The 60,948-nt window shown below is 35.3% G+C and overlaps 1 long non-coding RNA gene across 1 annotated transcript; it reads right to left on the bottom strand.

The window, feature by feature from the left end:
- Window positions 1-52,072: 52,072 nt before the first annotated feature.
- On the bottom strand, window positions 52,073-53,104 carry LOC11420013 (uncharacterized). The gene is made up of 2 exons (XR_003009167.2): window positions 52,949-53,104; window positions 52,073-52,664 (listed from the first exon to the last, which is right to left on the bottom strand). It is a non-coding gene; the product is annotated as an uncharacterized lncRNA (long non-coding RNA).
- Between the last annotated feature and the right edge of the window lie 7,844 nt (window positions 53,105-60,948).

The following is a 60,948-nucleotide window of genomic DNA, read 5'->3' on the forward strand; positions in this document are numbered from 1 at the left end:
CATACTAGTCATGTATCCACCTCAAACCTCACTCTTCCTTACATCTATTGCATACAGAACTTGACACTTAATCTTATTTCTGTTGGCCAATTGTGTGAACAAGGACAAAATGTTTATTTTTCTCCTTCAGGTGTCCATGTACTTAATCTACAAACGAAACATATCATTGGGACATGTCGCAGGGTGGGTCTATTATTTGAGCTTCAATCTCTTCATCTTCCAAAGAAACATGTGTCAACAGCTACTATGATATCCCTCATTCATCAGTTGTATCTTCGACTTGGTCATGCTTCAACAAATAAAATTCAGCCTTTAGTTTCTCATGGTATGCTAGGATCTACAAAGTTTGAGTCTTTTGATTTCTTACATTGTAAACTTGCAAAACATCCTAAATTTTCTTTTAATCATAGTGATTCAATTTCTGACAGTCTTTTTGATTTAATTCATTTGGATATTTGGGGACCTTCTCCAGTTTCATCATGTAATGGTTTTTGTTATTATGCTTTGTTTGTTGATGATTTTTCTTGTATCACATGGACATGCTTTTTGAAAAATCGATTTGAAATGTCACAATTATACATATCTAATGCACGTATGATAGAAACTCAATTTTTTCGTGCTATTAAGATTCTTCACACAACAATGCAATGAAATATCATGATTCGTCTTTACTTCAGTTTCTCGGTCAACAAGGCAATGTGGTTCAACGTTCATGTCATCATACCTCTCAACAAAATGGTAGAGCTCAGCAAAAACATCGCCATATCCTTGATTATTTTCGTGCTACTCTTCTCTCAGGCTCGTGTCCATAAATTTTTTTAGGGGGGGAGGTTGCTACTCAAAATGTTGTTCAAACTACCAATCGACTCCCCACCTTAGTCCTTGTAAACTTCTCTCCTTTTGAAAAATTGTTTGGTAAGTCTCAAGAATATTCCATTCTTAAACCTTTTGATGTGCTTGTTTTGTTCTTTTGCAGACTCATTAACACACAAACTTAGAACCACATGCTCGTTTGTGTTGCTTTCTGGTTATGGCACGAAACACAAATGATATCAATGTTGGGATTCCATTTCCGACAGATTATGCATTTCATGTCATGTTATCTTTTGGAAAAATACCATGTTATCTTCTCTTTCTAAATTTCATCATTCTATCATCACTTATTTTATTTTTTCACTAATCCTTCAATAGAGTTATTTTCAAGTTCTAAAACAGGTAACTCTAATGAGCTCAATACCAATATGCTCCTACTTGCTCCTGCTGAACCTGCTCCGGTTGTCGATATTGTACCTATATCATCTCATCATTCCACCAAAGTAAGAAATCACCCTTCTTCTCTTAATGATTACCATTGTTATTCTGCTATTGTAACCATTCATGAGCCCTCATCTTATCGTGAAGCAAGTACTAACCCCATTTGGCAGCAAGCAATGACTAAAAATATTCAAGCTTTAGAGAAGACACATTCTCTATATTTGATCTCTCTACAAACAAGATTCTTATTGGGTGCAAATGGGTCTATAAAATTAAGACTCATTCTATAGAATTGTTGAACGTCACAATGCTCGCCTTGTGGCCAAAGGGTATACTCTTGAAGAAACATTTGCTCTAGTAGCTCGAATAACATCCGTTTGTAGTCTCTTGGCTATTAATGCTTCTGTTTATAAATGGAAGTTCTTCAGATTGATGTCAAAAATGCCCTCCTTCTCTGTTAATAGTAATAGCAATAATTTCTTTGAAAAATAATTTAATTTTTTTGAATACAATTATATAAAATGAATTTTTTGTTACAAAATTACATTTATATACTTTTATCTATTTAACGTGGGCTCCTAACACAAAGTGAAATAAACATAATTTCAAAACAAATGAACAATTTTTTTCAAACTAGACCATCTCAAATCAAATTTTATTGCTTTAATATAATTTTATTTACTTGTAATTTGTTTACTCAATTTCAAATAGGCTGCTTCCGTCCCCGTAAGCTTAGCTCAGTTGATAATGATAATGCATAATATATGCAAGATCTGGGGTTCGAATTTCGACCACCACCAAAAAGATAGGCTGCTTCACGTTCCCACAAATGGACATCTGAGGTCCAATCCTTGCTGGTCATGGTCACCTATAATATCAAAGGTGTATCACAATCCCACACACCCTCTCAAACTAGAGTACTAGGTACTAGGTAGTAAGGGCTCACACCTCCCCCATTTGAACCCCTCAAACACCCACTGACAAACAAAACTTGGGCTCCTGTGTTAACCTTAAAAATCTTAATAAGTTCCCTCTATAATATTTTTGAACTAAAAATTTGTAATTTGATATGTTTTAAATAACGAGATATATGATCACATGATGTAAACAAATCAAGCAAAACTGTGTAATTAATTTGGTTTAGGTAAAGAGTTAGAGTTTGAGAGTTAGAATCTAACAAATAAAAAAATATTATCTTCGTTCTTAATTATAAGACCCTTTTGAAAAAAACAATTGTCCCTTTTTATAAAACTCTTTTGCTATTTCCAAGTACATTAATTATTTCTTTATATAAATGCTCATATTTATTATATATATTTTTCTTCAATTAGCAATAAATAACATGTTGAAAACATAAACCATCTCTCTCTCTCTTAAAGGACAAAATTGTGAAAACAATAGTAATTACAAATATATTTAATACAAATAGTCACTATCTTAATTACCATTATTTTTTCAAAAATGTCATATAATTAGGGACGGAGGTAGTATATAATATAGGGTTAATTAAGTTTTTGGTCCCTATAAATATCTGCAGTTTTGTTTTTAGTCCCTATAAAAATAAATCACACTTTTTAGTTCCTACAAAATTTTCCGATAGTGTTTTTAGTCCCTGTTAAATTAAAATTTGTTTAATTATGCTTAAAATTTTAAATTTTTAATGATTTTTCACATACTTGTTTAAAACATTATAAAAGGTTCCGCCAAAATAAATTAGCTCAAAATTTTATTTTTAGGTCCAAATTTTCGTTAGTTTTATCTTGAATTTTTGGCGTTTTAAAAAAATTATATTTAATTCATTACATGTTAAAAAATTCTAATTTTTTATAAAAAGAGATTATTATAATGTTCTTAACATGTCTGTTAAAAATCATTTAAAGATATAAAAGTTTAAGTATAATTAAACAAATTTCAATTTAACAAGGACCAACACATACTTTTAGTCCTTGTAAAATTAAAATTTTCTTAATTGTGATTAAACTTTTAAATTTGTAACATATATTTTTCACATACTTACTTAGAATATTATACTAAGTTCCTCCGCAAAAAAGTAACTTAAAATTTTATTATTAGGTCCAAATTTTCATTAATATAATTTTAAAAATTTGTCTTTTAGAAAAATTCATATTTAATTCATTACATGTTAAAAAAATTTACAAAAGAGTGTCTTACGATGTTATGAACATGTATGTAAAAAATATTTCAAAAATTTAGAAGTTTAAGTATAATTAAACAAATTTTAATTTAACAGGGACTAAAAACACTAACAGAAAATTTTGTAGGGACTAAAAAGTGTGATTTATTTTTATAGGGACTAAAAACAAAACTGCAGATATTTATAGGGACCAAAAACTTAATTAACCCTATAATATAACAATTGAAAAAATATAATATAACAATTAAAACACTGACATTTGCAAATGAAATTATAAGAAAATTCTTTTTACAAAATTTCATTTAAAGCATATCATCATATTTCTTAAAAAAAAACCATATCATCATATATTTTAAACTAATTATTTGATTGAGTTATCAAGACCGTCAAATTTTAAAATAGACGAATGAATATTTTAAAAAATAGTGAAAATATGAGGACTGAAACTACAATTAAGCATATTTAATATTTTTATATTAAAATTAAGGTTAAACTATTTTATGTTTGTTTAAAATCTTGAAAACATTGTTTTGACAAAAATGTTTATTCCAGCAGTTTTCAAGAGAAACTATTAATAATATATTACTATTTTGAACAATTTTTTTTTTTTTTTTAAGATTCTACTTTTTAAAAAGGTTTTAATAAACGCATGAACAACTACTAAAATATATTACTAATTGGATATTAATCCTATTTTTTTTCATGAGATTTTTTTCCTATGAATTCAAAAGTTGGATTAGTAGTGTAGTTTATTTGTTTTGCTAATTTTTTAAAATGGTTTCATCTTCGAAGGAAGAATGGCGGATTCCATTCCATATAACTATAACAATTAAATCATATTAAAATGGACTCTTGGAGTTGGATTGTTACAATTTTGTAGACTTGTATATTATCTAGCATCATAAATCATAACTCTAACTTTATAGTGGGATTGAATTCCCCTTGTGCTTCCATTAATGATATTTCGCATATAAAAAAATGATTTCATATTAACAAAATGTAAATATAAAATGAAAATAAATCGGCTTTCACGTTTTCTTTTCATTATAACACCTTTATATGAAAATAAATCGGTTTTCACGTTTTCTTTTCCGGTAAGGGAAGCTTTAACTCCTTAAGCACCTTTATATGAAATTTCTGATTTTTTTGATTGAAATATAGGCCTAAATTTTGAGAGCATTCCTTGAAAAGTATACACGGCTGCTCCACCTCCAAAGTGATGATGCATTGCTGGGTCTGGGTTACTCTTTGTCCATCAATTATATCATAAAATTAATAATTGACAACCACAAGCGATAGTACAAACATATTTTTTAAATAATATATTGGAGAAAAATTATTAATAAATGTAAATGTAACAATAGGTTCGGATGACGTGCAATGGTAGCTAGCGGATAAGAAGAGCAGAGTATAAATGTAATATTGATGTATTCTTTTCTTCATCACGAAATCACATTGGAATTTATTGGAATTTATATATTTATTATATATAATGAAGGTAGTTTTGTACTTGCTACGACTAGGTGCTTATCTCCACATTAAAATTAATGCAATATCTAATAATAGATCCAACATGATTGGAATGTTGTTGATGAATTTTTAGCGCCTGAACCACATTAGAAGCATCTGATTCCGTTATAAGATTCAGAAAATACACATCTTTTGCAAATTCCAACGCTTTCTGAAAAATACCTAATAGATTAGTTTTGTAAGGTTTAGTTAAATCCTTTTTTTTTTTTTTTATTATATAGAGGGCCTAAGCCCGAAAAAATAAAAGCATACAAAATGACCAAACTGAATCAGACAAGACTCATAATAAACAACACCAAAATTCAAAGAGCCATAAAAATATCTAAAGCGTCTGCATTGATTAGCTTCACGGTATGAATGATGAACCACAACCTCCCACTCCAATTCAAGCAAGCAAGGAATCTTTACTACCAAGGTTCTCCCAAAAGGACTCCATTTATTATGACTAGTGAGGACATTTGCAACCATGTGAGAATCAACATGCAATTCTACAACTCTAAAACCCAACCTTCTCGAATACACCAAACCTTCAAACACACCCAATGTTCTACTACATTCGCACTACACATACCAATATTTTTTTTGTGGAAACCCCCTAACCGTGCGTTCACCATCACTTCCTCTAATCACACCACCACACTCTATACTCCCATTAATACTATGAGAGCCATCAATATTCAACTTAACTCAACCCTTCGGAAGAAGCTTCCAACCAATTAGAACATTTGCACAAGGGAACATCGAAATATATTTATTCACCTTGTCAAATTTATAATAATCCCGAATGCGCTTTAAAACATCATAAGCCAGGTAAACTGGCCTATAAAAAATTTCTTGATGATTTTTTTTTATTTCTCCAATGTATACCACAAACAATGGCACGCCATTGCCCAAAAGTCCTTCCACTCGACCTTCATACTCCACCCAACATCTTCACTCGTATTAAAACTTAACCAATGCTTTAAATCATCCACAAAGGAATTCTTCTCTAGCACTCACATGCTTCACATTTAGCCAAAGAGGCATAACAAGGGAGCAATCTCTCAATACGCTTGTACTTCTCTCTTAACACCTCACAACTAAATTCATTAGCTACTGATTGTAATTTCCGCCCCATCTTTAGAATACACACTTTATTCATTAAATCAAGTATTCATTAAATCATGAATCATTTCTAAACTCAAAATCTATCTTCATAGGAGCTATTCTTATCCTTGCTTTTATACAATAGGAGTACCCTTAATTTTTTCTTTCCCTAATGATATCATTAATAATTGATGCAAACCATACACACAACACACAATGTACGAAAAAACAGCGAATCACAATATGGATAAAGATGTACTTTTTATGATTAAAGTAAGAATGCAGAAGGAATGCTAACACTAATCTAATATGCCAATGCTATATATTCATCACGAGGATTGTGTTTTTCACTTGGTTATTTTTTTTTAAGAACATTTTTTTGTATATGATTTAGTTCTTAAGAGCTTAACGTTGTTCTCGACTTCATTCTGTATTGCTAATCTTATGCAGAATGTTATTCTTTTTACTTATGAAAAAATGTCAGGCTTACTGGTTATAAGTACCAAACAATGGAGAAAAGATTTTTATTATGAACCATGATGAAGTTGTGTTTTAAACTTGAGTTAAGTATTATACTAGATTCAAGATCACAAAAAATGATTCATTTGCAAATATAATCTTTGGAGGACCAACTAGAGGATTTACACCAAGGAATAAGGAAGGATACACATTTTCATATGAAAATAAAATTGATCCTGACGTTTTGCTCATTGATTTTCATTCTTTTGTTATTTTATTTCTACGACTTTTTCATGTGTTCGATACTTGGTAAATACAGTTGGAAAGAAATTGTATTCATTGATTTTTATTATTTGGAAGTATTTCGAATCTCATCTGGAAACTTCTTTGATTTCAGTTTTGATGTTGTCGTACGAGTTTTAACTTTTGTAATTTGGCACTGTTGAATTGTTATTGTTGCTATTGAAAGAGGGGCCGTATTTCATTTATTTGTTGGGCTCTAATAATTTAGAGCTCGGCGGGAGGTAAATAAAGTCTAGTCAAGAATTGTTTCATCTACTTATCAATGACTAGATTTGTACATAGTAAATAAATGTTCTATTCAAAGCCAAAGATGAAACTTCATTTGTTTAACAGTATTTCAATGGTGGAGCTGATGAAAAGCTATATAGTCCAGCAGAACCAATTACGGTTTAAGTCTCTCAGCAATATAGTCTCCTGTGTCATATAGTATGAAACGAAAAATTAATTAACATAGAATTTCCAACACAACCAATTACGATTTAAAATAACTCAATTAAAAAACGCAAATGAAAACACAATCAAGAATCACATACACTCACATTTTAAATACTTATCTTATATTCAAGCACTATCATTAACTAGTAACCAGCTATCTATCTATGCATACAATCCTTATTGTTTAACCTTAAAACACTCTAAAATCCAGTCATAACAACTTTGAAGCTCCGACTTTATTCCAAGTCCAAATTTGGTAAATTGAAAACACACTCGAATTATAAATCATCAAACTAATTTCTCAAATACTAATATTGTTTTTAGCCTCAATAAAAAAATCTAAAGCCTCAATACTAAATATTAAATGTATCATATTCATTAATAATTTGAGGTATTCACAAATAACATGAATTGTTTTTAGGAGACAAATAATAAGAATTTAGAACTGTGCCTAATTAAAGAAAAATGTTGTCCTTCGTTCCTATATCACTTTCCTAGGTTTTTCACCATATGATTTAGTAAACTGCTTAAAATATTTTGCCATTGTATACACATTTTATTTACAAGCACTAGACGAATACACAATCCTATACCTTCTAACATGTTATAGCAAAAGTTATTTACGAAATCACATAGCGACAGTCCAAGTAAACAAGAAAATTGAACATAATAAAGAACTTAATGTTACAAATTTAAATTAACTCAACACAACTCATATGATCGGCAGTTCACATTAACAGAACACAACTCATAGATTCAAATTAACACAACAATTACTGAAATGAAGCAATACCCAAAATGCAAATCAAAATCGAATAAAACAATGTCATGAAAGGAAAATGTACCAGCAATTTGTAGATGAGTAACAAAGGGAGAATAGAACTGGAACACGAGTCACGAACAGAATAGAATAGGTCACAAACAGGACTGCGAGTCACATACGAACTAGAACAAAACATTAACAAACACAGTTAGCTAAATAAAATATCATCAATTCTAGAATCGGAGTAGTAAAGAGTGAATTCTGGAATCAAAAATAAACTCACAATTCTGGAATAAAAAATAACCCCAACATCCGGAACAAAACCCATAAAACTCACAATTCCGGAAACAAAATTAAACTCACAACAAAACCCATAAAACTCGTAATTCTGAAATCAGAAACAAATTCAAATCAGAAGAAAGTACCGATATTTGTGATTTGAGAACGAGGAACTAGTTCAACGATTCTCTGAAATTAATGATAACCATTTTCAATTGATTATATACAAAAGAAATTTTTGGTTCATTCAGCATAATAAAGAGACTTTTTCGGTTCAATTGATTAGCGACAAATGAAACTTTTTCCATTTTCAATTTCAGGAATTAGCTGGAATGAACTCAAAACCCCAAGTTATGTAATTCATGCATAATAAAGAGAGAGAATGTAACGCGCTCTTTGAATTATTTGATTTATTTGATTGTATTAATAGGTTTAGAATATATTTATATGATTGTATGATTTATTGAGTGGCTTATTTTAGTATTTATGTGATTTAAATGATTATGTGTTGTGTCGTTATTTTATTAAGTAGTGTTATATTATTATTTAATATAATAAGTCTTGAAAATAGAAATAAGATTAAGATTGTGGGGTTGTTTTGAGAATTTAGAAAGTTTAGTGGATTAAGTGAAAATAAGATAAAATAGATGGGAAGAGATAAATAGGAGAAACTAGGTTTAGAATTATTTTTCACGTACAATCAATTTTGGAGAAAAGGGAGAAAGTGAGAAGTCAAGAGAAGAGAAGAGTCGGAGAAGAGAAAGTGGTAGAATCTTGTAGAGTCCGATCATTCAAATGTAAGGTAAGGGTGGGACTAACCTTCATTAATCATAAGTGTATAATTCTGAAAAAGGGTTTAACATCGTTTGTGTTGTTTTGTTAATTTTGATTGTTGAGAAATTAGGTTTTGAAACTAAAATTGATTGTTGAAAGAGTAGGTAATCCGATGAATTAACAGAAGAATTGATGTTCAGGTTGTAGAATAAACATAAGTTGAGTTTCCTATTGAATTTGGGATTAGAGTGTGAATAGGACGAGATTGTGAAATTAGATTCGGTGATGAGAAGCTAAGAGGTGGCCGATCAATTGGAAAAATAATGTGAAAGAGGAAATTATGTTACAACAATTGAAGAAAAGTAGAATAAATTGGAGAAGCTAAGAGGTGGCCGATTAATTATTTTTAGTTGATTTAAAGTCTTTTATATGATTTTTAAATGATTTACGTTGATTTTGTGGTGTGGTATATTTTATTAAATGACTATTTTTATTATTTAATAGAATAAGTGAGAAATAGAATTTAATTGGAGTTTTGGGGGTTATATGAGAATTAAGTAAATTTAATGGGAATTAAGTGAATACTGGGGAGATTATATTTATAAAAAGAATTAGAAAATAAGAGAGAGGGCAGTTTTCACGTACAACAGAGAAAAGGGAGAAAAGTCAAGAAAAGGGAAGAGGACCAAGAGGGGCTACGACTTCGATTAACTAAGGTAAGGGTGAGGCTAACTTGCAATGATTTTAGTTTATATAATTCTGATTCTGTTTTAACAAAGGTTATGAATAAATTTGGAGAATTGGGAATTAGGGTTATGTTGAGAATTGATGATTAAATGATGGAATTAGGGTGAATTGATGTAGAAATGATGAACAAACCTTAGATGTTTCATGTATTGATGTTTAGAATTAGTTTTAAGGTTAAAACAATGGGTTTGGGTGAATTTTTGAGAAAAACTGCAATCTGCCCATACTGATATTCATCACTCGCCTCCCGAGTGATGATCCTCGCCACAACGAGTGATGAAGATCATCGCTCGCCTCGCAAGTTGCACCTCGCAGCTCGCCATGGCGAACAAGTTTACTCGCCGTAGCGAGTGTGACCAGAGAGCTTGCAAGATTTTTCGTGATTTTGAGCTGTGAGTTTAACCCTGAATGTTTATGAGAGCCTGAACATGTACTATAATGATTAGGCAAAGTTTTAGACTGAGATTGAACTCGAAATAGAGTCAGAATGGATTCTTGAGTGTTTTACCCTAACTCGCCGTGGCGAGTAGAGGCTCTTGCCCCCCGAGCTAGTGCTTGACAGACTGCCTTGTTTAGGTTTCTTGTGGCTTGTCGCACGAGTGGTTGTGAGTTGAACTTTGGGATAGCGATGAAAGATGTATATGATATAAATGATGATCTGTGAAACTGGTTATGAGGAATTGAGGTTATTAGTATAATAAAATTGTATAAGTATTACTTAGATCATGTGCAAATGCTAGACATCGTTGAATTGCATAAGATATTGTTATATCACGCTGTTGTATACTGTTGTGTTGTTGTTGATTGATTATGATTGTTGATGATTGCTGGTTTATGCTTAACTGCATTCAATTAGAACATACAAGGTGTTGGTTCGAGTTGTAAGTTGCGAGTTGTCGTTCTAAGTAACGGAGTCATAGGTTGTTGATGTTGACCAAGTTGGGGAGTATGTCATAGTTATTATGCACGGTCGTTGTCGTAGATGAGTTGTATGCTGATATACACACGTTGAGTCCTTTCATGATTAGGAAACTGTTGAGGGCTCATGCCCTGGAATGCCTTGTCATTCAAATTGTTGGGGGCTTATGCCCCGGAATGCTTAGTCATTCAACGTGTTGAAAATAGTACCACGTCGTAGTTGTCGTTGATGTTGTTGTGGATCGTGTTGATGATGTTGTCGTTGATGTTGTTGTTGATCGTGCTGTTGTCGTTGTTGGTGATGGAGATATTGAGTCGTTGTTGTCGTCGTTGGTTGATTTAGTAGAAGTTGTTAAAATTGAAGAAGCATGAATATTATTATTGGATATATGTTGTTAATTATGTTATTTAATTAAGTTGATGACTTATATATCTATTATTATTGTTTGTGAATCTCACCCCTTCTGCTTGGAATTGTTGCCCTTCGCATGGGTAACTTGCAGGTATTGAAGCATATTAGAAGTGGTGGTTCAAGTGTCTTAGGGCTCTGATACGTAACGGGATGTGAAATTGTTGTCATGTTTTCATTCCTTATGTATCATTATGAACCTGTTGATGTTGAATTTAATCTTTAAAGATATTTTTGTTGGGGCCATGTGCCAAGGATTTATTGGAAGTTGTTTAACGTTGAAAACTATTTTCCGCTGCGATGACTGTTATGATTTGACAGAACTATTATGAATAAATAGTATTTTATTCTATTTAAAAAATTTTGAAAAGCAGTGTAACACTTCGTTGTTGATTTAACTCTGATTTTATTTATTAATATAACTGTTGGGAAGTCGGGGTGTTACAATTAGGAATCTTAACAAATTACATCCAATTAAAATAGGAACAGAAAAAGGGAAGGAACAAAGGTATATTATTATTATAAGAAAAGAAATAGTGCTGCTATGCTAGAACATATAGGAATGGGTTTCTAATTGGCATTCCTATACTGGTCATGTTAATTGATAGGATTATTCTAGGTTTATGGTATAGTAGGCCTCATAGTTTTATAGTAATTACACGCAGTTGAGGAAGAAACTCGCATAACCTTAAGGAATTAACATGAAGCATGGCCTAGACACTATGTTAACCTCTTCTTGTATTTATTGGATTCATAAAGAAGATGATATGAATAAAAATATGAATTATATGCTTATTATTATTGAATGTGAAATCTCGCCCCTTCTGCTTGGAAATGTTGCTCTTCGTATGAGTAACTTGCAGGTGATCGAGAATAAGTTGTTGTTAGATTGTTGTCGTGAGTGGACTATCTTCCACATGTGTCTTTAGGTGCTCTGATACGTAACGGGATGGGATCCTTGTTGCATGTTTTTCTATTCCTTACGTATTACTTTAAAGATATTCATGAATAAGTTGTTGATTTAACTTTATGAGATGTTTATGATGAGGCCTTCGTGCCAAAGACTATTTTAGATGTTGAAATAAATTCCGCTGCGAAGTATTAATTATTATGTTGTAGACTTTCGAAGGAAAATTAGTTAATTACTACATTTATGATTTTAAGAAAGAAGTGTAGCATTCCGTTTAAGGTGTTTTACTCTGATTTATACAAAAAAAAAAAGTTATGTTGGGAAAACGGGGTGTTACAGAGAAGATCAAGAGAATGAAGATCTAATCTTTTACAGATAGCGTTCTTGATTCGAACTTCAGTTCCTATTGAGTGAGGGATTTCCGGCCTCAAGAGACTGAGTGAGTGACCGAGTGAGTGAAGGATTCCGAGGGAAGTGGTTTTCAGTTTTGGGAGAAGGAAACTGACTTTGACCAAAGGACAGTGGAAGATTTTTGATAAGGAAGGAGAGAGACTGAGTTTTGGACGGTGAGAGTGAGTTTTGGAAGCTCCTTTTCACACTTTTGTTATGTGCGCGAAAATGAAAAATGTATCCGCCTTTTTTTAATTTTCATTAAGCCCAGACATAGGGTTTGTGAAAAGCGCTATCTATACCCCCTTCAACAATAGCGTTTCCTAAAAGCGCTATTAGTGCGAACAAGAATAATAGCACTTATAGAAAAGCGCTATCTAACCCAATTTTTTACAAGTTTTTTTTAGCATTTTCTGAAGAGTGCTATAACAGGTCTATAATTTGCATTTTTAATAGCACTTATCCAAAAACGCTATTAAAATTGTGCTATTAAAAGTCAAAATTGTGGTAGTGGCCATAGCATTGTTGAATAGCGGAAATTTAACCAGACACAATTTTGCACAATCTGCTCACTGCTCCGAATTAATAGTAGATTCCGATGTTAATTGGGCATAACACGTGTCAAATTTTCATTTTCATAATGTTGGCAGGTCACTCAAAATTTCAGGCTGCAGCAAAAGGTTTTAGGGTGTAATAGGCAATGTTGAGAAACCTGTTATCGGTGGTCCTTCTCGAGTAGGTAAGAAAAATTGATATCAATGCTCATGAAGGAATTTCCATCCATATTTGGTTTCTTTACGAGCCACACACAACCCATGCCACAAGAGGTATATGGAGGAAGATATGAAAGATGGAAAGTTTCTTGAGTTAACTTGCATCAGTGCATGATAACCTATATGAAAACAATGTTGAGGATGTTGAAATGGTAACAGATGCAGGGAAATTAACTTCCTTATTCTTGCAGGACTTGATAAATTCAATTTCGATAAGAAGAAACAAATCAAAAGAGTGTTTTATTGTCCTAGGTGGATCAATAAAGTTCTCTTTTAAAAACCACTTGGGTTGCTTTGGTGGTATTGACTTGAAATTTGGTGCCCCTCAAAAAAGAAATATAGGTATATCTACCAACAACCAAGTAAAAATAATAATTTTGGTGACCCTCAAAAAATTGTACCATGGGCGGCCGCCCATGCTTAAGGCCACCCTAGATGAGACTCTAGGGTAAACACATTCTAAACACCTTTGATAATGATATCTCGTTAAAGGAAAGAACTAAGCTTTCTCTCTTGATTTCTTTGAGGATATTCTTTTCAGTTGAGAGATTGGAAAAAAAGGTTGAAATTAGAGTTTGCTCTTGGACAGTTCTTGAAGCTAATTCATTGAAGTTAATTATGCTCAATAGTCCAACCCAAACATAAAATACATCAAAACTACCTGAAATCCATTATCCTCTTATTCACTCTACCTGACCGCTCAAGAGCTTTCCCTTTCTCTCAGTCTCATCTCGTCACCTTCACTCTCACTTTCTCCTCCTCTCGGCCTCCTTTAGTTTTTTCTACATATTCTTCGTGCTTTCTTTCTTTCTCTTCTGAATTTCTATCAAATTATTTTCAGAAAATGAACTATTTTGAAAATGAGTATTCTATTTTTCTTTTGTTTCTTAATTTTTATTATCTTCTACTATCACCAATTTTGTTTAGACATAAACTTCCTTCTTCCTTTAAAATGTTATGAGTTTATTTGATTTAAGAAAAGAAAAAGATTTCACAATGATTTTGAACAGTTTTTTAGAGCAGAATTACAATTTGTGTTACAATTTGTTTTAGAGCACAAGGTGAAAGGAACTGATAATGTTTTTAAAGCGAAGGTGAGAAATGAGAAGAAAAAAAAAATCTTGTTGGGGTGGGAAAGTAAATTTGGTGGACTATAACTGCACCCTAAGTTTTATAGATAGAATTAAAAAGAAAGACTATAAATAGAAAACAAACCCACTCATTTACTAAAAACAATAAGAAATATTGCAAAATCCTTATATTTATTGAATGATAATCTCAATAGTCGATTTTTTTTCTTGAAAGATCAATAATCGATTTTTAGCACACGATATATCAATTTTTGTGACGGAAAAGGGGTGAAACTTGATTGCTTCAATTCCATAAATCAATTTTTAAATTACCATGATTATTTGAAAATTTAGATTTCCATTACTAATTTGTTGAAGGAAAATGGTTATTTGCATGGTCTTGCATTTAAGATCGACTGCATGCAAAGTGTGCAACGACTTATGAAATTATTTCCCTCCATCTAATCCTATCAAATGTGGATAATGTCAATGTTCATATTTTGTAAGTCAACTACTAGTTACACCTCACTTCTTATTCTTGCTTTTTTAAGAATATTTCTCTGTGAATAGATATTCACAGAGAAATATAGAGTTAACTTAATCTCGCCCAATACCAACTCTCATAATATAGAGTTAACTTAACGATATAGCAAACTGATATATCAATGTAGAAAGAAAATGGGTTATGATTGTTTCTTGTTAGCACCTCAAAATTATTCACGTCGCTGAAAAAAGTCGGTTTGGAATTGTTGTAAATTCAACCAAATAATCACAACAATAAAACTTTAGATGTGTGGAGTAAAGTAATCAATGAATAAAGTAGTCTTAAACAGCAGCAACAACAATAACAAACAGACCTAGATATAAGTGTCAAGCAACACCACAAGCATATCTAAAGGAACAAAAATAGAAAGAAAACAACACACCATTATTGTTTACTCAGTTTGGTTCAAAATGATCTACTCTGAGGGGAGATAAACTCTCCGATCCACTATGATAAAGAGTGGTACAAAGAGGTTAAAAGAAATTAGTTTAGACTCACCAAGAACAAACCCTAACTTCTATCCATTTTTCAAGTCACCCACACTCAAATGAATCCTACGAGATGGGTTAGCTTGGTTGTATTGACTTGAGACTTGAGAGTGGGTTCCTTCTCAAGGTCTCAGGTTCAATTCTCATCGGTGTCAATTTAGGTGGGCTAATTTAGTTTTTTTTTTAAAAATAATGAATCCTAAGAGAAAACACTAAATTAGGAAGTTTTTTTTATCTCTCCAATAATAAAATCTCATCACCCAAGGTGTTTACAAATGTTTCTCAACCCAATAAATAAACTCTCATTAAAGACACTCAACCCTAAAGTTATCTCCTTTGGTTTCCCAAGTTTCTCTCTCTTGAAGCACTCTCAAAATAGAGTTCATATCTAAAGAAAATTGTGCCATGATTTTCCAAAATCGAAAAATTGTGCCCGATTTTCTAGTTCGTACATGGTACAACTGAATGTTAACCATTAAATCGTGGCATGATTTTTGTCGAATCAAAACTCCCAAAACTTGCATCAAATCGTGCCCCGATTTTTGCCGAACTTCAAACATCAATTTTGAGTCAATTACAACAAGAGTTATGACATAATCGAGTTTCACACACAAAAATAACCAATCCGAAATTATGACCCAATCAGGAGCGAATTTGACGTGCCTAAAAAGTATGGTCTTGCATTTAGGATAGATTGCATGAAATGTGAATGTGGTTTATGTGGTTTGCTATTTACAATTATGTTAAGGAGGATATGATAATGTCTACCTTTATATTATGACTTGGTTTTTTGGCAAATTAAGATAAGATATTCAAAGACATATATTCTTAAAAAACAAGAATAATTGAAGAGTGTAAATAGTAGTCACCTTACAAAATATGAATATGGGCACTACCCACATGTGACGAGAACTATAGTGAGGACCTTCCACACACTTCTCAGTTTGTTCATGAAACGGGCCATCATGTCCTAGATCTGTATAGGAAATTTTTGGATCATATGATGGTTGATGATTGCATATTCCTTCCTTATCACAGAGTCATATATATTGATAATTCATCGATTGATATTGATGAATATTAGCTTGAGTATATCTTACAAGTTCTTAATTCTTTTGTTGGTCCCCTACAGTTTAATATATAGGCCTGCGTTGTTTCTATTCATATTTTATTTTGTAATTAGACTATAGTCTCAATGTAGTGTATTGTAGTAAATATTAGTTTCAAACCTTGTATAAGAAGGATACTTGTACTTCTTTTGCATTATTTGCACAGCATCGTATACTTGTCAAACTCATCATCATAGCACAAATGCAATACTTATTTTCATATATAGCCCTAGATATCCCTATCCATATACTTTTGCAACTAGCAATTCTTTATATATGTTAAATTTGGTAAATACACTCTCAAACTCCCTCTCCCACTTCTTAGAAAAGCAACATTGCATTTTTATTTTTTATATTATTCTATTAGGCCATTATTGAGATGTCATTTCCCTTACTTTCCAAAGTTCTTGAATGGAAATGATATGTTCAAAAGTAAAACCTAATGAAAGACCCATGTTAGCATGTAACCTAAAGTTGGAAAAAAGCTTGACCAAGATGGGACCAATGCTGGCAATACCTAATACAAAAATGACCTCAAAAGGAATACATGAATAAGTATATTATGAATATAACTTAATTTTATGTTGTTACTCTCTTATTACCACAAACTACAAAGAGAAAAAAAAAAGGAAAAGGAGGGGTCCCAAAAGTGGGGTGAGAAGGTAAATGGTTACTAACTCATATACATAAGGGAAAGGCATTTAACTTTTCAATATCCGTTCGTAGACATAATCATTTTGTGCAAGAAGTCACCTAACTTAATATATTTTTTAGGCACTAAAATAATGTAGACCACTCTTCTTGCTTATACTTATACTAGCTTGTTTACAATGTCCTTCATCTAATAATTACCATTGACAGTTCCATATATATAAACTGTAGAGTCAGAGCTTTCTGTCACTCTGGGCTGCATATAACAAAATTGAACTTAGACCACATTCATTTATCTTGAAAGTAAGAATTTTCTTTGTCGCTTGATCTTCTTCTATAAAAATGCAAAAATATACTTGATATGTCCGGTTAAGAACTGATGGAGGCAACGATAGTGGAAAATGCTCCGGTATGATGGTGGAACGAAAGGTGCATGCAGGCACGTTAACACTCCAACTCTTAAGTCAGTGTAGGAAATGAGATGGAATGTGTGAAAAGTGTGGAAAAAGTAAATAATCCCTTGGCGTTAAGCTAAGTCACCCTTGTATAAGCGTGTGTGAGAATAACGGTGTCCGTGATGTGCGGCGCTTCATCAAGATGTCGTTGGGGGACACGTGTACGGTGTCTGATGCACAGGGGCGGGCTTATGTAGGGTGGCGTGCACCAAAGTCAGGGTGTTCGCACAAGTGACATGCGTTGATCCTGTTAAGAGTTAATACATAACTGCCACATAGCAAGTTGGTTAGAATTTTTTTTACAAAACTTGTTAGTTAGTGAGATAACTTATGCTACAAGCAAGTGTTATATTTTCCTATAAAAGGCTTTGTAATGTGTACATTCTAACAGCCCGATTTTTAGCTAGATTTATTTTAATTACTTTTAATTGTGTTTGTGTGTAATTATTTATGCTTGTGTGTATTAATTGTCGTCGGGTGCATTTACGTGGATTACCGTATTAGAAGGGTATTTTAGTCATTTGACGGGTAAGGGTAAAATGGTAATTTTGGTGAGAATTATTTTATTAGTTAGTGAGAACCTTTATTTTACTAAGTTACTAGTGTAGTGATTAGATTTTACCGTTAGTGACATTTTACCGTTATTAATTAAAATATCGTTTGGAGTGTAGTAATATTTTTGGTTTGAATAGAAATGGGTTAAGCCCACTAGAAACTAAGTTAAGCCCATTAGTAGAGATAACACTAGGGTTGTGTTAGGAGAACCAATTCATTCATTTCACAAACATTTCTAGAGAGAGGTAGAGAGAGAAAGAGGTGAAGAGAAGAGAAAAAGGGTTTTGGAGAGAAGAACTTGAAGAATCCAATTGGGTAAGCTTAGGAGCTAAATTGAAGCAAGAGTTTGGGTTAATCTTCTTCTAAGGTAAGGGGGTTAGTTATTATCATAATCATGTACAATTTTTGCATTTCCTCATGTTGTATGAAAATAGGTTGATGAACAATTGTTGCTAAATTCGTGCTCTTGTTGTGATGCTATTTTCTTGTGCATGAATTGATGATTATGGTATGTTTGTGGGTGAAATTACATGTTTCAAAGTATGTATAAATGTTAAGTTATGAAATTATACTTAATTGATGAAATTTGATATGTTTTGATTGAAATGAGATGTAAATCATATGTAATTGATGTTGTTGTTGCTGAGATATGTTGTTGATTATGATTTATGGATTGGGTGTTCATATACCATAATTGTTGATGAGAAATAAGATGTTGTTGGTGGTTTTGTGAAATTGATGAAGTTGAGTTAAGTGTTCATGTGAAGGACCAAATTGAACTTTGATATTTATGGTTGTTGACTGAAATTTTGGTATTGTTGGATGAATTGAACCTAGGAGAATTTCTGTTTTCATGTTGTGGTTATGTTAGTTGAGTTGTTTGGGAGAAAACGGGTTTTTCGTGTGAAATGTCGATGTTTAAGCGTTTTCGCCAATAAGTGATTATGTGAGGTTTTGGAAAATGACTTTTGGGATGGTTGAAACATGAAATTTTTGTAGATTATGATAGTGCCAAGTGTTAGGAGCATGTAGGCGGAAACGGCATCGAAAACGGATTAACGGTTTGATTTTTATGCGCGAAAAAGTAGAAGTTGAATTTTTGCATAGTCTGCTACTGTCAAAATCATGAAGCGATCTTACAAATCGTGAGGTGATTTTGACAGAAACAATAAATTTTCTGCATAGCCTGATGTTGTCGAATCATGAAGCGATTTCGCAAATCATGAGGTGATTTTGACAGCAACATCAAATTTTTCTACTCAGTCTGATGCTGTCAAAATCATGAAGCGATCTTACGAGTCATGAAGCGATTTGGCAGCCTAGAAACCTTAAAAATGCAATTTTCTTTGATCCAATTGTTTCCAAACTTATTTCTATGTATAGGGACTTTATCCTAATCATCTAGGGATGTTTTTATGGAAGAAATAGCTTCGTATTAAGGGCTTAGTGAGTCCTTTTGTTTTATTGACTTTAATGAAACATTATGATATGAATCTTTGCAAAACTTGAATTTAAGTGAGTTGGCCTATGAAACGTTGATGTATACACTACTGCACTCATATGTGATTTGTGTATATACATGGTTGAGGTCCTAGAGTTTATTTATTTGGTTTTAGTTCATTTGTTCTAATCATGTAAAAGGTGATATTTCGGGTGGGAATGTGAAAAGTTGTGAAATGGGGTTTTTCATACGAACTTAAGTTGTTCTTGGATTAATGTTTAATGGTCAGGAGGCAACTTAAATTCATGAATACATGATTGGTTAAGGTTGTTTGAGAACTCTCAACTTGTCTATGTTGTTTTGTCTTGGGAATTGTCAATGTTGACCGTTTTCCACTTGACACGTTCTTTGGTCGGAAATGTTTCTTGAACTAATTGTCTTATGAATTGTGGTGACTATTCTTATATGGTTAAGTGAAGTTGTATGAATGAATGATTGTATTGGATATGATATTTGTCATGAAATGTTGTATGTTCTCTTACTTGGAATATGAGAATTGTTTGGAATGGTGAAACTATATGATATAGTTGATGTTGAATGACATTGTTGATTATTGATAATCATGTTGATGTGTGATGGTGAATACTATGATTTATTTGTGTGGGCATGTTTTCTTGATAATGCAATGTTGTGGAGATAATCAATATAATGGTGGTGTTATCCTATATATTGAGTTGAGATTGTGAATTGTTGTCGCATTATCGAGTCCTTATACATGTCCATGCATCATAGTCGTTGTTGCTGTAAAAGGGATGACTCTTTTACTTCGAGATTATTGTAAGGCAGGTGTGAGCCCTTACATTCGATGTGCAAGTGGCATCGAAAGGTGACGACCTTGTTGAGATTTGGTACCACATGCATTTATGTGTCAATAAGTGCATATCATAACATGAGTCTTATGTGAAATATGTGATTGGTGATGAAATGAGATGAATGATTATTGATGATGTTGTGATTGATGATTGTGAATGAATATTTGTGAATTGATATTTGTTCCTGATACATGTGATTGGTGATTGTTCATGAAATATGATTAATGATTGTTCATGGCTTAAGATTGGTGACTGTTCATGATGCATATGATTGGTGATTGTGTATGAATAACTGTGAATTGATATTTGTTCATGACACATGTGATTAGTGATTATTGATGTGAGACATTGGGGTTTGATGTAAGTATTGATGTGGGAATATTATTATTGATCAATTGCATGATGTTTAAATTGAAATATCCATGTTAACTGTTATTTGGTTTATGATAATGTAATACTTACCCCCAGTGGATCTGTTATGGACCGCCTGCCTATCTGTATGGATGGGTAGACGTTGTGCAGGTTTAGTTGCTTGGTGAGTCCTTGTGCTTGGTGGATATCGGGAGCTTTCTCCGATATCGGTGTTTAGAATTAGTCGGCTCTGATCTAGGCTTCGTTGCGTCGGTCTAGATTAGTTTATTTTGGATTTTGTTATGTTTGGAGTTTACCCGTTTGTTGGGATTTTGAGATGCACCTATGTTGATGTAATTTATTTATTCATAACATGTATATTTGAATTTACTCTGGTTTATATTCCGCTGCGACTGTTGAGGTTTATATACATGTTTATTGATTTTTGAATTTTGAATAAGACGTAATCTCTATTTCTTGAATAAATGTATTATTCGCATGTTTAATTGCTTTAATAGAAATAGGAGCGTTACAAGTTGGTATCAGAGCCGTGGTCAGTCTTGTCTAGACTAATGCTTGTTGTTTTTCCCTGTTATGTGCGAATGGTAGTTTAGTACCTTCGGCACTTGCTTGTTGTGCTGTTTTCTTAGCGGTTAGTGGTTTGTGTTAGTCTAGCAAGGGATGTATCTTTGGTTGCAGAGGCTCTTTTGGTTGTGTTTTGTGTTAAGGTTCATGTTGATTTTGAGTTGGATTTTGTTTGTCTTCCGTTGAAGCATATGGATGTGATTTTTGGTATGGATTGGATGTTAGCTTTTGGGGTTACCATTAATTGTTTGACTAGGAGTGTGACTTTTTGTAAACCGGTAGAAGAGTTAGATAGGAAGTTCTTGACCGCAGAGCAAGTGAAGAGATCTTTAGATGGTGAAGCTTGTGTGTTCATGATGTTTGCTTCTTTGAAAGAGAATCAGTTATGTGCTAAGTTGTCTAAGTGTGAGTTTTGGTTGAAGGAAGTGAGTTTCCTTGGTCATGTGATTTCTAAGGGTGGTATTTCTGTGGATCCGTCTAAGGTCGATGCGGTGTTGCAGTGGGAGTCTCCTAAGTCTGTTTTTGAGATTAGAAGCTTTCTTGGTTTGGCCGGTTATTATCGGAGGTTCATCGAGGGATTCTCTAAGTTGGCGTTGCCATTGACGCAGTTGACTCGGAAAGGACAAGCTTATGTTTGGGATGCCAAGTGCGAGAAGAGTTTCCAAGAGTTGAAGAGGAGGTTGACTTCAGCTCCGGTGTTGATTTTGCCGAATCCGAAGGAATCGTTTGTTGTGTATTGTGATGCTTCTAAGATGGGTCTTGGTGGTGTGCTTATGCAGAATCGTCAGGTTGTGGCTTATGCTTCGAGGCAGTTGGAAGTGCATGAGAAGAATTATCCGACTCATGATTTGGAATTGGCAGCTGTTGTGTATGCATTGAAGATTTGGAGGCACTATCTGTATGGTTCTAAGTTTGAGGTGTTCAGTGACCACAAGAGTTTGAAGTATTTGTTTGATCAGAAAGAGTTGAATATGAGGCAGAGAAGATGGTTGGAATATCTTAAGGATTTTGATTTTCAATTGAGTTATCATCCCGGAAAGGCTAATGTTGTTGCAGATGCTTTGAGTAGAAAGACTTTGCATATGTCTGCTTTGATGGTTAAAGAGTTGGAATTGATTGAACAGTTTCGAGATTTGAGTTTGGCTAGTGAGTTGACACCTGATGGTCTGAGGTTGGGTATGTTGAAGTTGACAAGCAATATTTTGGAAGAGATCAAGAATGGTCAGAAGGAGGATTTGGAACTCGTGGACCGAGTGACGTTGGTTAATCAAGGTAAAGGTGGAGACTTTAGATTGGATGAGAATGGCGTTTTGATGTTTCGTGATCGGGTTTGTGTGCCGGATGTGTTTGAACTTAAGAGGCAAATTTTGGACGAAGGTCATAGAAGTAGTTTGAGTATTCATCCAGGAGCAACGAAGATGTATCAGGATTTGAAGAGGTTGTTTTGGTGGCCTGGAATGAAGAAGGAGATTGCTGAGTTTGTTTATTCTTGCTTGGTTTGTCAGAAATCAAAGATTGAACATCAGAGACCGTCGGGTTTGATGCAACCGTTGTTTGTGCCAAAGTGGAAGTGGGATAGCATTTCTATGGATTTTGTTGAGAGCTTGTGTTTTGGAGCAAGGTGTCAGTTGGGACGAATGTTTACCGTTGATTGAGTTTACTTACAACAACAGTTTTCATGCTAGTATCGGTATGGCACCGTTTGAGGCTTTGTATGGTCGGAGGTGTAGGACACCGTTATGTTGGTTTGAGTCCGGAGAGAGTGCTTTGTTAGGACCGGAAGTTGTGCAAGAAACTACGGAAAAGGTTAAGATGATTCAGGAGAAGATGAAGGCGTCTCAGAGTAGACAGAAGAGTTATCATGATAAGAGGAGGAAGGATATTGAGTTTCAGGTTGGAGATCATGTGTTCTTGAGGGTGAATCCGGTGACCGGTGTCGGTCGTGCTTTGAAGTGTAGGAAGTTGACTCCTCGTTTTGTTGGACCGTTTGATGTCATTGAGAAGGTTGGGGTTGTAGCGTATCGGATTGCGTTACCACCGTCTTTGTCGAATCTTCATAATGTGTTTCATGTGTCTCAGTTGAGGAAGTATGTGCATGATGCTTCTCATGTGATTCAAGTGGATGAGTTGGAAGTCAGAGATAATTTGACCGTTGAGACTTTGCCGGTTAGGATTGAGGATCGCGAGTTGAAGCGTTTGCGTGGCAAAGAGATTGTTTTGGTCAAAGTGATTTGGGTTGGACCAACTGGTGAGAGTGCCACTTGGGAACCGGAGAGTAGGATGAGGGTTTCGTATCCGGAGTTGTTTCCTTCAGGTAAATTTTCGAGGGCGAAAATTCTTTTAGGGGGGGAGAGTTGTAATAGCCCGAATTTTAGCTAGATTTATTTTAATTACTTTTAATTGTGTTTGTGTGTAATTATTTATGCTTGTGTGTATTAATTGTCGTCGGGTGCATTTACGTGGATTACCGTATTAGAAGGGTATTTTAGTCATTTGACGGGTAAGGGTAAAATGGTAATTTTGGTGAGAATTATTTTAATAGTTAGTGAGAACCTTTATTTTACTAAGTTACTAGTGTAGTGATTAGATTTTACCGTTAGTGACATTTTACCGTTATTAATTAAAATATCGTTTGGAGTGTAGTAATATTTTTGGTTTGAATAGACGGGTTAAGCCCACTAGAAACTAAGTTAAGCCCATTAGTAGAGATAACACTAGGGTTGTGTTAGGAGAACCAATTCATTCATTTCACAAACATTTCTAGAGAGAGGTAGAGAGAGAAAGAGGTGAAGAGAAGAGAAAAAGGGTTTTGGAGAGAAGAACTTGAAGAATCCAATTGGGTAAGCTTAGGAGCTAAATTGAAGCAAGAGTTTGGGTTAATCTTCATCTAAGGTAAGGGGGTTAGTTATTATCATAATCATGTACAATTTTTGCATTTTCTCATGTTGTATGAAAATGGGTTGATGAACAATTGTGGCTAAATTCGTGCTCTTGTTGTAATGTTATTTTCTTGTGCATGAATTGATGATTATGGTATGTTTGTGGCTGAAATTACATGTTTCAAAGTATGTATAAATGTTAAGTTATGAAATTATACTTAATTGATGAAATTTGATATGTTTTGGTTGAAATGAGATGTAAATCATATGTAATTGATGTTGTTGTTGCTGAGATATGTTGTTGAGTATGATTTATGGCTTGGGTGTTCATATACCATAAGTGTTGATGAGAAATAAGATGTTGTTGGTGGTTTTGTGAAATTGATGAAGTTGAGTTAAGTGTTCATGTGAAGGACCAAATTGAACTTTGATATTTATGGTTGTTGACTGAAATTTTGTTATTGTTGGATGAATTGAACCTAGGAGAATTTCTGTTTTCATGTTGTGGTTATGTTAGTTGAGTTGTTTGGGAGAAAACGGGTTTTTCGTGTGAAATGTTGATGTTTAAGCGTTTTCGCCAATAAGTGATTATGTGAGGTTTTGGAAAATGACTTTTGGGATGGTTGAAACATGAAATTTTTGTAAATTATGATAGTGCCAAGTGTTAGGAGCATGTAGGCGAAAACGGCATCGAAAACGGATTAACGGTTTGATTTTTATGCGCGAAAACGTAGAAGTTGAATTTTGCATAGTCTGCTACTGTCAAAATCGTGAGGTGATTTTGACAGAAACAATAAATTTTCTGCATAGCCTGATGTTGTCGAATCATGAAGCGATTTCGCAAATCAAGAGGCGATTTTGACAGCAACATCAAATTTTCCTACTCAGTCTGATGCTGTCAAAATCATGAAGCGATCTTACGAGTCATGAAGCGATTATGGCAGCCTAGAAACCTTAAAAATGCAATTTTCTTTGATCCAATTGTTTCCAAACTTATTTCTATGTATAGGGACTTTATCCTAATCATCTAGGGATGTTTTTATGGAAGAAATAGCTTCGTATTAAGGGCTTAGTGAGTCCTTTTGTTTTATTGACTTTAATGAAACATTATGATATGAATCTTTGCAAAACTTGAATTTAAGTGAGTTGGCCTATGAAACGTTGATGTATACACTACTGCACTCATATGTGATTTGTGTATATACATGGTTGAGGTCCTAGAGTTTATTTATTTGGTTTTAGTTCATTTGTTCTAATCATGTAAAAGGTGATATTTCGGGTGGGAATGTGAAAAGTTGTGAAATTGGGTTTTTCATACGAACTTAAGTTGTTCTTGGATTAATGTTTAATGGTCAGGAGGCAACTTAAATTCATGAATACATGATTGGTTAAGGTTGTTTGAGAACTCTCAACTTGTCTATGTTGTTTTGTCTTGGGAATTGTCAATGTTGGCCGTTTGCCACTTGACACGGTCTTTGGTCGGAAATGTTTCTTGAACTAATTGTCTTATGAATTGTGGTGACTATTCTTATATGGCTAAGTGAAGTTGTATGAATGAATGATTGTATTGGATATGATGTTTATCATGAGATATGTATGTGATCTTACTTAGAATGTAAGGAATGCTTGAATGGTGAAACTATATGTGATAGTTGATGTTGAATGGTTATATGTTGGATATGATATTTGTCATGAAATGTTGTATGTTCTCTTACTTGGAATATGAGAATTGTTTGGAATGGTGAAACTATATGATATAGTTGATGTTGAATGACATTGTTGATTATTGATAATCATGTTGATGTGTGATGGTGAATACTATGATTTAATTGTGTGTGGCCATGTTTTCTTGGTAATGCAATGTTGTGGAGATAATCAATATAATTGGGTGTTGTCCTATATATTGAGTTGAGATTGAGAATTGTTGTCGCATTATCGAGTCATTACACATGTCCATGCATCATAGTCGTTGTTGCTGTAAAAGGGATGACTCTTTTACTTCGAGATTATTGTAAGGCAGGTGCGAGCCCTTACATTCGATGTGCAAGTGGCATCGAAAGGTGACGACCTTGTTGAGATTTGGTACCACATGCATTTATGTGTCAATAAGTGCATATCATGACATGAGTCATATTTGGAAATGTGATTGGTGATTGTGTATGAATATTTCTGAATTGATATTTGTTCCTGATACATGTGATTGGTGATTGTTCATGAAATATGATTAATGATTGTTCATGGCTTATGATTGGTGATTGTTCATGATGTATATGATTGGTGATTGTGTACGAATAACTGTGAATTGATATTTGTTCATGACACATGTGATTGGTGATTATTGATGTGAGACATTGGGGTTTGATGTAAGTATTGATGTGAGTATTTTATTGATCAAATGCATGATGTTAATTGAAATGTTCATGATAACTGTTATTTGGATTATGATAATGTAATACTTACCCCCAGTGGATCTGTTCTAGGCTTATGTTATCTTTGGTTTTGTTATGTTTGGAGATGACCCGTTTGTTGGGATTTTTGAGATGCACCTATGTTGATGTAATTTATTTATTCATAACATGTATATTTGAATTTACTCTGGTTTATATTCCGCTGCGACTGTTGAGGTTTATATACATGTTTATTGGTTTTTGAATTTTGAATGTGGCGTAGCCTATATTTCTTGAATAAATGTATTATTCGCATGTTTAATTGCTTTAATAGAAGTAGGGTGTTACAAGTTGGTATCAGAGCCGTGGTCAGTCTTGTCTGGACTAATACTTGTTGTATTTCCCTGTTGTGTGCGAATGGTAGTTTAGTACCTTCGGCATCTGCTTTGTTGTGCTGTTTTCTTAGCGATTGGTGGTTTGTGTTAGTCTAGCAAGGGATGTATCTTTGGTTGCAGAGGCTCTTTTGGTTGTGTTTTGTGTTAAGGTTCATGTTGATTTTGAGTTGGATTTTGTTTGTCTTCCGTTGAAGCATATGGATGTGATTTTTGGTATGGATTGGTTGTTGGCTTTTGGGGTTACCATTAATTGTTTGAAAGGAAACACTCTTTATTCTCTTCTCTCTCAACTTTACATTTTGTTTTCTATTTTCTCATCTTGCTCGAAACAACTTATTTTGAAAGGCACTTATGTTGCGCAAATTGATCATAGTTTGATCTAACAGAGCTGGCGGGCTCCTTGTCCATTTGTCAATGTTGGATTGACCTTTTAGTTGGTCCATAACAATACTATTACTAGTTGTTGCAAAATTTGATAAAAAGAGAAGTAAAAATACTTCTCTAAGAGAAGAATCTTTTAGGAGAATATATGTTCGTTCTTGAGTAGAACAATTCTTGCACAAACTTTACTTACCTCTTGGCAAAACTTCAGATCATCAGGGCTCCTTTCCCCTAGAGACCGAAGGATTAACACAAAATATATACATTTCTCGTATAATAGTTCCAATTTTATTTTTTTTTAAGAAACCAAAATGAATTATATTACCATGAACAACGTAATTGTTGAAGCACAAGGCGTGCCATAACAATCACGGAAAGAGCAACATCCTGTCAAATTACAACATAGTCAATCGATACCCATACATGAAAACGGGCTCGACCACCAATTATGTGTACCAAAATTAAAGACCACATTACTAGCTTTTAACCACCACAAGGTATGAGATTTTACTTTATCTAACAAAAGTGGCATAGAACTTTGACGGTTTCTAAATAACCTATCATTTCGTTCATTCCATAAAACCCAAACACACTGCAGCCAAATCAAATGAAATAAGGATCGACGGCGTTTCAAGCCTCATGCATATTCAATAAATTGCGTAAAATGATCTGAAATAGCAAGAGAATCTACCCCTTCGACACCAAGCCAAGCCCGCACCATAGGCCACAATGCGCCAAAAATTGGGCAAGACAAAAACAAATGAGTCACATCTTCAACATGCCCACACCCTGTAACACAAAACCGAGCCTCCAAAGGTAGAATTCTGCGATCTGTCAAATTGTATTTTGTAGGTAAGCGATCCCTCAATAGCCGCCAAGCAAGGATTGAAACTTTTAGAGAAACCTGTTTATGCCAAATTAACTCCATATTTTGATAAACATGAGGGTTTTCCTGTGATGTCAACATATCATACACACCACGAACAGTATATCCTCCAGTCTGATCCAGTAACCACAACCACCTGTCAGTTTCTGTTTCCTGCAAAGAGATTGTTAGTAATAAATCCCTACACTCCTCTACCAAATCCTCCTTCCACACCCATAAACGACGTCGCCACTGCCACGCTCCTCCACCCTCCTCCACCCCCAACAAGAACATGTTCCTTACTGTGATTACTTTATTGACAGCTAAGTCATATAGTCGCCTAAAGCGCTCACACAAAGGAACACTACCACACCAACAATCTCGCCAAAAATCTGTTGTGGCTCCATCTCCCACCCTCCTCCTAACACAATCCGCAAACCAATCCTCCCCACCCTCGCCTATCCCATCTCTAATCCTGACTATCTCCCTCCACCAAGAAGAACAACTCCGGCCCCCATCCTCCACACCTTACCTAGCCACCAACACCCTATACCACAATCCATCTCTATCTACTAACAACCTCCAACACCATTTTCCTAACAAAACAAAGTTAAACTCTCTCAACCTCCTAACACCCAACCCTCCATACTCCCTCCTCAAACACAAAGAATTCCAACCAATCCAAGAAATTTTTCTTTTTTCCTCACTACCCCCCCCCCCCCCCCCCCCCCCCCAAAAAAAAAAAAAAATATTATTTAACAAAGATTCAATGGAAGAGATTATACCTGGCGGAGCTTTGAAAAAGGAAAGAGCATAGACAGGAAGCGCAGTTAGGACGGATTTGAGAAGAATTAGGCGACCACCAAAGGAGAGGAACCGACTATGCCAACTTGACAATCTAGATTTAATACGATTAACAACAGACTCCCAAAATAATAGCCGAAATTATTAATTTTTTTTTTGTACATAATAGTTGAAATTATTAATTTTTTTTATAGATAGACGAAATAATAAATAATATTTAAAACTCACACGCATAAGTGAAGAGTTCGGTGTTCACATTATAAATATAAAACTAAATACACCAATAAATCATGCAATATTTTTGTCTTTACATATTTTATAGAAAGATCACTAATAACTCCTGATTCCAAAAATACACTTTACAAACATACACACCTAAAATAAATTTGAAATAAACTACTTGGTATCCAAATTCCAGTGGAGCAAATGCCCCATTCCCCCATACATTTTAACTCAGCTTATATAAAAAGAAAATAAATTTTGTTCCACATAAAAAAAAAAAATCTTAATTCAAATGTGTTTTTTTTTACAAAAATAAAACGATATTCATTCATTCAAATTGGTAAAATATATCATAATCAACATCGCTAAAACGTAAAGGATGAATCTACAAACATCATCACCCAAGTTAATAGCATCTAACAGCAAAATGCCTACAAAAAATATGAAATCTAAATCACCAAAATATTCATGCTTCCGGATCTACAACATTGGCGTCCAAATGATCGATTGAATCTGTGATTGACTGAAGCTGATCTTTCAATATGAACAAAACGAATGTTGTGAATCCCCGAGCCTCCAAGGCCGGATCGAACCACACCAATACAAAGAATAATGATGTGTGGAGCGACGGAGAGTGGTAACCACCGAACAAAGTTTATTGTGCAAGCAAGAAACAACAAAACACCACCTAGATCTAATCTAGGAAACAAGTGTGAAACACAAAGCAACAATCACAAGATACAAGGAGAGGGAAGAAGAAAACAATAAACACAAAGAGATTGTTCACCCAGTTCGGTCCAAACTTGACCTACTCTGGAGGAGAGATTGTACTCTCCAATCCACTATCAAATGAGTTCTTTACAAAAGGGATACAAGAGGTTACAAGAAATTAGCTTGACAAGTTCACTATGAACAAACCCTAATTTCTACCCCTTTCCCAATCTCACCAAGACACTCAATGATTCTCTCTACAAGGTGTTTCCCATGTTTTCAACCCAAGAGATACTCTAATCAAAGAACCCTAAACCCTAGAGCTTCCCCTTTGATTTCCCAAGTCTCTCTCTTCCAACTCTCTCCTTCAAATCTGCACAAGAACACTTAAGTACTAGTCTTCCTCTGTTCCAATCGTGTCACGATTTTCCCAATCGTGTCACGATTTGCGTCCGTCCCAAGGAACGACCAGTCCTTATCAAGGATACTTAACGAGCAAGTTTATGGATCGTGTCACGATTTCCCACAATCGTGCCACGATTTGCACCCCTGCAACCCTAGCTCACGGCATCCGAAATCGTGTCACGATCCCAAAATCGTGTCACGATTTCCCTGTTCTTCCAGACCACAAATTTGAAGACAATCTCAACAACGAACACCGCAACAAGACGAGAAATCAAACAACGCCGCACAAGACGACGAACAACACAACACCGCACTTAGACGATGAAATCACGAAAATACACAAAAGAAAACACTTGATATATGTGGAAATCACTTATTTAGATTGAAAGAAAAGAGAAAAAAGATGTGGAGGGGTGATTCTAGGTCAAAAAATGACCTAAAACCACCCCTCCTCAACGAGTAAAAGAGAAAGAAAACTTAAAGAGAAGTTGGAGTTTCTCTCACTTAAAAACTAGGGCCGAACACTAGTTCAAAAGTGTTATTTAATTCCAGGTTATGTATATGTATAAAAGTATAAATCACTTTACACTAGCTTTACTTTATAACCAAAATAACTTTACAAAAACAATCCATTCAAAATTCATTTTCATAATCGTAATAAAAGGACACTTCATATTTTAAACAAGAATAAAATACAATTTTGTGAAGAGTAATGTTATACCCTGATTTTGGACCTAAAAATACTCGTTCAAATTTCTTTTTTAACAACTGATATTTGTCAATTCTCTGTTATTTTACTCTGAATCTTTACTCTCTTTTTAAACATATTTTACTGCCTCTGTCTGTCTTTTCTTGCATTACAAGTCATTTAAGAACTCTCTGAAACGTCGCATTACTTTTCTTGCATTTTATTTCAAAAATCATACAAAAGGGTATTTTGGTCATTTCCTGCAGTGGAACCTATTTTAGTCCCTGTGTTTGCCTCTGAGTCTTTTCAACTTGTCTGTACGAATTATTGTTGAGTCTTTGTTTAAAAAATCATTTCAAAAATTGCATCTGAGTCAGTTTAGTCCCTAGGGGCATTTTGGTCTTTTCCTGTCAAAATTTCGGCAGGGAGGTATTTTAAAATATCTCATGTCAGTAATTGGTTCGTTTTAGTCCTTTTGTTAATTTTATTTTTGGTTTCGCTTTACGTTGCGTCAAATTTACTTTAGTCCAATTTTATTTTTTAATCACGTTTTGGTCCAAAACTTTTAAAAATTTCATTTTAGTCCATTTTTTATTGCTGTCCAGTCCTTCAAATTTTTTATTTTGCAGAAAGGTCCCAGTCCAGGTGTCAATTTTCCATTGGGTCTCCAATACACATGGCAGGCTATAAATAGTAAATGTGTCAGATCCATCACAAAAAGGAGTCAGAAAAATCAGAATCAATCACAATCAGTCTCAAACAGAATCTTTTTCTCTCTCTCATCCATAACAGAATCAAAACAGAAAAAATCTCAGAAAAAAAGAGGAAGAACACATCATCACCAAAATCAACAGATCTAAACCGGATCTGCTCAGAATCAACTCCAATCACCACAAATTCAACAAATCCGAACCGGATTCTCTCAAAACCACCGCGAATCATCACATCAACACCAAAACGTACCGGATTTTTGAGCAAAAACAACCACAAACGGAGTTGAAACGCGCGCGCACGGAGGGGGAAAAAGGGAGATTCGAAGTTTTTCGAAGATTTTTCTCCGTTCTACGACAGAGGTAACGCATTTCTCTCCTCTTTTTCTTCATTTTCGCGCGCGCATATAGTGTAGAAAAAGTGTGAAAAAGTTTGTTACGGATATGTATTTGTAGATCTAGGCTTGTACGTTCGGATTTTAGAAATTCCGAGACCGGATTCGGACTCTATAGAGAAAAGGATATCTAGATCCGTAGTTTTTTTTGCGAAAAGTGTGAAAAAAATTTCATAGTAAAAACGTAGATCTAGTCCGAATCGCTCCGTTCTCGCTAAAACTAACGCCGGATTTGTGTAGAGGAGGTGGTGACGGAACTTTTGATGTAAAAATTTCGAAAAAAAAAAGAAAAAACGCTCCGACGCGGCGGCGCTATGGCCGGCCACCGCGCCGGAGCAACTCCGGCCACCACCACCACTTAGCTCGCCGGCGGCGAGTTTCTAGAGAGAAGGGAGAGCATTTTTGTGATTTTGAGTTTTAGAGAGAGAAGGAGAAGAGGTTTATGTGTTTTTTGTGTGAAAATTCCTTTATATACTCCCTCCGTTCCCACGCGCGCGCGTGCATGTTTCTGTGGTGTTCCTTCGCTTTGTGAACCATCAGATCTGGATTGTTCCAAGATCTGATGGCTGCTGTGTGTTTGATTTTGAATCCTGTGTGTGATTTTTTGTGTGGAATATGTTATATCTTCTGTTTGAACCGTTAGATCTTTGATCTAACGGTCACTGTGCTTCCTGCATTTTACACTATCTTTTGTGCTTTTTTTTGGACCCTTGGATCTTTGATCCAGTGGCTGTGATGTGATCTTGGGAGTTAGATCTGGACCTCTGGATTCATCCAGCGGACCAGATTAAATCCTGCTGAGCCTCTTTTTAATTGCTTTTTAATTGTGTTTTAAATACTTTTTTACACTTTCTTGGCATTTTATGCTCCTAAAAATTTTCTAAAAATGTTTCCCTATCATTTTAATTTTTTCTCTAAATGTTAGAATTTACTTGCTTATATTTTTTATTTTCTTCATTTGTTCTTTTTAATTCTTGCTCATTAAATTCCTATATGTTCTTGGTGCATTTTTTGACATTTTGTGATTTTTTTTTTTTTACATGTTAAATAATGTGTAGAAAATATCCCTAGGAATATGGTATGATGCTTTGCTTGTGTGTTTTTATGATCCTCACATTGTAGCTTAAAATCAAATCTCTTTTAAAAATGGCTATGATGAGGGAATTATAAGCCATGTGCATGTCTAAGTGTCATAACCAATTTTAGGTATATTTTGCCACTTTATTTCATTTCATTACTTTTTTTCTCTCTTGCTATTCTATTCAATTTTGTTTACCTTTCTACTATTTTTATGCCTTATGATACTAACCATTTCATCTCACATTTCATTCATCCCATAGTTTTAGCATCATTTTTTTATTCATTTCTATATCAATTGGGTTTGTAATAATTTTAGATAGATTAGTTCTTTTTTTAAATTCCTTGCAAGACCATAGCATGTATTTAGGACTCAATGTAAAGGACTATGGACACTATAAGGGATGTACACCGACACAAGCACCGACACGCACACACGTTGCATGATTACCGTTTAGATGTATGCTTAGGAAACGCGATTTTTAGACAAATGTCAATTTTAAAAAAATAATAAACCAATTCCATCACTCAAATTTTTCCAAACAAACCTTGGAGTCAAAACTCCATTGAATTTTTTCCTTTATTTTCTTAAACAAATCCAAATGAATCCTAATTCCTACTTAGACTTTTTTAATAACAATTGAACCAACCATTCACCATTTTTCTCTCTTATGCTTTTAAGGCCTCTTTCTCTTCTTCAAAACCATTTTCCAACAAAAACTAAAATCAACCAAACACACAAAAAACTTTTTTTGAGAGAGAACTACATGGAGTTTGATCCCTTAAATGGGTATGTAGGCATGAGGTCAAAACCTCTCCAAGTCCACTAAAATAAAACCTCAAACACTTTCTCCCCCCCATTCTTAACATAAGTAAATTTCCTTTTTCATAAGTAGCATTAAAAATAAAGCGTAGACATAAACTAAGAAAACGGCTCCTATAGAGTACTATAGTCACCGCGGGTGCCTAACACCTTCCCGTAGTGAAAACAACCCCCGAACTTCGAATCTAAGGGTTTTTTCTCAATTTTGCCCTTCCCAAAAAAAATAGAGAATATCAAAGATTGAAAGGTTCAAGCCTAATTAATGACTTGACACCCGAAAATCGCGATAACGGAAATGGCGACTTCACTGGGGATACTTTTAGCGGGTCACGCCTAGTTTTCCTTAGTTTATATTTATGCTTTGTTTTATTGCTTACATATGTGAATACTTGTTTATTTTCATTTGACGTGTGGGGTGAGAATATCAAAAGTCCTATACCCGGGCTGAGTGAACTTATGATTAGGTAGAGATATAATCGACAATTCGATCCGAGGGTTGCCTCGTGTATTGGGTTATGCGATCAATCTCACATAGCTGAGGCATTTTGGAAGTAATATTGTCGGCGTGTGTTGTCATGCTTAGGCACTTTGCTTTCAATTGTTCGACGATGCTATGGACCGTAGTTATCAAACCCATCCCTGGCCTTTTTTAGGACGTAGTGCGGTGGCTAAACCGAGTGTTGTCTCGAGTTTTAGTCGTCACGCGATACTACACTCAAGCTAGACCTTCTTGCGAATAAACATGGAACGGACGTTGTCCCGTGCTACCATGATATACGTAAGAGAGGTTGCAGTTTGGGGACTTGATTAGAACCTTGGTTACTATCATCCTAAGCCCTAGTTTACCGGGCACCGTGTCCGCCCGTGGCTCCTCGACTTTAATCTCAACCCTCCATGTTTTCTCTGTAATTGAAAAAAACAATCATGCATACATGCATTCATGCATAAATTTTTTCTCATGCATTCATCGAAGGATTGGACAAATTAAAAACTTTGTAAACATTACAGGTATGAAGAAGACTAAATCCTACAAGTTCAAGGAGGTTGATTTGGTTAGTTTGAGAGAGTTGGCACTCAAGGTGAAGAATCAAACGGGTTTCCGACTCCGGTATGGTGGTTTGCTTACTATTCTCCGGACTAATGTTGAAGAGAAACTCGTGCACACTCTAGTGCAATTCTATGACCCGAGTTTCCGTTGCTTCACTTTCCCGGATTTCCAGTTGGTCCCTACTCTTGAGGCTTACTCCCACTTATTGGATTCACCTATAGCCGAGAAGGCGCCTTTCACCGGTCCCGGGACTTCTCTTACTCCTTTGGTTATTGCTAAGGATCTCTATCTCAAGACTTCCGATGTCTCCAAGCATCTTACTACTAAGTCTCACATCCGAGGGTTCACTTCCAAGTATCTACTTGAGCAAGCTAATCTCAAAACTACTTGTCAGGACGCACTCGAGGCTATTCTTGCATTGCTTATCTATGGGCTCATTCTCTTCCCGAATCTCGACAACTTTGTGGACATGAATGCTATTGAGATCTTCCATTCCAGGAATCCGGTTCCTACCTTGCTAGCTGACACATACCATGCTATCCATGACCGGACCCTCAAAGGTCGTGGGTATATCCTTTGCTGCGTGCCTCTCCTATATAGGTGGTTTATTTCTCACCTTCCGAGCTCCTTCCATGACAACTCGGAGGATTGGTCCTACTCACAGCGGATGATGGCCCTCTCTCCTAACGAGGTGGTCTGGATCACTCCCGCCGCTCAGGTTAAGGAGATTATTACTGGTTGTGGAGACTTTCTCAATGTACCTCTTCTTGGTACCCGTGGGGGAATCAACTACAATCCGGAGCTTGCTATGAGACAGTTTGGGTTCCCTATGAAGACAAAGCCCATCAATCTTGCTACATCTCCAGAGTTCTTCTACTATTCGAACGCCCCCACCGGACAAAGGGAGGCTTTCACAAGGGCTTGGTCTAAGGTCCGTAGGAAGAGTGTGAAGCATTTGGGTGTGAGATCTGGTATTGCTCATGAGGCCTATACTCAGTGGGTAATAAACCGAGCCGAAGAGATTGGCATGCCATACCCTGCTATGAGACATGTGGCTGCATCTGCTCCATCGATACCTTTACCTCTACCTCCCACAACCCAGGAGATGTATCAGGAGCATCTGGCCATGGAAAGTCGTGAGAAACAAATGTGGAAGGCCCGATACAATGAGGCTGAGAATCTAATCATGACTTTGGATGGTAAGGATGAGCAGAAGACTCATGAGAACCTGATGTTGAAGAAGGAATTGGTCAAGGTCCGAAGGGAACTTGAAGAAAAGGATGAGCTGCTTATGCGGGACTCCAAGAGAGCCAGAGGACGACGCAACTTTTATGCTAGATACTGCGGTTCGGATTCGGAGTCTGAGTCTGAGGATCATCCCACCACTTCTTATGCTTGAGAGTTTTATTTGTTTATATTTCAAAAGTCTTCCCTTGGCTTAGTATTTCAAAGGGATTCATCTTGTAAACGCTTCGTTTTGCTTTGCTTGTTTAGATATTGTTTACAAAACTCCTAATTTGTCTAAAAATCCTTCGATGTCCAAAAAAAAAAACTTTTGCATTTGCATTTGTACATATCATGCATCATGTGCATCATTCATCAAGCCACAAAAGGTTTCCAAGTGCTCACTGCCTCCTGATTCTTCTGCCACAGATTGAAAGGTGGCTCGTGCTCGGAAAGTTTACGAATCAGACAGAATACACCGGACTAGACTCTACAGAAAGAAGAATTCGGTAGCCATGGAAGAAGAAAATGCTCAGCTCCGTACCGAGTTAGCCACTCTAAGGGAAGTATTGGCTAAGGCTAATGATGTCATGACTGCTCTGCTAGCCGCTCAAGAACAATCAGCCACGGCTATCCCTATAGCCACAGCTATACCGGTGACTACAAGCATGCTCCCAACTGCATCTACAGACGCTCGCTTCGCTATGCCAGCTGGGTTTTCGTATGGGCTTCCACCGTTCTTCACTCCCAGTACTGCAGCGGGCACTTCGGGCACTGCTAACAATGTTCTGATCCCTGCAACAAATGTTGTCTCCATCAATACTACTTTGCCACAAACAACGGCAGCTGTCACTGAGCCTCTTGTGCATGCCATACCCCAAGGTGTTAACATCAACACACCGCACGGAAGCATCCCCGTAACCAAAACCATGGAAGAGATGATGGAGGAACTTGCTAAAGAACTCCGTCATGAGATCAAAGCCAATCGAGGGAATGCGGACTCTTTCAAAACTCAAGATCTCTGCTTGGTGTCAAAGGTGGATGTCCCTAAGAAGTTCAAAATCCCAGATTTCGACCGATACAACGGGCTGACTTGTCCCCAGAACCACATCATCAAGTATGTCCGAAAGATGGGTAATTACAAAGACAATGATTCCCTTATGATCCACTGCTTCCAAGATAGTTTGATGGAAGATGCTGCAGAGTGGTATACTAGTTTGAGCAAAAATGACATTCATACCTTTGATGAATTAGCCGTTGCTTTCAAGAGCCACTACGGGTTTAATACCAGATTGAAGCCGAACAGGGAATTCCTCAGATCTCTCTCCCAAAAGAAGGAGGAAAGCTTCCGTGAATACGCACAGAGATGGAGGGGGGCAGCTGCCCGCATTACTGTCGCTCTTGATGAAGAAGAAATGACCCAGACATTCTTAAAGACCTTGAAAAAGGATTATGTTGAGAGAATGATCATTGCTGCCCCGAATAACTTTTCGGAGATGGTCACCATGGGAACCCGTCTGGAGGAAGCCGTCAGGGAAGGAATCATTGTGTTCGAGAAAGCTGAACCCTCTGTGAATGCATCAAAGAGGTATGGTAATGGACACCACAAGAAGAAAGAAACGGAAGTAGGAATGGTGTCAGTCGGAGCCGGTCAATCCATGGCTACTGTTGCTCCTATCAATGCAGCCCAAATGCCTCCGTCCTACCCATATGCGCCGTATTCTCAGCATCCTTTCTTTCCGCCATTTTATCATCAGTACCCCCTGCCACCGGGTCAACCTCAAGTACCCGTTAATGCAATCGCTCAACAGATGAAACAACAGTTGCCAGTTCAACAACAACAACAAAATCAGCAAGCTAGACCTACTTTCCCTCCGATACCGATGTTATATGCTGAGTTGCTTCCAACTTTACTCCATAGAGGGCATTGTACAACCAGACAGGGCAAGCCCCCACCTGATCCGTTGCCTCCAAGGTTCAGGTCCGATCTCAAATGTGATTTTCATCAAGGCGCCCTGGGTCATGATGTCGAGGGGTGCTACGCTTTGAAGTATATCGTGAAGAAGCTCATTGATCAAGGAAAGCTGACTTTTGAGAATAATGTCCCACATGTCCTCGACAATCCTCTTCCAAATCATGCCGCCGTAAATATGATCGAAGTATGTGAGGAAGCTCCTAGACTTGATGTCCGTAACGTCGCAACTCCTCTGGTGCCTCTACACATCAAGCTGTGCAAAGCTTCTCTGTTTAGCCATGATCATGCCAAGTGCCTAGGATACCTTCGTAATCCTTTGGGTTGCTATACTGTTCAAGATGACATCCAAAGCTTGATGAATGATAATTTTTTGACTGTGAGTGATGTCTGCGTGATTGTGCCAGTTTTTCACGATCCGCCTGTCAAGAGTATACCTTTGAAGGAGAATGCTGAGCCTCTGGTGATAAGGTTGCCCGGACCGGTGCCATATACTTCAGATAGGGCTATCCCGTACAAATATAATGCTACCATAATCGAAAACGGAGTAGAAGTGCCTCTGGTATCCTTGGCTGTGATGAACAATACCGCCGAAGGAACTTCAGCAGCCCTAAGAAGCGGAAGAGTTCGTCCACCGTTGTTTCAAAAGAAGGCCGCTACGCCTACCGTGCCACCCATTGACAAGCCAACCCCGACTGATGTTTCTCCCGTTAACAGAGACGCGAGCCAACCAGGCCGGTCTATAGAGGATTCTAACCTGGACGAGATTTTGAGGTTGATCAAAAGAAGTGATTATAAGATTGTAGATCAGCTGCTGCAAACCCCGTCGAAGATATCCATTTTGTCTCTACTCCTGAGTTCCGCTGCTCACAGAGATATCCTTTTGAAAGTATTGGAGCAGGCTTATGTGGATCATGAAGTCACTGTGGATCACTTTGGTAGCATAGTGGGGAACATTACCGCCTGCAGCAACCTGTGGTTCAGTGAAGATGAATTGTCCGAAGTAGGAAAGCATCATAATCTGGCCTTGCATATCTCCGTGAATTGCAAGTCCGACATGATCTCAAATGTGTTAGTAGACACTGGCTCATCTTTGAACGTGATGCCCAAGTCAACGCTGGATCAGCTGAGTTACCGGGGAACTCCTTTGAGGAGGAGCACTTTTTTGGTCAAAGCCTTTGATGGAACCTGCAAGAGTGTTCTCGGGGAGATAGACTTGCCAATAACTATTGGCCCCGAGACCTTTCTAATCACGTTTCAGGTCATGGATATTAATGCCTCTTACAGCTGTCTCTTGGGGAGACCGTGGATACATAACGCGGGGGCGGTGACCTCTACTTTGCACCAAAAGTTGAAATTTGCAAAAAGTGGAAAGCTTGTTACCATTCATGGAGAGGAAGCATACCTGGTTAGCCAGCTATCATCTTTCTCTTGCATAGAGGCAGGGTCTACAGAGGGGACCGCCTTTCAAGGATTAACTGTCGAAGGTACGGAGCCTAAAAGGGATGGAACTGCCATGGCTTCTTTGAAGGATGCACAGAGAGCCGTCCAAGAGGGTCAAGCTGCCGGCTGGGGCAGGTTAATACAGCTTCGTGAGAACAAGCATAAGGAAGGTCTTGGCTTTTCCCCAACTTCAGGAGTTTCCACCGGGGCATTCTATAGTGCTGGGTTTGTCAACGCAATCACAGAGGAAGCAACGGGATTTGGCCCGAGGCCTGTAGTTGTTATACCAGGAGGCATTGCGAGAGATTGGGATGCCATTGACATTCCCTCAATCATGCATGTTTCTGAGTAATATACCTTGTTGCTTAAGTATCTTGTTTTTTCAAAATAACAATCCTCTCGCTCTGCCCAAAGCGAGCGTGATATTTTCTGTAAGGGCATGTTTGTTTCGGCATTGCCGTTGATTAATAAAAATTTTGTCGTTTCTTCCACGACTGCTTTTTTTATGCTTTTTTCCTTGGAAATAATGGTAATGCCAGAAAAAAACCAAAACATCTGTATTTTCTTATTAATTTCAAAAATCTGCATAAAAAACCTCTTTCTAAAATCATCCAACCATTTTACGCAGATTGAACTATAATAAACCCGTTGGGCACAGTAACCCTGCATTCCCTCCGAATTTTGAATTTCCAGTGTATGAGGCCGAAGATGAGGAAGGTGATGACATACCATATGAAATCACTCGGCTACTTGAGCAAGAAAAGAAAGCCATTCAGCCTCACCAGGAAGAGATTGAGCTTATCAACATAGGTACCGAGGAGAACAAGCGAGAGATCAAGATCGGTGCTGCTCTAGAGGAAGGGGTTAAAAAGAAGATCATCCAACTCCTCCGGGAATATCCGGATATTTTTGCATGGTCGTATGAAGATATGCCAGGTCTAGATCCTATGATTGTGGAGCATCGGATCCCCACCAAGCCTGAATGTCCTCCCGTCAGGCAGAAATTGAGAAGGACTCATCCAGATATGGCTCTCAAGATTAAGAGCGAGGTTCAAAAACAGATTGATGCGGGTTTCCTCATGACAGTTGAGTACCCTGAATGGGTTGCCAATATTGTGCCTGTGCCAAAGAAGGATGGTAAAGTCCGGATGTGTGTTGACTTTAGAGACCTGAACAAAGCCAGTCCAAAAGACAACTTTCCATTACCTCATATTGATGTGCTCGTTGATAATACCGCTCAGTCTAAGGTGTTCTCCTTCATGGATGGTTTCTCCGGTTACAATCAGATCAAAATGTCTCCTGAGGATAGAGAAAAGACGTCTTTTATCACTCCATGGAGTACTTTCTGCTACAAAGTGATGCCGTTCGGCTTGATAAATGCTGGTGCTACCTACCAAAGAGGGATGACTACTCTGTTTCATGACATGATTCACAAAGAAGTCGAAGTATATGTGGACGATATGATTGTAAAGTCAACAGATGAGGAGCAACATGTTGAATATTTGACAAAGATGTTCGAAAGGTTGAGAAAATACAAGCTTCGGTTGAATCCTAACAAATGTACGTTCGGCGTCAGATCCGGAAAGTTATTAGGCTTCATTGTCAGCCAAAAGGGCATTGAAGTCGATCCTGATAAAGTCCGGGCCATCCGAGAAATGCCAGTTCCACAAACCGAGAAGCAAGTCAGAGGTTTCCTCGGACGATTGAATTACATCTCCCGATTCATATCTCATATGACCGCAACCTGCGGGCCGATCTTCAAGCTACTCAGAAAGAATCAGCCTATTGTATGGAATGATGAATGCCAAGAAGCTTTTGATAGCATCAAGAATTACCTGCTGGAACCACCTATCCTTGTCCCACCCGTGGAAGGAAGGCCTTTGATTATGTATTTGGCAGTATTTGATGAGTCCATGGGATGCGTACTTGGTCAACAAGATGAGACTGGAAAGAAAGAACATGCTATCTACTATCTAAGCAAGAAGTTCACCGATTGTGAAACTCGGTATACAATGCTTGAGAAGACTTGTTGTGCTCTGGCCTGGGCCGCTAAACGCCTGCGTCATTATTTGGTGAATCATACGACTTGGTTGATATCCAGAATGGATCCGATAAAGTATATCTTTGAGAAAGCTGCTGTTACTGGGAAGATTGCACGCTGGCAGATGCTTTTGTCTGAATACGATATTGTGTTCAAAACTCAAAAGGCAATCAAAGGTAGCATTCTTGCCGATCATCTTGCTTACCAACCTCTTGATGATTATCAACCAATTGAGTTTGATTTCCCCGATGAAGAGATCATGTATTTGAAATCAAAAGACTGCGAAGAACCGTTGATTGATGAAGGTCCAGATCCCAATAGCAAGTGGGGTTTAGTATTTGATGGTGCTGTCAATGCTTATGGTAAAGGAATTGGGGCAGTCATTGTATCCCCGCAGGGACATCACATCCCTTTTACCGCTAGAATTTTGTTCGAATGTACAAACAATATGGCTGAGTATGAAGCATGTATCTTTGGGATCGAGGAAGCAATTGACATGAGAATCAAACACCTCGACATCTATGGAGATTCTGCGCTCGTCATCAATCAGATAAAGGGTGAATGGGAGACCCACCATGCTAAGTTGATTCATTATCGTGATTATGCGAGACGTTTGCTGACATATTTTACAAAGGTTGAGTTGCACCATATTCCTCGTGATGAGAACCAAATGGCTGATGCTCTTGCCACTCTATCTTCCATGTTTCGAGTGAACCATTGGAATGATGTGCCAATAATCAAAGTGCAACGCCTTGAAAGACCTTCACATGTGTTTGCTATTGGGGATGTGATCGATCAGGCTGGTGAAAATGTGGTCGACTATAAACCCTGGTACTACGACATCAAACAGTTCTTGCTGAGCCGTGAGTATCCGCCAGGTGCTTCCAACCAAGACAAGAAGACCCTGAGGAGATTGGCCAGTAGATTCCTGTTAGATGGAGATATTCTGTACAAGAGAAACTATGACATGGTATTGTTAAGGTGTGTTGATGAACATGAAGCAGAGCAGTTGATGCATGATGTACATGACGGTACCTTCGGGACCCATGCTACAGGGCATACTATGTCAAGGAAGTTGTTACGAGCAGGTTACTACTAGATGGCCATGGAGCATGATTGCTATCAACACGCCAGAAAGTGCCACAAATGTCAAATCTATGCTGATAAGATTCATGTGCCTCCGCACGCTCTCAATGTTATTTCATCCCCATGGCCGTTCTCAATGTGGGGGCATCGACATGATTGGAAGAATTGAACCGAAGGCTTCAAATGGTCATCGTTTCATCTTAGTGGCAATTGACTACTTCACCAAGTGGGTTGAAGCAGCATCTTATACCAATGTGACCAAGCAAGTGGTAGCTAAGTTCATCAAGAACAACATCATCTGTCGATATGGTGTTCCCAGCAAGATTATTACCGACAATGGTACCAACCTGAACAACAATGTGGTGCAAGCTCTTTGTGAAGAATTCAAAATTGAGCATCATAATTCTTCTCCCTATAGACCTCAGATGAATGGTGCAGTTGAGGCCGCCAACAAGAATATCAAGAGAATTGTCCAGAAGATGGTAACCACTTACAAGGACTGGCATGAGATGTTACCCTACGCTCTGCACGGCTACCGTACTACAGTGCGCAGTTCAACCGGGGCAACCCCTTTCTCTCTTGTATATGGTATGGAAGCAGTTCTTCCTTTGGAAGTGGAGATCCCATCTCTCCGTGTGATCATGGAAGCAAAGTTATCTGAGGCTGAATGGTGCCAAAGCCGGTATGATCAGTTGAATTTGATTGAGGAAAAACGTATGGATGTCATGGCTCGTGGACAGTCATATCAAGCAAGAATGAAGACTGCCTTTGACAAGAAAGTCCATCCTCGAGAATTCAAGGTAGGGGAACTTGTATTGAAAAGGAGGATAAGCCAGCAACCCGACCCAAGGGGCAAGTGGACGCCTAACTATGAAGGTCCTTATGTTGTCAAGAAGGCCTTCTCCGGTGGTGCTTTAATCCTTACACACATGGATGGTGTAGAACTTCCAAATCCAGTGAATGCTGATATAGTCAAGAAATACTTTGCCTAGAAATATGAAAAGAACAGCGTGGTAGGTCGAAAACCCGAAAGGGCGGCCTAGGCAAAAATGCGCTTCCCGGTGGATCGAAAACCCGAAAGGGCGGTCCAGGCAAAAATAAGGGACAAAAAAAAAATATATGAAAAAGCTCGCTGAGATTGTACACAACTCAGGCAAGAATGAGCGTCTCGATGAACCGAAAACCCGGAAGGGCGATTCATGCAAAAATGAGATTGAAACAAAAGGCAAGTAACTATATCTGGCCAACCACCGTCTCCCTTGGGGCATCTGCAGCTGTTAATGACTATCTTCATCAAAAGCTCCTACGCTTGCAAATTCAAAGTTTCTAGGAAATGTAATGATTACTGTGTTCAATGTACCACCAACCAATAAAATTACCATTTTCCAAGCTTTGTGAATCCGTGGAGTCACGCCTTCGGCTGACCACCACTCTTATACATCAATTTGAGCTTGTGCTTTTGTTTGAAACTCTATTTTTCTTCTACTTTCAAAGCTATATACAAAACATTTTCTTTCTATTTTGATAATGATAATGCTTGAAACAAACATTTTGAAAATTGAAAACTTTTTGTCTATTTTGAAAAGCAAACCTGAGCAACAGGGTACATTCAAATGAAACATGCATGAGCGAGAGTATGTTGATGTCTATTTCAATATATGTTACAAGCAGGTTCTCCTCCAGGATAGTCTGTGGTCAATGGCAAGAATGAAAAAACAGAATGAAAATGCATGAAAGTGAATAGGCTCGCTGGATTGACAACCCGAAAGGGCAGTTCAGGCAAAAATGGGGCATTTAAAAAGAATTTATTTCCCCGGTGGATCGAAAACCCGAAAGGGCGATCCAGGCAAAAATGGGATGCAAAAATGAATGAATGAAAATTGAAAAAATAACATGCAAAAAGCATTGACCACAGATGCGACATCCACGATACATCCGGCATTATTCCCAGTAGAGTCTTCCGAGATTCTATCCTCAAGCAAGTTGCATACCTACCTGCCCTCAGCCATGGTCCCGATACGTCTCCCAACGACGTCATCTCCAAAGAGGATTTCCAGGAATGTGTAATATAGCACGAGCCACTGCGTGCCCAACACTCCAGTGTCTTGTCTGTCTCTGTGGAACTGTGTTTACAAATCGCCAACAGTCATGCATTACAAGCATTCATACATGCATAATCATGCATATTACGTGCCCCTGCATTTAATGAAACTGTTATATCATTCATGCATATTGCATTTCCAATATCAACAACAGTCTCAACTCAATATTCATGTCGGGTTCTCTGTCAAAACCTTGTGAGCCAATAATATCGGTCAATTTCTACCTTTCAAATCAAATCGACGTCAAGTCAATCTCAATCTATATTTTGTCAAAACAATAATCCCCAGTGAATATGTTTCTGTTTGGTCAAGTGGCTAGCTCAACCCAAGAGCAGCTTGAACCTACCTGTTTGTTTATGTTTCCGGTCGAGTTACCAGTTCGCCTCCAAGAACGACTTGTACCCGTTTTACTTTTCAATGTTATCGGTCGAGTTACCAGTTCAAATCCCAGAACAGCTCGTACCTGTCTAGGTGTCTATGATTTTGGTCAAGTGGCTAGTTCAAGTCCAAGAACAGCTTGTACCTGTCTATCTGTTTCTGTTCGGTCAAGTGGCTAGCTCAATCCAAGAGCAGCTTGCGCCTGTGTATTTGTCTTTGTCTCCGGTGGAGTAACCAGTTCGCATCCAAGAACAAGCTCGCACCTGTCTATTTGCCTTGCTTTCAGTCGAGTGACCAGTTCGAATCAAGAACAACTCGTACCTGTCTACCTTTTCTATGTCTCCGGTCGAGTGACCAGTTCGAATCCAAGAACAACTCGCACCTGTTTGTCTGCTTTTATTCCCGGTCAAGTGCCCAGCTCAATCCAAGAGCAGCTTGTACCCGTCAATTCGTTCCTAGTCTCCTATCTACCCTGTTATCTGTTATCTTGCCAATGTCTACCAATCCCGCAATGGATACGACATCTTTTGTTAATTTCAGCTTTCGTTTGTCTCGCACTCATAATCCAAATGTTGCATGGCATTCATGATATTTGAAAATGTACAAGCGTATTTTTACATCCAAACACAATGCAAATGTTAATATTTAAGTATCTTCGTCCCGTCAAGCCAAAGACTCCGTCTCTTGACCCTCCAAACAAAGAAACTTAAATAGGGGCAGCTGTTATACCCTGATTTTGGACCTAAAAATACTCGTTCAAATTTCTTTTTTAACAACTGATATTTGTCAATTCTCTGTTATTTTACTCTAAATCTTTACTCTCTTTTTAAACATATTTTACTGCCTCTGTCTGTCTTTTCTTGCATTACAAGTCATTTAAGAACTCTCTGAAACGTCGCATTACTTTTCTTGCATTTTATTTCAAAAATCATACAAAAGGGTATTTTGGTCATTTCCTGCAGTGGAACCTATTTTAGTCCCTGTGTTTGCCTCTGAGTCTTTTCAACTTGTCTGTACGAATTATTGTTGAGTCTTTGTTTAAAAAATCATTTCAAAAATTGCATCTGAGTCAGTAATTGGTTCGTTTTAGTCCTTTTGTTAATTTTATTTTTGGTTTCGCTTTACGTTGCGTCAAATTTACTTTTTAGTCCAATTTTATTTTTTAATCACGTTTTGGTCCAAAACTTTTAAAAATTTCATTTTAGTCCATTTTTTATTGCTGTCCAGTCCTTCAAATTTTTTATTTTGCAGAAAGGTCCCAGTCCAGGTGTCAATTTTCCATTGGGTCTCCAATACACATGGCAGGCTATAAATAGTAAATGTGTCAGATCCATCACAAAAAGGAGTCAGAAAAATCAGAATCAATCACAATCAGTCTCAAACAGAATCTTTTTCTCTCTCTCATCCATAACAGAATCAAAACAGAAAAAATCTCAGAAAAAAAGAGGAAGAACACATCATCACCAAAATCAACAGATCTAAACCGGATCTGCTCAGAATCAACTCCAATCACCACAAATTCAACAAATCCAAACCGGATTCTCTCAAAACCACCGCGAATCATCACATCAACACCAAAACGTACCGGATTTTTGAGCAAAAACAACCACAAACGGAGTTGAAACGCGCGCGCACGGAGGGGGAAAAAGGGAGATTCGAAGTTTTTCGAAGATTTTTCTCCGTTCTACGACAGAGGTAACGCATTTCTCTCCTCTTTTTCTTCATTTTCGCGCGCGCATATAGTGTAGAAAAAGTGTGAAAAAGTTTGTTACGGATATGTATTTGTAGATCTAGGCTTGTACGTTCGGATTTTAGAAATTCCGAGACCGGATTCGGACTCTGTAGAGAAAAGGATATCTAGATCCGTAGTTTTTTTTGCGAAAAGTGTGAAAAAAATTTCATAGTAAAAACGTAGATCTAGTCCGAATCGCTCCGTTCTCGCTAAAACTAACGCCGGATTTGTGTAGAGGAGGTGGTGACGGAACTTTTGATGTAAAAATTTCGAAAAAAAAAAAGAAAAAACGCTCCGACGCGGCGGCGCTATGGCCGGCCACCGCGCCGGAGCAACTCCGGCCACCACCACCACTTAGCTCGCCGGCGGCGAGTTTCTAGAGAGAAGGGAGAGCATTTTTGTGATTTTGAGTTTTAGAGAGAGAAGGAGAAGAGGTTTATGTGTTTTTTGTGTGAAAATTCCTTTATATACTCCCTCCGTTCCCACGCGCGCGCGTGCATGTTTCTGTGGTGTTCCTTCGCTTTGTGAACCATCAGATCTGGATTGTTCCAAGATCTGATGGCTGCTGTGTGTTTGATTTTGAATCCTGTGTGTGATTTTTTGTGTGGAATATGTTATATCTTCTGTTTGAACCGTTAGATCTTTGATCTAACGGTCACTGTGCTTCCTGCATTTTACACTATCTTTTGTGCTTTTTTTGGACCCTTGGATCTTTGATCCAGTGGCTGTGATGTGATCTTGGGAGTTAGATCTGGACCTCTGGATTCATCCAGCGGACCAGATTAAATCCTGCTGAGCCTCTTTTTAATTGCTTTTTAATTGTGTTTTAAATACTTTTTTACACTTTCTTGGCATTTTATGCTCCTAAAAATTTTCTAAAAATGTTTCCCTATCATTTTAATTTTTTCTCTAAATGTTAGAATTTACTTGCTTATATTTTTTATTTTCTTCATTTGTTCTTTTTAATTCTTGCTCATTAAATTCCTATATGTTCTTGGTGCATTTTTTGACATTTTGTGATTTTTTTTTTTACATGTTAAATAATGTGTAGAAAATATCCCTAGGAATATGGTATGATGCTTTGCTTGTGTGTTTTTATGATCCTCACATTGTAGCTTAAAATCAAATCTCTTTTAAAAATGGCTATGATGAGGGAATTATAAGCCATGTGCATGTCTAAGTGTCATAACCAATTTTAGGTATATTTTGCCACTTTATTTCATTTCATTACTTTTTTTCTCTCTTGCTATTCTATTCAATTTTGTTTACCTTTCTACTATTTTTATGCCTTATGATACTAACCATTTCATCTCACATTTCATTCATCCCATAGTTTTAGCATCATTTTTTTATTCATTTCTATATCAATTGGGTTTGTAATAATTTTAGATAGATTAGTTCTTTTTTTAAATTCCTTGCAAGACCATAGCATGTATTTAGGACTCAATGTAAAGGACTATGGACACTATAAGGGATGTACACCGACACAAGCACCGACACGCACACACGTTGCATGATTACCGTTTAGATGTATGCTTAGGAAACGCGATTTTTAGACAAATGTCAATTTTAAAAAAATAATAAACCAATTCCATCACTCAAATTTTTCCAAACAAACCTTGGAGTCAAAACTCCATTGAATTTTTTCCTTTATTTTCTTAAACAAATCCAAATGAATCCTAATTCCTACTTAGACTTTTTTAATAACAATTGAACCAACCATTCACCATTTTTCTCTCTTATGCTTTTAAGGCCTCTTTCTCTTCTTCAAAACCATTTTCCAACAAAAACTAAAATCAACCAAACACACAAAAAACTTTTTTTGAGAGAGAACTACATGGAGTTTGATCCCTTAAATGGGTATGTAGGCATGAGGTCAAAACCTCTCCAAGTCCACTAAAATAAAACCTCAAACACTTTCTCCCCCCCATTCTTAACATAAGTAAATTTCCTTTTTCATAAGTAGCATTAAAAATAAAGCGTAGACATAAACTAAGAAAACGGCTCCTATAGAGTACTATAGTCACCGCGGGTGCCTAACACCTTCCCGTAGTGAAAACGACCCCCGAACTTCGAATCTAAGGGTTTTTTCTCAATTTTGCCCTTCCCAAAAAAAAATAGAGAATATCAAAGATTGAAAGGTTCAAGCCTAATTAATGACTTGACACCCGAAAATCGCGATAACAAGTAATATGTTAAAATTACTAGTTGATTGTATCAAAAAACAATTATAAAATGATGAACTTTACTTTTTTAAACAAGCAATGTTAATATTATGTTGAGAATGAGGTTTGAAGCCTCAATCTCATTATCACTTCACTCATTATCACTCATCTCTTTAACTATCCTACCACAACCACCAAATCACTCTTACATCTCTTACAATTTGCATTCTATACTTCTATTTGTTTCCTTTTATTCCTAAACCTACATGCCTAATACCAAAATTTGAGTTCAAAATAATTTTGATTTTCATTAATTTATGTTCAACTAATATTGAATTGATATGAACTACAAATACTAAGATTTTTTTTTTTTTTTTTTTTTTTTTTGCATAAGAAACTGATATTTCTTCCAAACCTTGAAAACAAAATGAGAATCCTTACACTAAATTATATGCATCCTCCTGTTAGGAACATCATGCATACAGTACATGATCATTTTCTACCCTTGTCATTTTAATAGGTAGTAGGTCTACCACGTGTAGGTGATTGATGGTAAGTGTAACAAAAGTTAGGCACCCTGAACATATATGGTTAAAAATACAACAAACTTCCCCTAATTAATTTTACTGTCAAATAAAACATGATACCGACATATATTTCAGCTACAACTTTTACTTATGCAAAAATGTAAAAATCAATCACTCAAAATAATCAAAATTTATTTAAAGAGATAACCATAAGAAAACACTAAAATTTCGAAGCACAAAACTCCTTAAAAATCGTTCATATCTCCTTAAAATTTTATTTAATTTTTTTTATTAAGTAATATAATGACTGAAGCTTATTTTTTAAGATTTTTTATACACTCTGATCACATATCAAACTCTTAATAACATCATTAATGAAAATAAGTATATTAATTAATTTATGTCACACTATGTTGGTTCTATCTAGGGACAAACTTAATTAATTATTTTGAAGCAATTATTATTCTTCAAAGTTTGAGGTGGGAATGTCACTATCGTTGCCCCATCAAAATGTTGGGGTTATAATATTCCCTCATGGGTTCAGGTTGTATTCTATCCCAATTTGCATGTCCTTGCCCTCTGATATGAAGGGAATAGCTAGGAATCACCCTTCCAAAGAAAGAGATGAATACAGAAGTAGGCATTTGAGCATTAAAATTGCAGCCACTTCACTTGGATGGTAATTTATTTCATGTAGTTTATGCATTAGACAATTTAAGCTTAGGTTAAAAAATTAAGACATGTTATAAAAAAATTAATTAAGACAAATACTAAACAGATTATTAATCATTTTTATCGTACAATCTTTTTTTATGTAAGCTAAAGAAATTATTAATCAATGATGATATTCTACATTAATATTAATCAATAGGACAGGTAACTTTAATGCCCTTAAACAGGGATGGGGTTTTAGCACTCTAGGACACATAATAGTGCCAAATAGAGCTTGCATATGACATTTAATTTACTTATATAAAAGAAGAAAACAAATCATCAAGATAGGGAAAGGTCAGGGAATTATCTCTCTCACTCTCTCTCTATACTTCATTCTGGATTTTTGTTTGCTTCTTTGAGCATTTATTAATTGAAATCTCTTTTTGAGTGAAACCTCTATTATTATGTGGAGAAAGGTAAAAGAAAACTATAAACAGCAATCACATTTATTTTTTATTAAATACTAATTTTTATTTATTAAATAAATAAATAAAAGGTACGATCTATGAAGCACGGATACTCCTCGAATTAGGTGTGTCCCAATGTCAGATACGTGTCGTATCCAATACCGACACGACACCGACACTTATAATTACACTGAATTATGTCATTTTTTCAAATTATTAGTTATGTCGGCGTGTCAGTATCTGTGTTTGTGTCCATATATGTGCTCATAGGATACAATAAAGCTTTCTGAATTTCTAAAAGAAAGAGGGAGAGACAGAGAGATAAGTCCAATAATACAGTGGATATAAATTGGTACATTGAAACAGTCACGAGTGAGACTTTATAACTTAGATCTAAAAGAATAAGTTTGCTTTGTTGCACACTTTTCTCAGCCAAACAACATATAAAACAACTAAACTGAATACCTGCAACAACAGCATAAATATTCTGTGCACATAATGAATGATACAAAGCCAAATCCATTGCCTCAATAGGATATCATACAAATTGTTTTTGAATTATTTCAATACAAATAGTACTACTAATTAATTTAATTATTAACTATGGTCAGATTTACATATGCAACCTTCTAGTACTATGGTAAATTTCACCTCATGTTTTTTGGAACTAATAAATATAAGCAAATATTAATTCCTCCCACCTATTTAACAATAGTATCTCTAAAATAGGTTACCTCAAAAAAAAAAAAAAATCTCTAAAATAGACTTAATGTAATATAACTTTTTGTATTTTCAATATATCAATTTATTAGTTATATGTAAGTTAATTTAGACTGTGAACTTCACTCAGTTGATATAGATATTATATATATAATATATACAGGGGTCAGAATTCAAACTTTAGACAAATCACTTATTCATTTTAAGAGATAATTTTTCAGTTATATTGGACTATTTGACAAAAAAAAAATAGTTTTATTAAAATTGCATAAATTAAATATAAGCAACTACATTTTTTTAATATGATTAATTTAGCGCATGTTTAAAATTGCATAAATTAAATACCGTAATTTTGTAAAACCTAGACTCTAAATTGCTCCAACAAAATTAAAGTGAATTGCTTGATAACATACATGCACTTAAGAAAATTTTATTTAAATTTTATTGTGAAGGATATTAAGGACATGATGAAAGCATGCTAGCTACAATTACTACATTTCAATAATAATAATAATGTCAATAATAATTATAATAAGATCGAATAAATTAGAACCAATTTGCACATTACAATTTGCAAGGTCCTTTTTTTTCATCCAATTTTCAAGCCATTAATGGCGAAAATGGAACTAGCTCAGGAGGGATAGACAAGAAAAGAGAGAATGAGTTGGGTGGTAAAAGGGAAAAACGGAGACGAAACTCTATATCAACAAATTTCGATATAGCGTCTTCCACAAAAGCAAAAACAAAGAAAACCGACACAGAGTGAGGTCTTACAAGGTCAAGAAAAGGTCTTACAAGGTCAAGAAGACACAAGTAGAGTAAAAAAAAAGTTAAGAAAAGAGAAAGGTGAAAAAAAAGCTCAGATAGGATAGCACCCATGATGATTAGAATGAACCTGCTGCTAATGCTGAAGTTGCTGAAGAATTGTCAGCTACAATTTCAGAGCCACCAATGTCTTCTTCTTTTTTGTCACAGAATCTCAAAGGGTTGACCATGGTGGTCATGAACTTGCTCCTACTAGTACTCATCACATGCATGAGATTTTCCTTATTGGGACCTGTATCATATGAATCATACTCTTAATTAGTGATTGCAGAGAATGAAGAAAGAATGGCAGGAGCAGTACTAGCCAGCTTTAGATTTATAAATAGAAATTTTATGTATATTATTATAATATAAAGTAAGGTTTTTCAGATGATCAAAGTAAAATATAGAAAAAGCTAGTATATAAAGATATGCCTTTAACATTAATTTAGCATATGAAAAAGGTTTTGAGCTATGACTATATGATGAAAGTAAAATGATTATGGAGATTTCCACATTGAACAAGTCTAGTAGTACCTTTGACAAATTTGTCTTTTGGTTTCATCTTTGAGACAACTTTTTTCCTCACTACTCTATTTCTATTTCAAGAAAGTAAGTGAAAGATAGAAGAGAAGAGAGAGAGGAATTTTTGTTATGGTAAGATAGGAGGAAAGTGAGGAAATGAAGATGTTTATAAGGGAAGAAAAAAAGGAAAGATGAGTGCATGAGGAGGCTAGTGGGCTTTCCCAATGGACTTGATGTAGACAGGTCCAAGGCCCAGAAAGATCTAAATGGACCTGATGATGTCACTAGGGCCAGGGTGAAAGAATAGTATATGAAGAAAAATGTTTCATGTAATTCTTCAAAAAAAAAAAGAAGAAAAATATAGTTTTTTGATGTAAAAAAAATTAGGGAATTGTTTTTCTAACTTTTGATTTTGCTCCCCTTAATTCAGCGTGAGTTAACTCACATTCGACATTTTGCAACGTGACTTAACTCACGCTGACACTTTTAAGATCGGTTCAATCAATTTTTAAGCCGACTCAACCGATCTTAAAAGTGAAATGTTGATCCTAAGTTTACTCACGTTGAATTAAGGGAATGAGTAAAATCAAAAGTGAGAATAACAATTTTCAAAAATTACGCAAGTTAAGTTTCATAGATTATCATGGTAAAGAAAGTCTCAAAGTTTAGAGAACGTTTACGAATCGAGATACTTATTGTCCACCAACAAATTAGAACTCAAGTCTTTGTGATCCGAGGTGAATCCTTATCAACTGAATCAACCTACATTGTCAAGATTTTTGAATATATATAATCCTTAACCTTGGTGGAATATAAAAGAACAATATATATATAATTGAGTGATTGAATGAGTGAATTAATACATTAAATATTGACCAAATAAAGTTTTATATAGTTATTGCAAAGTTATTACTAGTGTGGGGTGGTGTTGCAGTGTATGTACGTGCAAAGTTACTAGTGTTCTTTGTGTAGTACATGGGGCTCCCCCTAGAAGCAGTGTTGCTCGTGTGCTTTCCCAGAACTTCCAAGTTGCTGCCTTCAAGTTGAGACCTAGCACAGAAGATTTACTACTTCTATACAATCTATGAATCACTTTCACATTTGGACTCTCTTCAATGTGAAAATGATTATAATTGACATTTCTGAATTAATTATAGTTTTTTTTTTAAAAGACTTTTACACCCACTCCTATGAAAATCCATTGTTTTGCTGCATCATTCACTTTGTAATTGTTTTTTAATATTTAAGATATAAGAACATCTCCAATGGGTTTCATTTAATTAATGAGACCTCTCCCTGTAAAGGACCTCAATTAGAGGAAGAAAAAATGAATATCGATTAGGTAACATACAGCTATATAATTTTTTTTTTATCTCATGAGCAACTAACGGGACCTACGTTTAAAAGAAGTATTAAAATATGTATAAGGTTGTCCCACTTTTAAAAGAAGTAATATTTTATGAGATAATTTATAACTTAATAAATAAATGACTTTTGTATAATAATGTAAAGTTAGTAGGACTCATTTAAATATTTTTCATTGGAGTCTGTATTAGTGTATTGTCATTTGAGTCATTGAATCCTTAACAAATATTTTTATTAAAAAATTCTAATTAAATGATGTGTATATATGCGGTCCATTAAAGGAGTCCATATTAATGAAACGTCGTTGTGAATGCTCTAAATCGTCGGTGTTACAACACGGTAGCATAGAAAATTCTTTCACTTTGCAATTGTATTCTAGATATTTTAGATGTTTTTCTTATATATTTTTACTTTATTATAGCATTTATATTTTTTGAAGAAACAAAATACTTATGGCATGAGGTGTTAAAATCCAAATACGGTAAAAACACAAAGATATTAAAATCCAAATAGAAAAAACAACGACAAAAAAAGTAAAAGAATACAACTTTTTTTTAGAGACAGTCAGCAAATGCATAGAGGTATAATCTAGACAAAAAAAAAAAAAAATACACAAAATGATTTCTAAGTTATAACCTTTATATCTTTATATAAAATACATAAAAAAATAATATTAATATTAAAACAAATCAACACGCACATTCGCTAAAAAATGAAGGACAAGAGCAACTCTAGTTGTCCTGTGTTTGATTTGTAAAACTGTTTCAGGTATAGGACAAACTGGAGGCAAGGGACGGGACAAAATCTCATATTTTTGTCCCTCACCAAACCACAACACAAGTTTTTATCCCAAGTACAAGTTGTCTAAAATACCAAAATAGCATTTTGTCCTCCAAAAATCGTATAAAACAAAAAATTACTCAATGTTGTTCTGCCTTGTGTTGTACTGTTCTATCTTATATTTTATGTCTAGTATTTACTGTTTTGCAAACCAAACACACCCTTAATGTATAATCTAGACAACACTGTTGTCAGAGTGCACAATTTCACAAGTTTGAGTTTAACAAAATCTTGCGTGCAAAGTTATGTTATAATTCACTAATTTTCAAACTAATTAGCACAAAAATCAAGTTTGCAATGATAATCATAATAATATAACCAAACAAAAAAAATTAGTGGTTGGTTTGAATAAGACCCATGTGGATGGCATTGAATAAGTTGGGTAAAATGTAATATTCCATGAGATAGAGACATTTGAATGTGAATTCACTAATGATTCCTGAAATTGATTTTAAGATCTTATAATGTTGTAGTTTTTCTTGGATTGCACTGCTTGGTAGTATACGTAAACATGGGAACTCACTTAGAATTGAAGCTACACCAATGAGTTTACCCCTTAAAAGAGGGAACAAAAGAACGTGAATTTGCGCAAAATGATGGGTGAAGGGAACAAGGAATCTTTGGTAACCGAAAGAAAATATGCTAAACTATAGGTGATACTTCTAAATACTCGTGGAAAAAAAGTAGGGTAAATTTTTTAACTATGATGCTCATGGGAAATCTTACTACCAACCATCACACAGTCTTCAATGTTACATGGTCAAACAAATATTACAAATTCACACCCTCCCCAATTCCTTGGCTTGCTAACTCCATAATTAAATACTACTACTATTTTTTTTTATTATATATATCAAGTATTTCTTACGCATGAATAGAAGGTAAGCGGCAGCAAACTGCACCGCTAGACCTTTTTAAACGAATTTCATTTGTACCTTCTTCTCACTCTCACAAATTACGTATAATACCTAACAAGTTATATGACTCATTTCTACCGTCAAAATATTTTGGCTATCTTCTAATAAGATGAGGTGGGTTTAACTTAACTCTTTCAAAAAATGGTCTACAAGATGAAGGTTAATCATCACTTATAAAAGGTCACATCTCAACTAATACTCGTAGCACACTCCGCTCACACCTCGTATTAGATATCTGAAACGTGATCTCACTGAAACAGTGGACCTACCTTATCATAGGTGGCCAATGGATCTTAAATATAATCAGATATTATCTTAAAAATTAGGTTTATACCAAACTTAACCTTTAAAAAACCAGCTTTTATGGTGATGAATGTCCTTTTTTAACATATTTTTAGACCATGTTTCCTTTTTATCCAATCTGAAATTCTTGGCATGTTATTTAATAGGAGTGTTGAACACTTGAACTTGTAAGTGACTATATACTATTAAAACAAGTTGCATTACTAACAAATTGTAGACAGAAAGAAAAAAATTAAATTCATCACTAATTTACTCATCATTAAATTTGATGATTGAAATTAAATAGAGATCAACTTCACATTTTTTTCATAAATTTTTGTCATTGATTTAGCTTTTTCTAGTAGTTTGTCTTGACATCAACATCAACATAACACACTCTTAATTAGGTCAAAAAACCTTAAACCCTAACCACCATATTTGATTTTAGTCTCTGGTGAACCTAAGACTTCAGATCGTAAAGATACTCCATAAAATCACAATATATAGACTCAATTAATTAATATTTTTGTATATACTTTTAGGAGTGAGAGTGAGCCCTCTTGTTCTTGGTGGTAGCAGTAAATTAATTAATATTGTACAGGATTTTATAGGTAGTCACTTAATTATAGATTGACCAAAAGTTTTTGTACCCCATATTTGAGTCCAAGTGTCCCTACCCACAGCTTCCCTTTAAGGTCCACTACTGCTTTGGCTGGCCTTATAAGCCTGCAAGGGTTCAGTTCACTTTTTCCTGTTCTACCCCATGCACCATGTAATCACAAGTCCACTTATGATCAATGCTAGCCTTTTATTCCATTCCGTGACCATACCAAAATATAGTTTGCTATCCAACCATACATTTCATTTCATTTCATTAATAATTACACATAGAGGATTGATCTGAGTAACTTTGAGGTGAGATATTCCACTTCATAATTCATTATAAATATTCAATATTATATATCAATCAAGGTGGCCTATGTTCGGATGCAAGGTGGGAGTGACATTAGCCAATGTTTAGATGTGTTAGATAAGCAACCAGTAACAAAAGGTTAAGTAAACAAAAGTAAAAGACAATAGACACCGGTTCCTACCTCTGCGACAATAGAGCAGCTATAATTTCCTATGATTTATGTATGAATTAGGGTTTATAGTGTTACAACTAATATATATATATATATATATATATATAGTTGTCAACAAAACTCCAACTACGTGAAATTACGAAAAAGACAATAGACACGATCGATCTTTGTAGCTTCCCAAGACTATAGACTCGGACTAATGAAGATAATTTTTATAGTAAGTTAATAAACATAGTAACTCAGTTTAGGGGTAATCTTAGAGTAACTTCATTCCTCCTTATACATATTTATATGTAAGATTCAATTTGTATATATGATTAGTGTAAAACTATTTTAAATATGTTTCTAATCAAATTTCATTATATCGATCCGACGTATGTATTTGTTAAAATAGCAATCATCTTGATGGGTAGAAATTTAATTCTTATATAAATATGCACCAAACTTTTTTGTCAGTGAATGTATCCTGTAAGGTTGGGATTAAAGGTCAAAGTGAGGATGATAATAATTCTGCAACTACAAGACAGCATTGGAAATGTCAGTCACGCACACACATGACACATGAATGTAAGTTGTGGGACAAATAGGTAAGTAAAAATGAGAAAAGGTAACAAAGAAAGTTTCAGGACAAATTGTTGGTACTAATTAAGCAGAAGGCTGAAAACATTACAGCCTTTGAGACTTTTTGGTTTTCAGTACTCTTATCTATCTGGAGTTTACTTTCCTTTGAAATCAAATTGCAGCAATTAAAACGATTAACCTAATAAGTAATGAAATCATTACTCCATCCTGTCACGATTATAAGCAAAAAAAAAAAAAACTATTTTGTAAATATTAAATGAACCTACAAAATAGTATTTTATTTTATAAATGTGACCAAAGAGTATAAGAAGCCAGGAATTTGTTTGTACCATGTGTCACATGGTGCTATTGTAGCACCTATATTCATTATATATTTACATTATTAATAGTTTTTAGGAATGAATTTATTATTTTTGTCCAATGAAAAATTGTTTAGTGCTATAGCCTATATGTGTAGAGCAATCATGTCTCCGATGATCCTTTATTGTATTTCATGGTTGATTGAGATGTCAAATAGTTTTGATTATTTAAGGTATAGTATTATTTGAGGTGAACACTTAGGTACATAAGAAATTTAATTTGGTGGATGAGTACCAAACTTTGTTGGGTGAATTAGAAACCCTAACTAATTTGGAATTAAGTGCTTCCATGTGAGTTGAAGGATCTAACTTTCTGATATTTTTTCAACAAAGTAGCAAAAAAGGAGAAAGACAAACAAGAAACGGTAGAGTAGGAAAGAAATGATAGAAATCGCCACACTCCATAAGAGAATATGATAAGATCAAGGTGCACCACAAGAGTAAGATATTATTGGTAAATTTTAAGTTTGGTTCAAAGAAGTACGCTAGAGAGTGTTTCTCTAATCTCATACAATGTGTTCTATCTTCCAAAGTTAGGAAACGTCTTGCAGAGAAAAGAACAATTATTGTTTGGTTACAACCCCAAGAAAAATTTATTTGGACATACATATAAAATTATACATCATCTAATAATTTTATAAAGACATAATATTCATTTTAATTCCTAAATATATAAGGAGTACCTACAATAATCTTTTAATGTATCGAAATGTTAAAATAGTCTATGATTGTGCACTTAGTTAGTCAAAATAATTTCTGACGTTAAAATGTTTTATTAATATTGTCATATTAGTCCCTCAATATACTTATCTATTGTCATATCAGTATTTATAATATTTACTTACTATCATATCAATCCTTATACGAAAAGTGTTACATGAGCATTGACCGATTATTAACGTCAAGGACTATTTGGATTTAAGGGATCCACAATCAATGACTATTTTTGAATTTCGATACAATAAGAGATTATTGTGATTACTTATTATACATTTAAGGATCAAATTGACTATTACCATATTTTAAAAATATATGTTATTTGATTTTTTTTTTTCTCTTTCTATTTTTTCTCTTTTATATGCGTGTCTAAATATTATGACCGCAGAAAACATTCTCCATAAAGAAAGGAATATATAGTCTAACACAAAATAACATGGTGCCTAATCCCTCCATTTAAAAAGCCTCCATTTAACATAACAGATGGATGATATGCTGCAAGGATGTGATTAAAAGGTTAAAAAAATAAAAAATTGTTTAGTGAAAAACAATTCACACGCTCATCCTCTTGGTGGTAGGAGGTTCTCAAAAGTAAAGGCATATGATAATTGATAATTAAGGATGGAAATATGTTATGTCGGTTTATAATGACTTAAATAGAAAAGGCCCAAGTTTTTTTAATAAGTTTACTTAACTTAAAAGGTTAGGCCACTTACCATTATAAAAGTCTCTTAAGCCTATTAGGTCGGTCTATTTAAGTAAATATGGATAATATTATTTTTTATTTTTTTGATAAAAACAAAACGATATTCATTCATTCAAATCGACAGATTACATCAGATACAAACATCGCTAAAAACATAAAGGGTGAATCTGCGAATAAACTCATAATACCCAAGTTAATAGCATAAAACGGAAAAATGCCTACAATAATATGATAAAACCTAAGTCACCAAAATTCACATGCTTCCGGATCTTCAACGTTGACGCCCAAATCATTGGTTGAATTTGTAATTGACTTATGCCGATCTTTCAATAGAAAAAGATGTAGAGGGGTGATTCTAGGTCAAAAAATGACCTTAAACTACCCCTCCTCGATGAACAAAGGAGAAAGAAAGTTTAGAGAGAAGTTGGAGTTTCTCTCACTAGAAAACTAGGGCCGGCTAAAGTATGGATAATATTATTTATTGTTATATTATATTTTGTACTCTAAATTAAATTATAAATTTGTTATCATTTTCAGTAATTTAAGATTATTATTATACTTTTTTTTTTTTTTTGCATATTTAAATGTATTATTATTATATAGTAGAACTGAAATATGATATATTATATAATCAAATTCTTTAAAAATTCATGTTAAATATCAAAAAAAAGTTTAATCTCGTTGATATATTAGTCCACTAGTTTATTTAAATTTAGAACGCGTTGCTTATTTAAAGATATTCATATGAAATAAGTTTTTAAACAGACTAATAGCCACATCAGACCTAAAAAGCAAGTCTATGATAGACCGTAAGTCAGGCTTATGCCTTAAAAAAATTTACAGGCTGGAATTAAGTCTTGCAAAGCCTAACTTGGCCTAGCCTATTCTCACTCCTGTTGATAAGGGATGTTTGTGTTTTAAGATCACAAATGAGATGTTTTATACTAAATGAACACATGGTTAATTTTGATTGATCTACCAAATTATTTGATCTATTTTTCAATCCATTTTTTATTGTTTCCAATTTTGGATTTTAAAAACCTTTTCTTGCAAATGCACGTCTATATATTTGTAATCAATTTACTATGATTATTGTTATGCATTCTTTTGTCCGGTGTTGTTTTTCTTCACAATAAAAAAAAAAAAAAAAAAAAAAAAA

Source organism: Medicago truncatula, chromosome 2 (assembly GCF_003473485.1).
Source record: "Medicago truncatula cultivar Jemalong A17 chromosome 2, MtrunA17r5.0-ANR, whole genome shotgun sequence".
NCBI classification, from domain to species: Eukaryota; Viridiplantae; Streptophyta; class Magnoliopsida; order Fabales; family Fabaceae; genus Medicago; species Medicago truncatula.